This window comes from Fukomys damarensis, unplaced genomic scaffold, assembly GCF_012274545.1.
Source record: "Fukomys damarensis isolate Sample0158 unplaced genomic scaffold, DMR_v1.0_HiC HiC_scaffold_17, whole genome shotgun sequence".
NCBI lineage: Eukaryota > Metazoa > Chordata > Mammalia > Rodentia > Bathyergidae > Fukomys > Fukomys damarensis.
Genome location: NW_022900929.1, coordinates 48239230 through 48300467, shown reverse-complemented (window position 1 = coordinate 48300467; position 61238 = coordinate 48239230). Strand labels below are relative to the sequence as shown.

At 42.1% G+C, this 61238-nt stretch overlaps 3 protein-coding genes and 1 non-coding gene across 4 annotated transcripts; 3 read left to right on the top strand and 1 right to left on the bottom strand.

Annotated features, from left to right (window-relative positions):
* Positions 1 to 8916: 8916 nt before the first annotated feature.
* Positions 8917 to 11462, top strand: LOC104864167 (granzyme B). Its single transcript, XM_010626975.2, has 5 exons — positions 8917 to 8983; positions 10028 to 10175; positions 10649 to 10784; positions 10939 to 11199; positions 11319 to 11462. Exons 1-5 carry the CDS (start codon positions 8929 to 8931, stop codon positions 11460 to 11462), a joined length of 744 nt encoding a protein of 247 aa, XP_010625277.1. The 5' UTR covers positions 8917 to 8928.
* Positions 11463 to 21962: 10500 nt separating this feature from the next.
* LOC104864184 (granzyme B(G,H)) lies at positions 21963 to 27311 on the top strand. The gene is given in 7 exon segments (XM_010626986.1): positions 21963 to 22017; positions 25188 to 25332; positions 26022 to 26157; positions 26306 to 26541; positions 26905 to 26992; positions 27170 to 27189; positions 27191 to 27311. Coding segments are annotated over 7 exon segments (801 nt in total).
* A 6654-nt stretch (positions 27312 to 33965) lies between these two features.
* LOC104864183 (snake venom serine protease BmSP) lies at positions 33966 to 53251 on the top strand. Its single transcript, XM_033765309.1, has 10 exons — positions 33966 to 34020; positions 35084 to 35228; positions 36546 to 36681; positions 36848 to 37105; positions 37537 to 37670; positions 50515 to 50585; positions 51320 to 51467; positions 51924 to 52059; positions 52264 to 52518; positions 52968 to 53251. The coding sequence occupies exons 1-10, from the start codon at positions 33966 to 33968 to the stop codon at positions 53112 to 53114; spliced, it is 1485 nt and encodes a 494-aa protein (XP_033621200.1). The 3' UTR covers positions 53115 to 53251.
* Positions 37970 to 38048, bottom strand: LOC117286621. Its single transcript, XR_004517781.1, has one exon. It is a non-coding gene; the product is annotated as a small nucleolar RNA SNORD55/SNORD39 (small nucleolar RNA).
* Positions 53252 to 61238: the final 7987 nt, after the last annotated feature.

Genomic DNA, 61238 nt, shown 5'->3' with positions numbered 1-61238 from the left:
TATAAATATGTGAAATAGGAAGTAAAGGGCTAAAGGTGTAGAGAAAGTGGGAAGGGTGGGGGAAAGGTAATAAGGGAGAGGAAAAAATATGAGAAAATGAAAAAATAGAAATAAAGTGTTTGTAAATGGGGAGGGGAGGAGGGGGGTGAAGGGAAGGCAGGGACAAGGGGAAGATATGAAAATCAAGACCTATCATGGAAAGGTACAGGACCCTAATAATGAATGTACCTGTATTGTATACCTAGATTGTGCCAATAAACTAAATAAAAAGAAAAAAAAAAAACACTGATTCCTTCAACCTCTCTGGTATGTGGAAATGTTTCCCAATCATCACCATTTGGAGGGGGAAAAATGCACTGTTGCTTAAAATCTCTGTAATGGAAATGAAATGCTTCAAGTTGGCAAGATTGACTCCTTCTGTCTCTCCTTAGTCCAGGCCCACTGCAAGAAATCAAGTTCTGGTACCACCAGGGAGACAAATGCAGGTTAGGCCCTGGAGGATGTATCCCAAAGGGACGCAAAGTCTTGCTAATTTATTTGGGGGAATGTATATTGGTGTGTCTCTGTTTTCCCACTCCAAGACCACAGTTCTGCCATAACCACTCTTGTGGACTTATAGAACTTACTTATTTTCTTTCCCATTTTGATACTCCACATAAGGCTATGTTAAACAATACACAGATTTCACTATGAGAGATGTGGAGAAATACGTTTGTGTGCCATATCACCAGGAAACAGGGGGCCTGAGATTGTAGAATAACTTACTGAAGACTAAGTAACAACAACAAGCTGAGAGACAACAATCTGGGAGATTTAGATGCTGTCCTTAAGAATATAAAGATATGTTATTTTCTCCCCATAGCTGGAAGGCATAGTTCCAGAAACAAAAGTGTTTTGTAGGAGATACCCCTCCAGTTATTACACCTAATATCTCACACTCAAGGGATTTTGCCTCCATCTCCACAGTCTTGGGCTTTGCTGGTCTATTGGTCTTAATTCCTTGAAAAGAATTCAGCCATCATCAGTTCAAGTAGGCCACTAAAGTAGATACATGATTGATTCTGACATCTAAGGGAAGGTAGGATTCACTGAATTGTCTCATAGTGACAATTAATGAAAGGCAGTGGAGGGCTGTCAGAATGACATCCTAACATGACCAGGCTGCCATGCTAGAACAACCAGATTGAGATCTACTTATTTGTGACTTTGACTATCTACAAAGAGTGGTAGTGTAAGTTTTCATTTTGACATAGATGTGAACTGTTGCCTCTAGTCTCCTTGAAATAATATTTAAAATTTCTTACTCTGTTTCTTATCTTTATGTGTAGTTAGTAATAGGTACCTTCCATACAGGATTTTTATACAAATAACATATGTAAAGTAGCTTCTGTGTTTCCTGAAGCAGAGTAAAATATGAATAAGTATTAATTCCCATTGCTTTCACCCTGTGCTGTTTTTCCCATATAGGATTTACATAATGTGTCTAGGAAATGTACATAAATGAAAATTACTTCAAGATACTACCACTCATATTTCATACATTTAAAGTTTTCATGAGCATTATCTCATTTTAACTTAGTACAGTAGTATGGAATTGGAAACAATGTGTAGACTTCCTGTCTGAAAGTTTCCCAGTGTGTACTCAGTGGAGCCCCCTGGTATTTACCAGTGGATGCAGAGAAGAGAAACAAAACTAGATAAATCACTGTTTTATGGTTTACTTCTGGAGTACCCTATAGAGTAAAAGGTTTAGTGCAAACTCTAACACGGGGTCAAGTGGATTTGAAGAATGGGGGTTGAATGAGGGTTCAACTGGATTTGCTTTCCAAATGGCTCTCTAGCTTATTGATCCCTTGTTTTTCCTGGTTACAGAAAGAAGAGGAAATGGGGAAGCTGGTGTGGAGTGTGGAGGAGTCAAGGACTTTTCTAGTTTTTAGTAATTAGCAATACAAGACTGGAGAAACACGCCCAGCTGTATCGAAGCCTTTATGCTGAGACATCTGAGGAGAAAACAGAAAAGACAAGACTGGCAACTAGGAAGGCTAATTTAGAGTCCTTAAATTCTGAGACTCCTTTGCTAAGTGCTAGGAGAGAGTGGGGTCAATATAGGTATACAGAAAAATGTTCCCTGCTGACATGTAGATGTGTGAGTGGATGTTGCCCCAGTGGGTATTTTGTTCTCAGTGTGTGCCAGTTAGAGGAAAGAGCAAAGACAGAATTTGAAGGTCAGTTCTAGTCTAATAAGTAAGGGGAAGAAATTGCTTTATTTGACTGTAACCATTTTCCTCCCAGTTCTCTCTAAAGTTGTAAATCAACAATAATATTGTAACAGATTAAGTGGAATAAAGAATTAATAAGGACAGTTAGAAAGTTACCAGAGGGTAATAATGAGCTTTCCTGGAGGTTGTCCCACTTGAGACCTTTAAAACACTTAGAATAAAGAAAACTCTTACACAGAACACATACTACTAGATTTTTTAAATAACACTAGATTCAAAGTAGTTTGTGTGTTACCAAAAAGATGGAAAACTTCTTCTAACCCATAAACCCATAGTGGTTAATGTGACATTATTACTTTCAAGCCCACAGTGACCCTTCAAAGTCAGACAGTTCTTACCTTGGACCCCACACTTGTGGCATGAGAGTACTTGTTGATATTGGGTTCCCCTAGTCTTGGCCCAAGCATAACCAGCAACCATTCCCAGCCAATCTGGAGTGTTGTGGTTGCAGTAAGGTCTGGTTAGAGCTGTGGACAAATACCTGTCCTCCAAAATACTCACACATCACCAATATTCTTTTTCTCATTGGAGAAATGCCTCCTCTAGGTTCCTGCCACCCTCACATGCTGGTGCTCATGAAGATCCTGGTAGCAGAATATCTAATGATTTTGTCCATCTTCAGAAAGAGGGTAAAGCAGGTGACTTCGGAACTTCTACTTAAGTGACAAAATTAATCCTGAGACAAAGGTGCTCCAAGATCATGATTGGAAAGCAAAAAGTGAAGACATCAAAATAAACAAAATCAGATAACAACGATGCACATGAACACATAAATATATATGTACATACATGTTCAAAATACATGTTAAATATGCATAAGTGTGAGAAAATATATGCAAGAGTATAGGTGTGCACTTAGCTATGGAAATATAAAGAAAGATATATATATAGAACTATAGAGATATGGATACTTCAAAAAACTACCTAGACACATATAACCTATTTTAAATAAATTTGTAGTTAAAAACATTTTAAAAGTCTTTATTATACCCCATAGTGTCTCTGACAGATGACATCATGAAGTCCAGAAATAGACAATTGAGTCATATAGCTAAAGAGAAGATCAGAATTCTCAATCCCCAGATCAGATTTCTTCCAGCTGAGTGACCGACTCAACGCTGCATGAACTCTTAAAAGCGTTCTTACCCTCACATACATTGTAACCTAGAAGTCCATTAAGATATTCTCCTGCCTCTATTGCAAGAACTCCCTGGAAAGAAAGCACTTGGGTTTACCAGAGTGCCCATTCCCAAGACAGCTTTAATTAGGAGATCATTTTCTTTTTTTTTTTCAGCTTTAATTGAGTTTATTGGTACATTTTAGGGATACAGTACAGTTACATTCATTGTTGGGATCTTGTACCTCTACATGACAAGTCTTGATTCTCATTTTTTCCCCTTACCCCAACCTTCCCTTCATCCCCTCCTCCCCTCCCTATCTACAAACACTTTATTTTCATCTTTTCATTAGAAGATCACTTTCTTTTGCTGGGCTGAAATCTGCCCAATGCAGTGATTTGCACTACATCTAAGAATGATAGAGAGAAAGGTTTTCAGTGTAGCTAGCATGAAGCTTGTGTGTGTGTGCACAAACTTTCAGAAACCATACAACCTTGGGCACATCACTTAATATCTTGACTGTTTCATTTTAGTATGTGTAAATGGTAATTCCTTTTACAATAGCATCCAAAAAAATGAAGTATCTAGGAATCAATCTAACAAAAGAAACAAAAGATCTCTACACTGAAAACTGCAGCACTCTGAAAAAAGAAATTGAAGAGGATATAAAAAAATGGAAAGATATCCCCTGCTCCTGGGTAGGAAGAATCAACATAGTGAAAATGGCCATACTACCAAAACTGCTGCATACATTCAATGCAATGCCAATTGAAATTCCAACACTATATTTCACAGAACTAGAAAAAAGAATCCAAAAATTCATTTGGAACCACAAGAGACCTAGAATAGCAAAAGCCATTATAGGCAACAGTCACATGGCACCAGGTGTAACAATTCCCAATTTGAAACTATTCTTCAAAGCCACTGTGATAAAAACAGCATGGTACTGGCAAAGAAATAGACCTGAGGATCAGTGGAACAGACTGGAAGACACAAAAACAAATGCAGATGTACTCAGCTACCTCATCTTTGACAAAGGAGCTGACCATCCTCAGTGGAGGAAAGATAGCCTCTTTAATAAATGGTGCTGGAAAAACTGGATGTCAACCTGCCACAGATTAAAATTAGATCCTTATCTTTCACCATGCACTAAATTAAAATCCAAATGGATTAAAGATCTAAATATTAAAACAGAAACATTAAACTTGCTGGAAGGTAAGTGAGGCAGAACTCTGGAAGACATTGGTATAGGAAAAGACTTTATGAACAAATCCTCAGTAGCACAGGAACTAGCAGAAAGAATCAACAACTGGGATCTCATCTTACTAAAAAGCTTCTGTACTTCAAAAGAAACCATTAGCAGAACTAAGAGACAATCTACAATGTGGGAAAAACTTTTTACCAGCTGTACCTCAGACAAAGGACTATTATCAAGGATATATAAAGAACTCAAAACAATCAGTCCCCCCAAATATAAAGACCCGATCCAAAAATGGGCATCCGAAATGAACAGACATTTCTCATACAAAGAAGTGAAAGCAGCAAGAAAATATATGAAAAAATGTTCCACATCACTGGTCATTCGAGAGATGCAGATGAAAACAACACTGAGATTCCACCTCACCCCACAAAGAATGGCTGCTATCAAGAAATCACACAATAACAAATGTTGGCGGGGTTGTGGGGAGAAAGGAACCCTCCTCCATTGTTGGTGGGAGTGCAGACTAGTGCAACCACTATGGAAATCAATATGGAGATACCTCAAAGAGCTTGGACTGGAGGTTCCATTTGACCCAGCCATCCCTCTGTTGGGTATCTTTCCAAGAGAACTAAAAGAATCATATCACAGAGAAGTATGTGCACCCATGTTTATAGCGGCACAGTTTGTAATAGCTAAATCTTGGAAACAACCTATTTGCCCATCCGTTGGAAACTGGATAAAGAAGTTGTGGTTTTTCTATAAAATGGAATATTACTCAGCCATAAAGAGCGAGAGAATAGATTCATTCATAGGAAAATGGATACATATTGAAGATATACTCCTAAGTGAAATAAATAAGTCACACATGTGTAAATACCAAATAGTTTCCCTGGTGTGAATATTCTGCAACAATGCATAAGATTCTAATAAGATTACTGACATTTAGAAATTTGAAGAAAGGAGCTAAAGGTGTAGGGAAGGTGTGATGTGTAGGGGAAGAACAAAATGGGAAAAGAAAAAAATGTGAGAGAATGAAAAGAGGAAAATAAAGTGTTTGTAGATGGGGAGGGGAGGAGGGGGTGAAGGGAGGGCAGAGGTAAGGGGAAAAAATAAGAATCAAGACTTGCCATGTAAAGGTACATGATCCCAACAATGAATGTAACTGTACTGTATCCCTAAAATGTACCAATAAACTCAATAAAATTAAAAAAACTATTAAATATTTCTGAAATATATTAAGGAATATATAAATAAATGAAAAGACATTTCATGTTCAGATTGGAAGATTTTTAATAAGTCGAATTAATTAACATTAAGAACACTTCCACAAATTTGGCAAAGATTCTACAGAATGTATAGATTCAGCAAATGTCTGGCAAAATAGCTTTTATTGCTGAAATGGAAAAGCATATCACTGTATTCATAGGGAATTGCAAGTGATCCCAATGACTAAAAATAATATTGAAAAGAAAAAGTTGGAGGGCTTAACATTTCTCAATTTCAAAACTTACTACAAGCTGCTGTAATCAAAACAATGGGTTCCTGACATAATGATAGACATACAGACCAATTGAATAGAATTGAGAATCCAGACTAAATCCAAATTTTATGGTTAAGCCAGCGATTTAGCTCAGTGATTCCGCCGCCTGCCTTGCAAGCACAAGGTCCTGAGCTCCATCTCTGGGAACAAAATTTCTGTTTTTTTATGTTTTTAAAAAATTTAAGTTGTTTAAGAAGTGCACAAAGAGTCTTCATCATTCATTGGAAAAAGAAAAATATTTCAACAAATAGTGCTGAAACAATTGGATAACCATAAACAAAATGATATGGTCACTCTCTGCTTCACTCTACACACAATAATTAATTCAAAATGGCTCAACAGCCTACATTTAATCTCTAAATCTATAAAAGGCTTAGAAGAAACCTTAAGTAAATCTTCACATCCTCCAGATTTGATAGTGGATTCTTAGATTTCACACCAAATATATAAACAACAAAAAATAAAATAAATAAACTGAACTTTTAAAAAATTTGCAACTTGCTAAATTAACTGCAGGCCAAAGTTTTTAATAAAACTAGGGAATAAGTACTATGGTGATACGGACTGATCAGGCCTTTCAAATGTGGATAAAATGCTTACATTGAAGTGTTAAGTGAGAATAAATACAAGAAAAAGTAAGTTGCATACACAGCATTCTCACAAGTATTTAATGTGCTCACTACATGAGTTCACTACTCTGTGTGTGAGACTATGGAAATAAGCATGGCAATTCCTCAAAAAATAAACAAAAGTAGCCATTTCTCTTCAAGGCACCTTCCTGAAAATTTTCAAGACACGTTACAACAGCGAGACATGCATACCCATGGGGTCAGCAGCACATTCGTAACAGTCACACCTTGGAAGCGACCCATGTGTCCATCAATAGATAGACCAAGAAAAGGCGGTATTTGCCCACAGTGGACGACGCTTCTATGAAGAGGGAAAAGATGAGTCATTTGCAGAAAAATGGATGCACTTTGAGACCATAATGCTAAGAGAAATAAATTATTCTTGAAGCCTAAAAGATCGTGCAGTTCCTTTTTTTTTTTTTTTTTTTTGGTACTGGGGATCGAACTCAGGTCCTTGCACTTGCAAAGCAGGTGCCAGAACCACTGAACTAAACCCCCAGCCCCGCAGAGTTTCTCTTATATGAGAAACTCAAAGTAAAAATAAAGAGAAAAATAAAAGGTAACTACTAGAAAGCAGAGAGATAAATCTTTTTCAAGTGGAAAGTGGACTAAGAGTTGGAGGAAGGAAAGAGAAGGAACAGGAAAGGGACTAAAAATACATAAGATGTGTTATATACCAACTCCCCACAATAAATGGAATCGTTATGTAATACAAACATGTACTAATAAATGTTTTAAATTGTATATGGGAGATAGACAAGCAAGTGTTGTTTTTCCTTTCTACTCTTCAAATTATCTTGATGAACATGTATCATGACTACAGTCACAAAATAATTGTACTTTTAAATTATTTAATATTCAGAAACTTTAGTTAAAAGCAAGCAGAGCTTTAATAAAGGTTCTCTCTTGACAAGCAAGATGCTTACACTGGAATTTTGTCTTCTCAAGCATAATATTCCTCATACAACACACGTGAAATGGAGACACATAAAGAGGAAGCTTGAATCACCACAACACAAGCATTTAGAGGTGCAGTTGTCCCTCAAACAACATGGTATCAGAGAATTCAGTTCATGGCCAGCTGCCTCCAAGGCAGGAGCACTATGGCAGAAGGGCTTGGTGCAGCAAAGCCACTCACTTCCTATACCCTAGGAAATAGAGCACAAAAGAAGAGCCCTACAGAGAAGTGATCGGTTCCCAGATATAGACCCCGAATCACACATCAATGCCCCACCCACACACACCCAGAAGAGTGCTTTATTAATCTCTCAGGCATCTCTCAAGTCCATCAAGTTGACAGTGAAGATTTACCTCATATCAGCAGTTTAATGACCTCACTACCCTTTGGATAAGCAGCCGTTTTCCATCCTTAGTTCAGCTGAGTCTAGTGAGACCCACAACAGCCTCCCCAATGTAGGAGTAACCTGATCGATTCATGGATTGATCTCCTAGGGCCCACAGCACTTTGTAAAAACAGAGCAATAAATATCAAGTGCAGAAATTTTGTTTAAAAATATTAAGAAGGGAGATGGATTCCATCGTTCTGAATATTTATAATTAAATAAGATGTTTAAGATCCCTTTGGAGGAAGGCTATGATGATGTAAGCGTCACCAGGTAGGATTAGCAGAGGGTCGCCATGCATTGTTACTGCTTAGTACATTGCTCCACCGTGGCCTTTCTGAAGGTGAGTTGCTGAGATCCTGTCTCCCTCACCAGATGGTCAGCTCTCTCTCCAACACGCCTGCTCCTAGCACAAGAGATGGACCTAAGGTTCAACTGCTGCAGAAACTGTCCTGATGGATCTAGAGGCTAGCATTCATAGTTCTGTCACTGGCAACTCAGATTTCTGAAGCTGTACTGACCAATACCACATCCTACAGTCCCCACCTTACACTCTGGGATTCCTGCTATGGGCTGGAAACAGGTGGTTTGCTCTGAGTCATCAGCTGTGGTCCCTGCATGATTCTCACACAACCACTCAGCAGACCTCATCAGGGAGAGGCAGGGAGGGTGGGGCGCTATTTTAGAAAGCCCCCCCATGATGAAGCACATAAGACCAGAGGGAAACATAAGGTAGCTGAGCCAATTCCTCTACTGGGGGCTAAAACACATCAAGCACAGAGCTTCAAAAGCTGTGACTGGGAAGCCTTCTTGGGAAGATGCAGCTGCTCCTGCTCATGTTGGCCTTCTTGCTGTCGCCCATGGCAAAGGCAGGTGAGTGACCATCTCCACCTCCCAGAGGCCCAATCCCATTCTACGGAGGACATGGATCCCCTGTCACTCTACACAGCCCTGATCCATCTGTCTACCAAGATTTCTCTGAACCCAAACCCCAATCCCACCAGAGAAACTCATGTAAGACCCCGGATAAACTACCAGCAGCTGATCTTAAGTAGAGCCAGTGGATACTATCCCCTCAGGAGGGCCCATCTTTGTCTTCTGGAGGTTGGGCCTTTATTCCAAGTGCATGCAGATGATAAGAAGTAGCAAGGAGAAAATATTAAAATCTCCTTTAGAGGCGGGAATGTCTTCTGTGTCTCGGAAGAGAAGGATGCTGCCTTTGTCGACTCCATATCAGAGACATCCAGAGCTCAGTGACCCAGAATGGGTGGAATCACTGTCCTCAGAGCACTACTTTGATCTTTGCTCAGTCCTGTGCTATTCATTCCCTTTTTCCCACTCTGCTTTCCTTGCCAAGTCTTTAATGGCTCCCCTGTCGACCAGTGTGAGCCACTGTGGCAGACCCTACCTCTCTGATTTCCAAATCCCATCAGCACTGCCCTGTCCACCTTCACCTATTACAAACTGGAGCTATTCTTTCATGCAGCCAATGAACAGTCCTGGGGCACCACTATCTGTCAGGCCCTAGGCAAAATAATAAGACAACATCAAGGTTTCAGCTGAGTCCTGCGACCCCCACCCAGCAGAAGACAGTACCATCTCAGGCATCACAGCATTCAGCAAGGTTTTAGATAATCACAGGAAATGAAAAGTCAGCAGAGGGGTTAGGTAAAGCTTCTGGGATTTCATTGTCCTCAGACAGGTATGCTCATCCCCACCATGGAATGAGAAGAAAGATCTCTAGACCAAGACCTGTTTTCCATCCCTAAGCAAAATAAGAAACTGAGGCTTCTTTCTCCAGGTTGCCCCCAACTCCAGGCCACCCCAGGCTCCCAAATGCTGAGCAGTTCTGAAGCCATGGAGTACATGCTCATGCAGTGACTTGGTTGGGTGCACAGACAATCATTTTATTTTCAGGTAAGATCATTGGAGGACATGAAGCCAAACCCCACTCCCACCCCTACATGGCCTACCTTCAGATCTGGCATAAGAATTCTCCAATTAAATGTGGAGGCTTCCTGATACAAGAGAAGTTTGTCCTGACAGCTGCTCACTGTTCAGGGAGGTGAGTAACAAAAACAGCCCACAATCCCTGGGAAACACTTCTCAGAGAGGCTTCTTCCCATTGAGCTCCATGAGCTCCCAGAGACCCATGTGAGGGAGATTCCTTTGAGAGTGAGAAAGGGCCAGCCATGACTCTTGGGGAGGCCAACAAGTTGTCACCAAGGGTTGCTGACATAAGAAAGACTGGGGTGATCCAGCCTACTTCTTTAGACCCATAAGCATGCTTTGGCAAAATAATGTGAAGTAAAGAAATCCTATGTGTTTTCTGGAGTTAAATGACCCCTGTGAACCTCTGATGCCCAAGGCTCAAGATTTCAGCCTCCATTCATAAGAAGCAGAGGACACATTCACTTGGCCTGGTGGTCCTGGTCTCATGTGCAGCTCCACACTGTACCAGCTGTAACCTGATCTTTGTAGCTCCTGGATGTGTTCCTTGGGGTCCACATCCATCAATTCACTCTTCTTTCTGTGCAGTACAATAAATGTCACATTGGGAGCCCACAACATCAAGGAACCGGAGAAGACTCAGCAGGTCATCACTGTGAGAAAAGCCATCCAACATCCAGAGTATAATTCTAGAATTTTCTCCAACGACATCATGCTGCTGCAGGTAAGGTGCACTTCCCTGCTGCTCTTGCTCTCCTTGTGCACGGTTGCCCCTTTCACTTGAGGCCCTGCCCCTTCCTCCTTTGTCATCATGGCCATCACAGTATCCAGGCCCAGAAGGCTCAGGCTGATCTGGACTCTTACTTCTTTCCCATCAGCTGGAGAAAAAGGCCAAGCTGAATAGAGATGTGCAGCTCCTCAGGCTGCCCAAGGCCAACTCCCGGGTGAAGCCAGGTGACCTGTGCCAGGTGGCAGGATGGGGACAGTTGGCACGAGAGGGAGAATATCCAAGCACACTGCAAGAGGTGGAGGTGATGGTGCAGAAGGACGAGGAGTGTGAGACTCGCTATAAAGCACATTACAGCAGTGCCACTCAGATGTGTGTGGGGGACCCTACCATTAAAAATGCTTCATTTCGGGTGAGAATGGTCATCTGTCACTCTTGGCTTTGGGGAAAAGGGCATTTGGAACAGATCTGGGACTAGGAGACACATGCAGAAGGATTGCACTGACTCAGCTCCTCAATCCCTATATACAGGGTGACTCCGGAGGCCCCCTTGTGTGCAATCATGTGGCCCAAGGCATAGTCTCCTATGGAAAAAGTGATGGGACGCCTCCACGTGTCTTCACCAAAGTCTCTCGATATCTACGTTGGATTAAAAAAAGAATGAAACAACACTGACTACAGGGATCAAAGTAAGCCCCCTGTGTGACCAAACGTCTTTCCTGGGGCTGAGTCCAGAATTGTACTAGACCATATGCCAGCAAGTAAATACATGTCTCAGCTCAGTGAGAAGGCTGGTTTCTTTGTTCACTGACTTCCTTTCACAGGGACCAGCTCTGTACAAGACAGACCAGTGACGCAGTTCTGCTGATTTCTGACTCCTCACTTTCGTCTCCACTCAATACCTTTCCATATCCCCACTGAAAGCTGTGAGCAGCTCCTTGTTGACCACTTTAGTTTTTCCACAACCTGTTCATCTGGGAGGGCTGAGGCTGAGCACCATCAGAATGAAATGTGGACAGCTCTTGCCTGGGGCTCAGGGTGAACATGTTGATTTTTTTATATTTTATATGGCAGAGGGGAAGGGGGATAATTTCATGGGACCAGGAGATCAGTCAGACACCGTTGAGGTCACTACTTACTTATGTAGATACACTGAGGTGACTACATCGTCCCATCAGGCTGGATACGGGAAGGGTCTTCCTGAGCAAGACGTTTCTCTCCCACAGCTTGAGGGATAGAGGTGGGGACGGGGGTAATTTGAGTGGCTCTTCATCCTCCCTAAAATTAATTTCCTTCCCCTTTCTCCTCTTAGACCGAGGCTAACCTTGGCTTACAGCCCCCTGGCTGCCCATTCTTCCTCATCTCCCCTCAGAGTTGTCACAGTCTAGCAACTCCTGTGCTCTCTGGGCCACAATTATTTCATGTGGTTCTTTCCTCAAATCCCCCCACCTAGGACACATGTGGTTCCATGCAAGGCCCATGCAGGACAAAGCTAGCAGGGTCTTTCTCCAGAACCCCCGGCCGTGCGTCTCAATTTAGCAGGGTCCCTTCATTGCCCTCCAAAATGCTGAAGGGCCAAGGGTCACTAGAAGTGTGAGCCCCTCTCAGCGTGTTCAGCACTGCTGCCCCCAAAGCTAGACTCCCTGGGGACTACACTGGGCTTAAAGGTAAAAGGGCTCCTCTCTGCAGAAGGACAGGAAACCACAATGGTTTTCATCAGTGAGCACACAAATACTCCCTGAGTGCTTACTAAGTGCCAGACCTTAGGGGTCTACGGTGAACAAAATTACACAGCCCAGTGAACCTGACAGTGTTAAAGGCTTTCCCAGTTAACATCTTCTCTTATCCTTCAGATTGGACCATAAGGCCTAGATCCATGTGAGAAATTTATAGAAAAAAATCTTATTTTTTTCCTGGTTATAGTTTGTATCAATATTATCATATGACACTTCAGAAGTGTACGAGATTTAGAAATATCCTTCGTCATTTAGTTTCAGAACCAAAGTTGGTAAATGACTCACCAGGAGACCTTTTTATGTAGGGTTGAGAGCAGCAGGTAGGTAAGAAGATAACGAGGACAGCCTTATTTTCATTTTTTTTTCAAGTAACAGATATGAATGTCATTGCACAAATTCAAACTATAGGAAGCACATATATCTCATGAACCTGGGAGAACCATAAGCCCTATCAATACTACAGTGCCTGCCTCTGTAGAATCAAACTTGGATGGGGGGAGCCTGTCACACTCTGGGAAAGCAGAGAAATGCCTGTACTATTTAGGTCATCCTGGTTATTGCTGCATCCATAGGCTCTAATGTTACCCAGCCTCCTCTTTGTTGGGAAGTTCTGGGCTTACAGGACACAAAGTGAGTGGCCTTTTGTTAAGTAAACGGTTCCCTGGGTGCTTGGATCACCTTGCTAAACACTCCTATCAGCCCTCTCAGCAGGGTCAGGTCGCCACTATGAGGCAACACTGCCTGGCAGAATGTGGCTCTGAGTTAATGTTTCTTTGTCCCAAATATACACAACACTACTTTTAGTTGTGACAAGGAGTAAAATCTCCCTCTGAGATCATGTAATTCCAACAAGTATACATACCCTTTCCCAACTTGAGCACAAATGATGCTACATCACAATCTCAATTATCATGGGCTGCTTCTGATCTGGGGCTGAAAACAAAAATTCCTACACCTAAGACCCACTAAGGATCTGGCTCCTTTTTTGGGAAAAGAGGAAAATGCAGAAAGCAAAACCAAAAAATAATATTCTAGAAAGTTGCCCAGTCATATAATATATATTCATGCATTATATTTACTTTGAGTAAATGGATTTGTACTTTAAAATATCTTTCAAAAATCATTATTGTGGGGCCAGGGATTTAGCTCAGTGGTTCTTCTGCCTGCCTCACAAGCACAAGGTCCCAAGTTCAATACCCAGTACCAAGAATAACAACAAAAAGAAGAAGAAAAAAAAAACAAAAAACATTGTTGTAAGTTGGCCCTCATCCTGGAAACAGATTTCCAGAAAAAAATAGACTGACCAAAAGTATGACTGACACTAGGACAGTTCCTGGACTGAGTCAGGGTCCCTAACACAATACACTGGCTACTTTACATATGTTATATTATAGAAGAGCCCTGTATGTGAGCCGCCTGTTACTGCACTTGAAGCCTCTGAGCTCCTCCTTCAGCTATTGGGTGAGAAGTGTTCACACGGCCACCCTCTATAGAGTAGAAATCTCCTCATAGCCACATGTGAGTGGACTCAGAGGCAGGTAACTGCCTTCAACACACTGATTCCTTCCATCTCCCCGGTATGTGGAAGTACTTCCCAATCACCATTTGAAGGAAAAAAATATGTTCCCTTGCTTAAAGCCTTGGAATAAACCAAAAAAATGCCTGAAGTCAGTGAGACTGACTCCTTCTGTCTCTCCTTCCTCCTGGCCCCCTGGAAGAATCAGGCTCTGGTACCATCAGGGAGACAACTGCTGGACATACCTCAAAGGGATGCAAAGTCTTGCTAATTTGTTTGGGGGAATGTATATTGATGTGGCTCTGTTTCCCATCCCAAGACCATAGTTCTCCCAGAACCACTCTTGTGGACCTATAGATAGGACTTACACGTTTTCTTTCCTGTTTTGATATTCCACATAAGGATGCTTTGACCAATCCACAGATCTTACCATGAGAGATGTGGAGAAATAGGAGTATGTGCCATATTACCAAGAAACAGGGGGACTGAGCGAATGTAACTAATAACAACTAAATAACACTAAATAACAACAAGCTGACAGACAATGATCTGGGAGATTGGGATGCTGTCCTACATAATATAGAATGTGCTTTAAGGCACCAATGAAGATATTTTCTCCCCACAGCTGAAATACATGGTTCCTGAAATGAAAGGGTGTTATAGCAGTTGCTCCTACAGTTATTAACCTAATGACGCAAGCTCAAGAGGTTTGGCCTCCATCTCCACAGTCTTAGGCTTTGCTGGTCTATTGGTCACAATTCCTGGAAAGGAATTCAACCATCATCAGCTCAAGTAGGCCACTAAAGTAGATACATGATTGATTCTGATGTCTAAGGGAAGGTAGGATTCACTGAATTGCCTCATAGTGGCAATTAACGAAAGGCAGTGGAGGGCTGTCCGAATGACATCCTAACATGACCAGGCTGCCATGCTAGAACAACCAGGTTGAGATCTACCTACTTGTGACTTTGTATCTACAAGGAGAGGTAGCAGAATTTTGCATTTTGACACAGATGTGAACTGTTGCCTCCACTCTCCTGGGCATCATATTTAAAACTTCTTACCCTGTTTCTTATCTTCAAGTGTAGTTAGTAACAGGTAGCTCCCATGCAGGACTTTTATACAACATAACATATGTAAATTAGGTGGTGTGTTCTCTGGAGCAGAGCAAGAAATGAATAAATATTAATTCCCATTGCTTTCACCATGTACTACTTTTCCCATACCAGGATTTATGTAAAAACCACTAGTTTTTACATGAAACCTAATTATTCTGTCAAATGATATTTGCAAATTATTTCAAAAATTATTTTATTAAATATATTGCAGGGTACTAAGAGATGTTATGATATGCATACACAATGTGAAATAACTAAATAAAGCTAATTAACATATCCAACAGCTTAGTTACCATTTTTTATAGTCAGAACATTTTAAATTTGCTCTCTTAGCAATTCTGAAATATATATTATTAACTATGATCACCATGCTGTACGATAGACTTCAAAAATGTATTTTTCCTGCCAAACTAGAACTTTGTACCCTTACACCAACATCTTCAAATTTTCCTAAATCCCCAACCTCAGATAACAATGTTATACTTTACATCTGCAACTACAATTATTTTCAATTCCCCATATAAGTAACAACATATATTTATCCTCCAGTGCCTGGCTTATATTGCTTGGCATATTGATTTCCTCCAGGTTTACCCCTGCTGCTGCAAACGACCAGATCCCATTGTGGGGAGGGGTTGGCTGAAATGTGTGTGTGTGTGTGTGTGTGTGTGTGTGTGTGTGTGTGTATGAAATACATGCAAACATATGTATTCCACTTCTTCATTCATTCATTGATAGACATAGATTGACACTTGGATATTATGAATAATGCAGAGATAAAAACAAGAGTGAAGCTATCCCCTCAACACACTGAACTCTAGTCCTTTGGATATATACTCACACATGGGATTATGGGACACAATTAATTTAAGTGCTTCTTACAGCCTTGTCTTATGTGCAGAACACAGTGCAGGAGACTAGAGTCACAGCACATCCTCTTATAGCCCCTAGTGACCTCAGGCAGAAGCTTCAATCTTGGTCTGAGCCAGCCTTCTTCCACCTTGCACTGTGGATCCCACAAGGATCACAGTATACTGTTCTTCTGTACTATTCATCCCAGGTAGATTTTCGATACTGGTGAATTTTCTGCCCTATCCATGCAGGACATGTCCACAGAACCCTAGGCCAGAATTTTCACCTAGGCAGAGCCATCTCAGCTCTCATACAGACAAGTCCTGCTCCTAAGCTCAGAGCTCGCCAACTAGTAGGTCACTCAGCAGCCTGATTCCTTTAAGCTGGTCATTCTTGGTCACTGCTATCAGCACAGTCTCATTGTTAAAACCCCATGATTGATTATCCAAGCTATAATAACCATGTAAGTGAAAGGGATCACATCCAGAGCGGGACTAGGAAGCACTGTTCTTCCATCAACCAAAACATCGATTCTTTTTGGGCAACTACCGAGTGCTAGGCAGTAGATTCACAAAAAACAGCCTGTTATGCAGCTTATGCGGTTTATCTGGTTTTCATGTCACTTTGCTTGTGTGGTTTTCTTGGCTTAGATCTGGGTTTGAAAACCACAAGAATCAAAATAGCCTACTTCTGAAGATGATATTTATTTGGAGTGTACATGCTGCAAATGAATGTTACACGCCACAGTCTTCAAGTACTTTATCAGAGCAGACCTGATGGTGTTAGGGGTCCACATGAACTAGTCAGAGCTCAGAAATGCTCCTCCCAGCTGACCATTCCCACTGGAAAAAAGATAGCCTCTTTAATAAATGGTGTTAGGAAAACTGGATCTCAACCTGCCAAAGATTAAAACTAGACCCTTCTCACCATGCACTAAATTAAAATCAAAGTGGATTAAAGATCTAAATATTAAAACAGAAACACTAAACTTGCTGGAAGATAAGTTAGGTAGAACTCTTTGAAGACATTGACACAGGAAAAGACTTTATGGACAAATTCTCAGTAGCACGGGAACTAGCAGAAAGAATCAACAACTGGGATCTCATCTTTTTAAAAAGCTTCTGCACTGCAAAAGAAACCATCAACAGAACTAAGAGACAGCCTACAATGTGGGAAAAAAATTTTTACCAGCTGCTCCTCAAAGGACTATTATCTAAAATATATAAAGAACTCAAAACAATCAGAACACCCAAATATAAAGACACAATTTAAAAATGGGCATCTGAAATGAAGGCATTTCCCAGACAAAGAAGTAAAAGCAGCAAGGAAATATATGAAAAAATGTTCCACATCACTGGTCATTCAAGAGATGCAGATGAAAACAACACTGAGATTCCACCTCACCCCACAAAGAATGGCTGCTATCAAGAAATCAAGCAATAACAAATGTTGGCGGGGTTGTGGGGAGAAAGGAGCCCTTCTCCATTGTTGGTGGGAGTGCAGACTGATGCAACCTCTATGGAAATCAATATGGAGATACCTCAAAGAGCTGGGACTAGAGGTTCCATTTGACCCAGCCATCCCTCCGCTGGGTATCTTTCCAAGAGAACTAAAAGAATCATATCACAGAGAAGTATGCACACCCATGTTTATAGCAGCACAGTTTGTAATAGCTAAAACTTGGAAACAGCGCATTTGCCCATCAGTTGGAAACTGGATAAAGAAGATGTGGGTTTTCTATAAAATGGAATACTACTCAGCCAGAAAGAATGATAAATTAGAGTCATTCATAGGAAAATGGATGCATATTGAGGATATACTCCTAAGTGAAATAAATAAGTCACACATGTGTAAATAGTTTCTCTGGTGTGAAAAACTATAATAGTACATAAGATGCTAATGAGATAATTGACAATGTGAAATAGGAAGAAAAGGACTAAAGGTGTAGGGAAAGTGGGAAGGGTAGGGGAAAGGTAATAAGGGAAAAGAAAAAAATATGAAAAAATGGAAATAAAGTGTTTGTAAGTGGGGAGGGGAAGAGAGGGTAAAGGGAAGGCAAGGACAAGGGAAGGCAGGGACAAGGGGGAAAAATGAGAACCAAGACCTGTCATGTAAATGTACAAGATCCCAGTAATGAATGTAACTGTACTGTATACCTAGAATGTACCAATAAAAAGAAAAAAGAAATGCTCCTCCTTGAAGGCAGGTGGGGGATGTGGAGGAGGACAGACAGCATGATCAGGCCTGTCTTCATTTGACTTCTCTTTCTTGGTAGATAATCTCAGATATAAAAAGGTGGAACACTGTCTTAGGTCAAATTCTAACCCTAGGCTGTTCTAAAGTTTATTTCTGGGTATTACCAAATCCTAGCCACATCCAACATTGAACAAAATTAGGGTAATTTGCATGGTACCGAGAACAACCTCTAATCTTCCAGGTATCCTGCTCTGCCTGGCTGGGCACAACTCTTCAGAGGTCTTAGCCAATCTGCATCTGCTGCAGAGGGAGTGTGGGCTTCAGTCATGAGTCAATATTTCTCTCTTCCTGAGCATTTTACTCTTCAAATTTGCGCAAATTAACTCTGTAATCATGGTCCTCAGAGAACTATCCCTTCATCCCTTGGCCATGAAGGACTTTTATGGCATAATAATTTGAGTATTTAAACAATGAACAAAGATCTGCAGTCAGCACACAGTTCTGGTTCTGACTCTAAAAACAAACTTGATAAGGAAGAATCAAAAGAAGAACTCAGTATTCTATACAGAACAAAAAGAACAGAATGACAAGAGAGGGAAAAAAATCATACATGTACTTCAAAAGTATGAAAAAGTGACAAAGAATTTTCAGGTTAAGTAATGTATTTACTGATTAAAAACAGATTTTGCAGCTAGAATGTATGAACATAGTTAAGTGTCATAGGTCTCCTTCAGCTAATCAAATTTTAAAAAGCTAATCAAACCTAACATCACATAAGCAATGGAGATCCCAAGCCAGGGCTGGGCCCAGACCTCCCAATATCTGATTCAGCTCCCTTTTGGCCAAGGACAAGCCCTCCCTCAACTCTTTCTCCAGAGAAAAGACCTTCAGGGCCTTCTGCAACCCATCCTATGCTAAGTTTTCAGCCTCCCAGCCAGAAGACTTTTCTAATTTTTCTCAGAAACTCCCTGGAAAGAAAGCCCTCAGGATTACCAATAACCTGCTCTCTGCACCCCTCTCCAAAGCACCTGCCTTTGGGTGAAGTATTGAGAGAAGTTCTCAGCTCCCACTTCCTACAACTGTAGGCAATTTTGATGAACTGCTTAACATGTTCTCTAACTACAGGCTGGGATTTTTCTCTACCTCTTAGAAAAAACATATTCCAACCCACATGATCTGGACAGCTGCACTTTCCTGACCCTGTGACCTCAAACTTGGCCTTATTCAAACCTCCTGACTAGACCCAACATGATGAAATATATGGCACAATCTGTCCCATGTCCCTACCTTCTGAGATTCAGAGTGAGTTTGCTTAGGAACGGTGTTCTGTCCACCACACATAACTGCTTGCAATCCAAGCCAGTAGCCGTAGCATGTTATTTCCAGAAGCCAACATAATAGGTATTCTGGACTAAAAACAAAACCACACACCTTACATAGCCAGACAAATCCTGAGTTAGACGAATGAGCAACATAACCACTAATAGCATAGCAAACACATTATATGCACTTGCAGGAATACAACTTAAGAAATAAAGAAAGAGAAAAACAACATTAAATGTAATTTGTTTTCAACTTTCCTTCAGAGTTGATGAGCCAATGGTTCTCTCCTTTGAAGAGGGAAACTCTCAAGAAAGAGGGATTTGGCAAGAAGCCCCAGGGAAGGGGCCACACAAGGAAAGGAGAGTCCTGAGTAAACTGATTAAAGAAAGCTCACCTAATCCAAGACGTGAGTGCCATGGATAACAAGTGTAGTCAAAGACGCTGCTGTGGCAGAGGCCATTTTTCTTGTAACTTGTCACTTCAACCACTTGGGACGTGCGATGCACATTAGATTTCCAGGCACCCAGGCATCTCTTGGCTTTTGGGACTCAAGAAGTTGTCTGAAACTATAGAAATTTGCTACAGGAGGGCCAGGGATTTAACTCAGTGGTTCTGGTGCCTGCCTCACAAGCACAAGGGCCCAAGTTTGATCCCCAGTACCAAAAAAAAAGTACACATTTGGCCAGGCATTGTGGCATATGCCTGTAATCCCAGCACTCGGGAGGCTGAGGCAGGAGAATTACCGTGAGTTTGAGACCAGCCCAGGCTACATAAGTGAGTTCCAGGTCAGTCGCAACTACATAGTGAGACCCTGTCTCAAAAAACCAAAAAGAAATTTGCTACAGGCAGGAACAGGCTCAGCCCTAAAAGGAGGAAGGGTTCATGGTTCTAGCACTGAATTGGGTGGGATAGGAATCAGCAAGGGAATGATCTAGGCTCCTGAACTGCAAAAATTCAGTGCCAATAGTCATTCCATATGGATCCTTAGAGTCCCAAGCAGGAAGGACTAAACTCCAGCTGCCCACAGTAATGAACAGTGTGGTGATGCATTCTTGGTTACCTTTTGTTATTTTCCCATCTCACTCTTCCTTCTCTCTTAGTCAAACATGCTGAAATAAATTAGGTCTAACTAAACGCTTCTCTCAGGGATTTTTTTTTTTCAAATGCAAAATTCCATCTAAAACATAAGTGAATTGCATTGAAATGTGTCCTCCAAAAATTTAGTTCTACTCAGAATTGTGAATGTGACACCATTTGGAAAGAGGGGCTAGGTACTTACAATCGAGTTAGATGAGGTCACGTTGGATTAGGATGGGTCCTAAGCTGGTGACTGGTATCCCTTAAAGAAGAGGGAAATTGGGACACAAAGACACACTGAGAAGATCACCATGTGATGACACATGCAGAGATTACAACAGTGCAGTCAAAAGCCAAGGAGTGAGAAGTACCAGCAGTGTAATAACCTTAGGTCAAAAATGTTTCACCAGGGATTTAGCTCAGTGGTTCGGTGGCCTGCCTCACAAGCGCAAGGACCCGAGTTCGATCCCCAGTACCAAAAAAAAAAAAAACAATGTTTCCCCAAAAGCTCTTGTTTTGAGTGGTGGGGCTTTTGGAAGGTTATTTTCCTGCCTTAGCCCGAGAAGTGCTCAACAACCTAAGCATAAGTGAGTAGGTCACTCAATGGTAACAGACTAAACAAGGACTCGTTCTGATCCTTGATCCAGTGAATTTTTGATTTCCCAAATCAAAATTGATTTCCCCCAGCAAAGAGAAACATAAAGAATATTTACATTTAAAGAAGGTATTCTAATCATTTTCAAAACTACTAGGATATAATAATGCTAAAAGAAGAAATTGTTTTGCTATGAGATGTACTTGGATATGTTCAAATTCACATATTCCTAGAGCAAGTCCAGCCTTGATGTCATATTACCAAGCCAACTTCACCTCCAGATTTACCATCTTGTGCTCTAAGGTCAGTTTTTCAGTCCACTCCAGACAATTATCAGCTTTTAATGGGCTGGATAACAGTGCCTTTCACCTTTGGTACTAGCATGCTAAATAACTGTTCACATTCTTACAAGGATAAAAGCAGGCCTGAGAGCTATGAGAAGGAGCCATTCTTGGTTTAGATCAGACACGGGGGTGTTTCTAGGGTCTCTGCCCTTCTACCAGCTTTAACCACAGCCTTGATATCCTCCATCTCTTGGGCTTGCTGTGCCTTGTGACTGAGCCACAGAGATGATAGTGGTAACAGTGTCATTTTTTCACCTAAACCAATCCAGAGAGCATCCACAAGCCTGCCTAGAGGGATGACACCATATAAACCAGAGGAGCACAGGTCTAAGACATCAGTGAGGTCACATAGCTTGTACCCACTTCATCCTGCTGCAGGGGCTCTTTCTTCTCTGACCTGGGCAGCCTTGCTGGAAAGATGCCACCACTCCTACTCCTGCTGACCTTTCTTCTGCCCCCTGAGGCTGGGACAGGTGAGTGACTTTCCCTAAGTCCATCCCAAAAGATCCTCTCTACTACTGACTTTTCTGCCAGCTTTGGTCAAGATTTATCCTCACTCTGAGCCTGGAGTTTTCTGATCCCATGTGCCTATCCCAAACCAGGACTTACAAACCTGAAGCTGGGTAGACACAAATATGGTAGAAGGAAGGTGTACCTATATGATTTATTAGGTTTTGGCCTCACCACAGAACTTTCTTCATTATCTAGAGTGAGTTGTCCTTAAAGCAACATCTGGCAGGAAATGTGAAGCTAAAAAATGGCTTTAATTAAACTCCATCACTCAAAACCAGAAAAAGGCACCCAAAAATCAATAGCCTTCTTGTACACAAATAACAGACTCACTGAGAGAGAAATTAGGGAAACAATTCCTTTCACAACAGCATCCAAAAAAATGAAGTATCTAGGAATCAATCTAACAAAAGAAGCAAAAGACCTCTGGGCTAGGGATTTGGTTCAGTGACTCTGCCGCCTGCCTCCTAAGCACAAGGTGCTCAAGTTCGATCCCAGGGACCATTAAAACAAAGCAAAAAAAAACAAAAGACCTCTATACTGAGAACTACAGAACTCTGAAAAAAGAGATCTAAGAAGGTATAAGAAAATGGAAAGATATCCCCTGCTCCTGGGTAGGAAGAATCAACATAGTAAAAATGGCCATACTACCAAAACTGCTATACAGATTCAGTGCAATGTCAATTGAAATTCCAATACTATATTTCACAGAACTAGAAAAAAGAATCCAAAAATTCATTTGGAACCAGAAGAGACCTAGAACAGCAAAAGCCATCCTAGGCAAAAGACACATGGCAGCAGGTATAACAATTCCCAATTTGAAGCTATACTACAAAGCCACAGCATGGTACTGGCAAAGAAACAGGCCTGAGGATCAGTGGAACAGATTGGAAGACACAAAAACAACTCCACATGTACTCGGCTACCTCATCTTTGACAAAGGAGCTGACCATCCCCACAGGAGGAAGGATGGCCACTTTAATAAATGGTGTTGGAAAAACTGGATCTCAACATGCCAAAGATTCAAACTGGACCCTTATCTTAAACCATGCACTAAATTAAAATCAAAGTGGATTAAAGATCTAAATATTAAAACAGACACACTAAACTTGCTGGAAGATAAATTAGGCAGAACTTTGGAAGACATTGGCATAAGAAAAGACTTTATGAACAAATCCTCACTAACTCAGAAACTAGCACAATGAATCAACAACTGGGATCTCATCTTCTTAAAAAGCTTCTGCACTGCAAAAGAAACCATCAACAGAACTAAGAGACAACCTACAATGTGGGAAAAAAATTTTACCAGATGCTCCTCAGACAAAGGACTATTATCTAAAATATATAAAGAATTCAAAACAATCAGACCCCCCAAATATAAAAACACAATTTAAAAATGGGCATCTGAAATGAAGACATTCCTCAGACAAAGAAGTAAAAGCAGCAAGGAAATATATGAAAAAATGTTCCACATCACTGCTCATTCAAGAGATGCAGATGAAAACAACACTGAGATTCCACCTCACCCCACAAAGAATGGCTGCTATCAAGAAATCACACAATAGCAAATGTTGGCGGGGTTGTGGGGAGAAAGGAACCCTTCTCCATTGTTGGTGGGAGTGCAGACTGATGCAACCTCTATGGAAATCAATATGGAGATACCTCAAAGAGCTGGGACTAGAGGTTCCATTTGACCCAGCCATCCCTCTGCTGGGTATCTTTCCAAAAGAATTAAAAGAATCATATCACAGTGACATATGTGCACCTATGTTTATAGCAGCACAGTTTGCAATAGCTAAAACTTGGAAACAGCGCATTTGCCCATCAGTTGGAAACTGGATAAAGAAGATGTGGGTTTTCTATAAAATGGAATACTACTCAGCCAGAAAGAATGATAAATTAGAGTCATTCATAGGGAAATGGATACATATTGAGGATATACTCCTAAGTGAAATAAATAAGTCACAGGTGTAAATACTGAATAGTTTCTCTGGTGTGAAAAATTATAATAGTACACAAGATCCTAATGGGGTAATTAACAATGTGAAATAGGAAGAAAAGGGCCAAAGGTGTAGGGAAAGTGGAAAGGGTAGGGGAAAGGGAATAAGGGAAAAGAAAAAAATATGAAAAATGGAAATAAAGTGTTTGTAAATGGGGAGGGGAGGAGGGGGTGAAGGGAAGGCAAGGATAAGGGAAGGCAGGGACAAGGGGAAAAAATGAGAATCAAGACCTGTCATGTAAAGGTACAAGAGCCCAATGATGAATGTAACTGCACTGTATCCCTAAAATGTACCAATAAACTGAGTGAGAAAAAAAAAACAGAAAAAAGGAACTGGGACAAACAGGCTGTGGGGGAGGACCTGTCAGGGGACCCAGTTTATGAGCCAATTAATTGCATTATTCCGTGCCCTCCATCCTTCACCCCACCTCAAGTGAGAAGCCCAAGGTGCAGCAGGGCTCCAAAGTGACAAAATGACTGATCTCCCGTTCTATTGTCATGGGTACACGACAGATCTTTGCAGTTTCATTTTAAGAGTCTTCTCTACTTCTGCCTTGCTGAGACTCCCAGTTGCTCCCTCCTCCAAAATTTCTATGGCCCTGAATCCCACTACCACTGCCTCAGTGGTAGGACGGATCAGAGGATCATTTGAGACCAGTCATTCATGTGGCTAAAAATAGAACTCAGATGGTGTTAGGCCCAGAACATCAGGATTTTAGAAAATCCAACTCCATAAACTTCATGAACTCATAAGTAGATTGTTAGAAAGTGCAGCCAATCAGGAAATTAGTAGAAACTGAAAGAGGGTTGAAAGATGTAGGAAGAAATTAGAAACCGAGGCATGCTGCCAATGTCTCCTGGAACTCTACCATGCAGCAGACCTTATGTCCTCCACACAGGTGTCCGAAGTAGGCGGGAGAAGACAAGCACTGTCCTCCCTTTCTCAGAACAGGGATATAAGGCTTGGGGATCAGCAAAGGTTACTCTGCCTGCAAGGAGTGCAGCCCGCAGAACCTAACAGGACTCTCCCCCGCTGTCCGCAGAGCGCTCCACACCCCACCCTCAACCCCACTTCCCTCCGCCTGCCCTCCTGACCATGCCGCTCCCGCGCACCCCACCTCCCACCCCTTTCAGAGGAGATCATCGGGGGTCACGAGGCCAAGCCCCACTCCCGCCCCTACATGGCATTGGTCCTGTTTACCTCTGGCGAGAAGAGGAGCTGTGGTGGTGTCCTGGTGCAAGAGGGATTTGTGCTGACTGCTGCTCACTGCGAGGGAAGGTGAGGAGCAGCCCCAGCCACGCTTCCTGAGACCCCAGCGGGGACCTCTGTCCTCCACGGGGGCTGCAGCCTGTAGGAGCTCCTGGGTGCTGCTGGTGCACGGGCCGTGAGAGCTCGTCAGAAAGCAGGAAAGGCTGGAGGATCAAAAGTTTCACCCCGTATGTCGTCTGTATATATGATAATTAAATTTATAGGGTCTTGTAAGGTAAATAAACAAAACAGGGTGAAAAAATAAAAAGAGGAGGAGAGAAGGAAAAGAATGAAATTGAAGGGTGGTATGTACATGAACCAGTCTCATACAGTGAATAGAATCATTACATACTGCAAACATGTAGTAATAAAAGTGAAAAAAAAAGTTTCGGCCCCATCTGGGCAAGTTAGCTCCGTCGTGAGTTGCTGCAGCAAAAATAAAAGCAAATTTTAAATGTTGGGGGTGTACATTAGTGCACAGGTTCTGAGTTCAACTTCCATTATCTTCAGGAAGGAAGGGAGACTTGGAAAATGGTGGCTGACAAACAGGCTAGGTAAGCTTTGGGTCAGAGGGCAAGAGTGCAGAAGAAGTGGCACAGGTGAGAAGACTCAGGGACCACACTACCAGGTAAAGCAGCTGAGCCCGCTCCTCATAGCTCCTGGGGGTGGGGGCATCCTCGGTGGCCCCACATCCCAAACCTGCTCTCCCGTCTGTGCAGCTCAGTGAAAGTCATCCTGGGGGCCCACAACATCAAGAGACCAGAGAAGACCCAGGAGGTCATCCGTGTGAGAAAAGCCACCCCACACCCAGACTTTGTTCATAAAACCTTATCCAATGACATCCTGCTGCTGCAGGTAAGACGCACCTTCCTGCTGCACTTGGTGTCCTTGTGCAGGCTGCCCCTTTCACTTAAGACTCATCCCCTCCTTCTTTGTCATTTTGGCCATCACAGCGTCCAGGCCTAGCAGGCACAGGCTGATCTGGTCTCTTCTTTCCCATCATCTGGAGAAAAAGGCCACACTGACTAAAGCTGTGCAGCCCCTCAGGCTGCCCATGGGCAATACCGAGGTGAGGCCTGTGGCCCTGTGCCACGTGGCTGGATGGAGACGGCTGGGCCCAGAGGGGGTATATCCAAGCACACTGCAGGAGGTGGAGGTGACAGTGCAGAAGGATGAGAAGTGTCAGACCTGCTTTAAAAGGTTTTACAACAGTGCCACCCAGATGTGTGTGCCTTCAAGGTAAGAATGGGCATCTGTCACTCTTTATTTAGGGGAAAGGGTATTTGGGACAGAATGGGGAACAGGAGAACCAAGCAGCAGAGGACTCCTTCACCTACTGGGCTGTGATGTTTCTACACATAGCCTGAGATGAGAAGGAAGTAAGGTCTCTACCACTTACCAAGGCGCCTCTGGTGAATAGTGCCCCTCTGGAAGCGTGAGTTTGCAACACTGCATTAGAAACAGGCATTACAAAACAGTTCCTCTCTGAGTGCAGGAATTATGACCAGGTGGCTTGTCGGAGCCAGCATCCCTCTTGGTCGGTGGGCTCATTCTCCCTGCTGGGTGTCCGGCCCACTCATCTGCCTCTGCACCCTTAAACAGTAGCCTGAAACCAATGGTCCCACACAACTCTATAGGGAGAAGAACCCAAGAAACGAGGGTGAGGACAAAGGCTGACGCCCAGAGTGAGGTAAAGTAATAACAGTGTCCACAGACAGAGCTTGGCAGTTAAGGACCCCCGGTGCCTGTTTTTTCCTCTAATCTGCACAAGCAGACTATACAAGTAGTAGGTCAGGGTGTCTTGGAGACATCAGATGAGACAAGTCCAGGAGGTGCACTGGCTCACCTCCTCCCTCTCTACTTGCAGGGCGACTCTGGAGGCCCTCTCGTGTAATAATGTGTTCCAGGCCATGGTCTCCTATGGAAAAAGGAATGGGAACCCTCCACAGGTCTTCCCCGAAGTCTCACCATTTTTACACTGGATAAAAGAAATCATGAAACACCACTGACTGCAGGGAACAAAATAACCCCCATGTGACCAAACATCTTTCTTGGAGCTGAGTCCAGAATTGAACTAGAACAAATGCCAGCAACTAAATAAATAGCTCAGTAAGAAGGCTGGTCACTTGTCCATTCGCCGACTTTCTTTCACATGGAATCACTCTGTGCTCGGCAGGACAGTGACGCAGTTCTGCTGATTTCTGCCTCCTCTCTTTCATCTCCACGCAATACCTTTCCAAATCCCCACTCAAAGCTCTTCAAACTTCTTCAGTTTAGCACATTAGCTGCTCCAGATCCTGATCCTCTGTGAGAGCTGAGGCTAAGCAGCATCACAAGAAATTTTGGACAGCTCTTGTCCTGGGGGTCAGGGTGAACACGTTGCCCTTTTTATGTGTTACATGGTAAAGGCCACAGGAGATAAATACATGGGTCCTGGAGATCAGTCAGGCACCACTAAAGTCACCACTTAGGAACACAGACACGTAGCAATGGATAAGGGAGGGGTCTTCCGCAGCAGCACATTTCTGTCCTGCAGCTTTAGGAATAAACACAAGGTTGAGGGCATCCCAAGTGGCTCTTCATCCCCACCTGAAACTTGTTTCTTTCCACTTTCTCTTCTAAGACAAAGGCTAACCTTGGTTTACAGCCCCCTGGCTGCCCTTTCTTCCTCATCTACCCTCAGTGTTGTCACAGTCTAACAACTCCTGTCCTCTGGGCCATAATTATTCCATGTGGTTCTTTTCTCAAATCTCCCCAGGTAGGACACATGTGGTTCCATGCAAGGACCTTGCAAGGTTCCATGGAGGACAAGGCTGGCAGGATCTTTCTCCAGAACCCTTGGCCCCACCTCTCATTTGGGCAGAGCCCCTCACCATTAAGTGTCCTCCGAAATGCTCAAGGGCCACTGGTCACTGAGTGATCTGAGCCCCTTTCAGCCTATCCCTGATGATCAATGCTGGCCTCAAAGCTAAGACTCCCTGGGGAATTCTAGGCTATACAAAGCTTGCAAGTTAAAAGAGCTCTTCCTTGCACAAGGACCAGAAAGTATAATGCTTTCCATTAGTCAGCACACAAATACTCTCTGAGAGTTTACTATGTGCCAGGCCTAAGGGATCTACAATGAAAAAAATAAGAAAGCCCAGTGAAACTGACAGTGTTAAACACGTCCCCAGTTAAGTCCCTCTCTGTTATTCTGATTGGTCCATAAGGCCTAGATCTGTTTGAAAAATGCATGGAAAAAAAATCTTTTTATTTCTAGTTACAGTTTGTATTACTCTTACCACATGACACTCTAGAAGTGTATGACATTTAGAAATGACCTTAGTCATTTATTTCCCAAATGTAAAGTTGGTAAATGATTCACCAGAGGACCTTTTTCTGTGGGGAACCGGACAGCAAGTAGCTAAAATAATGATCACAGTCCTATTTTCATTTATTTTAAAAGTAGCAGATATGAATGTCATTGTACAAAATGAAATTGTATGAAGTACACATGTGTAATCAGCCTATTATAATTCATAGTCGTGTCAATGCTACAGTGCCTGCCTCTGCCAAATCAAACTTGGATCAAGGAGGCTGCCATAGTATGAGCAAAACCGCCTATACCATTTAGGTCATCATGGCTATCGCTGCATCCATAGTTTCTAATGTTACCCAAGCTTCTCTCTGTTGGGAAGATCTAGGCTTGGAGGACACAAAATAATGTGTAGGGCTTTGTTAAATGACTGTTTTTCTTGGAGCTGGGCTCACCTTGTTGAACACTCCAGGCAACGCTTGCTGCACAGTCAGGTCAGTGCAAGGTGACAGTGCATGGAGGAATTTGGCTCTAAGTTAATGCTTCTCTTTCCCAAGTATAAACAACACTTCATTCTTTTATGGCAGAGTAAAATCTCCCTCTGAGATCCTGTAATTCCCACTGGCATACCCTTTGCCATCTTGTGCACAAATGATGCTACATTGCAATCTCATAATTATTTTGGGCTGCTTTACAAGGGAAGATTTGCTTCTGAATTAAGGCTGCAAACAAAAAATGCTGCATATAAGACAAACTAAGGATCTCGCTCCTTCCTTAGAAAAAAAAAGGAAAATGCAGAAAGCAAAACCAAAAAATAATTTAGAAAGTTTCCCAGTCATGCACATATATAGTCAAGTGTTACGTTTACTTTGAGGAAATGGATGTGTAGTTTAATACATCATTGAAAAATCATTGTTTTAGGTTGGACCCCCAAAGTAGAGAAAGAAACAGATTTTCCAGGAAAAGACACAGACTGACCAAAAGTACAGCAAAACTGGGACAGAGCCTCAACTGAGTCAGGTCCCTTAACCACCATCAAGTGGCGTTCCTCTTCTAACTCCCAGACTGAGGTGATTTTCCAGCATCTCCAGACAAAACATAACATACTGTTTAGATATTTCCATGGAGAGAATGCCTCTGAGCTCCTCCTGCAGCTATTGGGTAAGAAGCTTTCACACAGCCACACTTTGCAGAGTAGAAATCTCCTCATAGCCACGTGTGAGTGGACTCAGAGGCATGTAACTGCCTTCAACACACTGATTCCTTCCATCTCCCTGGTATGTGAAAGTACTTCCCAATCATCACCATTTTGGGGAAAAATATATTCTCTTTCTTAAAACTTTTGTAATGGAAATAAAATGCTTCAAGACAGCAAGATTGACTCCTTCTCTCTCTCTCTCTCCTTCCTCCTGGCGCCCTGGAAGAATCAAGTTCTGGTATCACACGGGAGACAACTGCAGGTTAGACCCTGGAGGATGTACCCCAAACGGGTGCAAGATCTTGCTAACTTGTTTTGGGGAATATATATTGGTGTGACTCTGTTTTCCCATCCCAAGAGCATAGTTCTGCCAGAACCACTCTTTTGGACCTATAGAACATATATGTTTTCTTTCCTGCTTTTATATTCCGCATAAGGCTGCTTTGACCAATGCACAAATATCACCATGAGAGATGTGGAGAAATAGGTTTGTGTGTCATATCAACCAGAAGCAGTGGGGCTGAGATTGTAGAATAACTTACTGAAGACTACATAACAACAACAAGCTGAAAGACAATTGGGAAGCTGTCCTATGGAATATAGCATGCACTTTAAGCCACCAATGAAGATATGATATTTTCTCTCCACAGATGGAATATTGCTCCAGAATTAAAAGGCTATTGAACAGATTACTCCCTAAATTATTACACCTAATTACTCACCCTCAAGAGCTTTTACCTCCATCACCACAATCTGGTCTATCTGTCTTAATTCCTGAAAAAACATTCAGCCGTCATCAGCTCAAGTGAGCCAATAAAATAGGTAGATGATTGATCCTGATGTCTAAGAAAAGATAGGATTCACTGAATTGCCTCATAGTGACAGTAAGTGAAAGTCAATGGAGGACTCTCAGAATGATATCCTGACCTCATCGAGCTGCCCTGCTAGGACAACTGGGTTGAAATCTACCTATTCGTGTCATTGACTGTCTACACGGAAGATAGTTGAAGTTTACATTTGGACATAGATGTGAATTGTATCTCCCACTTTTCTTGACATAATATTTAAAGATTCTTAGCCTGTTTCTTATCTTCAAGTGAAGTTAATAAAAAGCAGCTCCCATACAGGGCTGTTATACAACATAGCATATGTAAAGTAGCTGGTGTGTCCTCTGCAGCATAGCAAGAAATAAATAAATAATAATTCCCATTGCTTTTCTCGGTGCTGTTTTTCCATACCAGGATTCATGCAATCAGTCTAGGAAATCTACATAAAAGAAATTATTTCAGGATAATAACACTCATATTTTTTATATTTAAAGTTTTCATAAGCATTGTCTCATTTTGTCTTAGTATAATATGGAATTGAAAATTATGTGTAGACTTTCTGGTCTGAAAGTTTCCCAACCTGTACTCAATGGAACCCACAGGCAAGTGAAGAGAGGGGTCAGGAAGGAAAAACACAACGGGAGAAGTCATTACTTAATGGCTTACATCTGGTGAATCCTAGGGAGTAGAAGGTTTAGTGCAAATTCTAACTTGGAAGGCATACCACCTGCTATTAGAATTTTTAAATAGCATTACATGTGAAGAATCTCATGTGTTACCAGAAAGATGGAAAACGTCTTCTAACCCACAGACTATAACAGTTAATGTGACAGTCTTAATTTCAAAGCCCACGGTGACCCTTCAAAGTCAGACAGTTCGTACTTTGGAGGCCACACTTGTGGTATGATGTTATTCATTGATATTAGATCCCCCTGTTCTTGGGCCAGTCTTGGCCCAAGCATATCCAGAAGTCATTCCTTGCCAGTCTTGAGACCAATCTAGTGTTGTGGTTGCAGTCAGGTGTGGTTACAGCTGTGTACAAATACCTGTCCTCCAAAATACTCACACATCACCAATAGAAAACAATTTTTCTTGATAGGGAAATGCTTCCTCTAGGTTCCTGCCACCCTCACATCTTGGTGCTCATGAAGATCCTTGTAGCAGAATATCTTAATGATCATAGCCATCTTTATAATGAGGGGAAAGCAGTTGACTTCAGAACTTCTCAAGTGGTAAGATTACACCTGAGACAAAGACTTCCAAGATCATGCTGGGAAAAGAAAAAGTAAGGACATCGAAGTAAACAAAATCTTGTAACAATAATGCAGGTAAACACACGCAAATATAAATGTACATGAGTGTTTAAAAAAACATGTTAAATAAGCAGATATTTGGGAGAATACATATGTAAAAGTATAGATGTACGGTTAGGTATAAAAATATAAACAGAGATACTGTATATAGAAATGAAAAAACATAATTATTTCAATAAGCTACATTGACATACATATAATCAATTTTAAATTATTTTGTCGTTAAACACATTTTAAAACCTTTATTATACCCCACAGCTCCTCTAACAGATGAGATCATGAAGCCCAAAATAGGTAACTGAGCCATACAACTAAAGAGAAGATCAGAATTCCCAATCCCTGGATCAGACCTCTTCCAGCTGAGAGACAGACTCAGAGCTGCATGTGATCTCTTTCTTTCTTTTTCTTTCTTTCTTTCTTTCTTTCTTTCTTTCTTTCTTTCTTTCTTTCTTGGTACATTTTAGGTATACATTACAGTTATGTATATCATTGGGATCTTGTACCTATACATGATATATCTTGGTTCTTATATTTTCCCCAGTCCCGAGGCCTCCCTTCACCCCCTCCACCCTTTCCTATTTACAAAGACTTTGTTTCCATTTGTTTCCTTTTCTCTTATTTTTTTTTCTTTTCCTGTCTCACCTTTCCCCACCCCTCCCATGTCCTCTACACCTTTTTTTCCTATTACCCAATATCAATTATACATTTTGATCCATTTTTACACTTTTAGTTTATCACACCAGAGAAACTATTTGGAATTTAATTTGGTGTGCCCTATTAATTTCACTTAAGAGTATGACCTCAATGTGCATCCACTTAGCTATAAATGTCTCTTAGTTTCTTGTTTTTTATGGCTGAGTAGTACTGCATTCTATAAAATACACACACACACACACACACACACATCTTCATTATCCAGTCTCCAGTTGATAAGCAGTTAGGCTGTTTCCAACTTTTAGCTATTACAAATTCTACCACTATAAATATAGGTGAGCGTATATCACTGTGATATGATTCTTTTAATTCTTTTGGAAAGATACCCAGCAGGGGAATAGCTAGGTCTTAAAGGGACTTCTGATCTCAGCTGTTTACGGCATCTCTGTTTTGATTTCCATAGTGGTTGCACCAGTCTGCACTCCCACCAACAATGGAGAAGGGTTCCTTTCTCCCCACAACCCCCCCAACATTTGTTATTGGTTGATTTCTCGAGCAGCCATTCTTTCTGGGGTGAGGTAGAATCTCAGTATTGTTTTCATCTGCATCTCTTGATCGACCAGTGATGTTGAACAATTTTTCATGTGTTTATTCACTGCTTTTACTTCTTTGTTTGAGAAATGTTACATCATATAAAGGTACAAGATCCCAATGATGAATGTCACTCTATGATATGCCTAAACTTTACCAATAAACTTAATGGGAAAAATACAAGGCCATAATGGCGGTAAAACAAGAAGTTGTGTTACTATCGGGTGGACATGGATGTGTCCAAATTCACATATTCCTAGTGCAAGTGCAGCCTTGATGTCATATTACCAAGCCAACTTCACCACCATGTTTACCATCTTGTTCTCTAAGAGATTTTCAGTACACCTCAGAAAATTATCAGCTTTTTGTGACTGTATTTTTGCGCTTTTCATCCTTAGTTCTAGCATGCTAAATAACTGTTCACAATCTTACCAGAATAAAAACAGGCCCCAGAGCTATGAGAAGGAGCCATTCTTGGTTTAGATCAGACACGGGGGTGTTTCTAGGGTCTCTGCCCTTCTACCAGCTTTAACCACAGCCTCGATATCCTCCATCTCTTGGGCTTGCTGTGCCTTGTGACTGAGCCACAGAGATGATAGTGGTAACAGTGTCATTTTTTCACCTAAACCAATCCAGAGAGCATCCACAAGCCTGCCTAGAGGGATGACACCATATAAACCAGAGGAGCACAGGTCTAAGACATCAGTGAGGTCACGGAGCTTGGGCCCACTTCATCCTGCTGCAGGGGCTCTTTCTTCTCTGACCTGAGCAGCCTTGCTGGAAAGATGCCACCACTCCTACTCCTGCTGACCTTTCTTCTGCCCCCTGAGGCTGGGACAGGTGAGTGACTTTCCCTAAGTCCATCCCAAAAGATCCTCTCTACTACTGACTTTTCTGCCAGCTTTGGTCAAGATTTATCCTCACTCTGAGCCTGGAGTTTTCTGACCCCCAGCTCCTATCCAGCTCCTATCATACTTACAAACCTGAAGTTACCTAGACACTCTCAAATATGGCAGGAGGGTGTCCCCATATAAATTAATAGGTGTTAGCCTCTCCATAGAAGTTTCTTCATTATCTAGAAAGTGAGTTGTCCTTAAAAACCAGTATCACTCAGGAATGTGAAGCTACAAAAAGGACGTAATTAAACTCTGTCACTCAAAACCAGAAAAGGGGAGCTCAGACCAACAGGCTGCAAGGGAGGATCCAATTTAAGTTGCTTTATTCAATGTTCTTCACCCTTCACCCTGCCCCAGAGAGAAGCCCAGGGTGCAGAGGGTCTCAGAAGTAGCAAGATGATTGATCCTCTTTTATATTGCCTATGGCCACCCTAGGTCTAAGCAGGTTCATTTTCTCTACTTCTGCCTTGCCAAGACTCTCAGTTGCTCCCTGTCTTGGGTACCATCCTCTTCCAAATTTTCTATGCCCTAAATCCCAGCACTGCCCCACCAAAAACTGATCAGAGACTGATTGGAGACCAGTCATTCGTGCAGCTAAACACATTTAATGAGAACTTAGAATGTGGTAGGCTCAGGATTCAGCATTTTGTAAACTCCAACTTCATCAACTCATGGATAGATTGTTAGAAAGTGCTGTCAATCAGGAAATTAGCAGAAGCTCAAAGAGGTAGGAAAGGCTCATCATGCAGCAGACCTTATGTCCTCCACACAGGTGTCCGAAGTAGGCGGGAGAAGACAAGCACTGTCCTTCCTTTCTCAGAACAGGGATATAAGGCTTGGGGATCAGCAAAGGTTACTCTGCCTGCAAGGAGTGCAGCCCGCAGAACCTAACAGGACTCTCCCCCGCTGTCCGCAGAGCGCTCCACACCCCACCCTCAACCCCACTTCCCTCCGCCTGCCCTCCTGACCATGCCGCTCCCGCGCACCCCACCTCCCACCCCTTTCAGAGGAGATCATCGGGGGTCACGAGGCCAAGCCCCACTCCCGCCCCTACATGGCATTGGTCCTGTTTACCTCTGGCGAGAAGAGGAGCTGTGGTGGTGTCCTGGTGCAAGAGGGATTTGTGCTGACTGCTGCTCACTGCGAGGGAAGGTGAGGAGCAGCCCCAGCCACGCTTCCTGAGACCCCAGCGGGGACCTCTGTCCTCCACGGGGGCTGCAGCCTGTAGGAGCTCCTGGGTGCTGCTGGTGCACGGGCCGTGAGAGCTCGTCAGAAAGCAGGAAAGGCTGGAGGATCAAAAGTTTCACCCCGTATGTCGTCTGTATATATGATAATTAAATTTATAGGGTCTTATAAATAAATGAATCTGAGGCTGGAAAAATAAAAGGGAGGAAGAGGGAGGGAGGAATTAGAAAGAAATTGAAATGTACATGTACCAATCTCTTACATTGACTATAATCATTACATACTACCAACGTAGTAATAAAAGACAAAAAATTTTTCAGCTCAGTCTGGTCCCTACTTAGTGAGACCCTGTTTCAAAAATAACAATATTTTTTTTATTTTTTATTGAGTTTACTGGTACTATTTAAGTATACAGTACAGTTACATTCATCATTGGGATCTTGTACCTTTACATGACAGATCTTGGTTCTCATTTTTCCCTATACCCTGCCCTCCCTTCACCCCCTTCACCCTCCCCTATTAACAAAGACTTTGTTTCCATTTCTTCCCTTTTCTCATATTTTTTCTTTTCCCTTATTTCCTTTCCCCTACCTTTCCCACTTTCCCTACACCTTTAGCCCTTTTCTTCCCATCACATTGTCATCAAAAATAACAATATTTTTTTTATTTTTTATTGAGTTTACTGGTACTATTTAAGTATACAGTACAGTTACATTCATCATTGGGATCTTGTACCTTTACATGACAGATCTTGGTTCTCATTTTTCCCTATACCCTGCCCTCCCTTCACCCCCTTCACCCTCCCCTATTAACAAAGACTTTGTTTCCATTTCTTCCCTTTTCTCATATTTTTTCTTTTCCCTTATTTCCTTTCCCCTACCTTTCCCACTTTCCCTACACCTTTAGCCCTTTTCTTCCCATTTCACATTGTCAGTTATACAATTTGGGTCTTATTTACACTTTTAGTTTTTCACACCAGAGAAACTATTTGGTATTTACACATGTGTCTTATTTATTCAAAAATAAAAATAAATTTTAAAGGGCTGGAGGAGCAGCTCAGTGCAAAGATCCTGGGTTCAAGCTCCATCACCTTCAGGAGGGAAACAAGACTTGGAAAATAAAAGCCAAATGAAATGGGTAAGCTTTGGGATCAGAGGATGCATGTCCCAGACAAGAAGACTTAGGGACCAGACTGCCACATAAATCAGCTGCAGCCTACTCTTCATAGCTCCTGGGGGTGTCCTCTGTGGCTCCACATCCCAAACCCATCTCCTGTCTGTGTAGCTCAATGACTGTCATCCTGGGGGCCCACAACATCAAGGAACTTGAGAAGACCCAGCAGGTCATCCGTGTGAGAAAAGCCATCCCACACCCAGACTATGACCCTGACACCTTATCCCAGGACATCATGCTGCTGCAGGTAAGGTGCACCTCCCTGCTGCTCTTGCTCTCCTTGTGCAGGGCTGCCCCTTCCACTGGGCTGCTCTTTTCCTTCTCGCCATCATGGCCATCATGATACCCCAGCCCAGAAGGCAGAGGGCTTATGCCCTAGGCTGATATCAACTCCCTTGCTTATTCCCCATCAGCTGGAGATAGAGGCCAAGCTGACTAGAGCTGTGCAGCCCCTCAGACTGCTTGGGAACGTGACCCAGGTGAACCCCGGTGACAAATGCCTTGTGGCAGGCTGGGGGCAGATGTCCCCATCAGGCACTTCAGCAAGTAAACTGCAGGAGGTGGTGTTGACAGTGCAGAATGAACTAAAATGCAAATCAGCCTTCCGTGTTTATTCTGCTATCACTGAGATTTGTGTGGGGGACCCAAGGAACACAAAATCCTGTTTCAAGGTAAGGTTCTGACTGTCTTTGAAGACTGAGCCCAGGGAAAGAGGTAATTGGGTGCCCTGGAGTAGGACAGTGGCCATATCCCCAATGCCCTGAGTCCAGAGCTTGGACAGCCTGGGTTCCCCAGCATCCAGTCTTTAATTCAGTCCCTGGCTGCGTGGGTGGATCAGAAGTAGAAGGTGGGGAAGAATCAGCTAACCCAGTGCCCAGTGTAGTGTTACCACCGCAGTATCTCTAAGGACTTCAGAGAAAGGTTCGACCTGGTTAGAACAAGTAAAGTCAGGGTCAGACTAGAGTCCTGGTCTGAAGGAGTCAACCAGGCCTGCCCTGCCTGGATCTTATGCTCACAGCCCCCTTGACAGGTCACCCACCCTGAGGAGGTGAGAGGAGCAGGTCCGGGAAGTCAGCTCTATGCTTCTCCTCTCTGTCCACAGGGGGATTCTGGGAGTCCCCTCGTGTGTAACAACGTGGTCCAAGGCATTTTCTCTAGTGGAAAAGACGATGGAGTACCCCCAGGAGTCTTCGCAAAAGTCTCCTATTTCCTGCCCTGGATAAAGAGAACTATGAAGCACTTTTAATAGCAGGCATAAGATTGGCCTCCTCTGAACCTGAGCATCTCTTCTGAGGCACAAGAAAGAACCCCGCGGGCATGGGCTACAAGGATTCACGCTGATAATAAAAGGATCTCGAGAGTGAATGTGGTTGAAGTCCTATGTATTCATTGAACCCCTTTCAGTATGCAACTGCACGGCTCCCGGCAGCCCTCTGCTGGCCATTCTGGGTTTTGCTTCCTCTTTTCTCCAGCCCTCTGGCTTCCCTTACCTCCGTTCCATACAATTCCTCGTTGATTTCTCAAGCACTTTTTTTCAGTGCTCTGCTCTCCAGTATCGGCTTGCTCACTGCATAATGCAGAGTCTGCAGCTTTACTGAGGTGTCATCAGACTTGCAGTCCCACATCCTTAATACTTAGCTCTCCAAACACAAATTTCTTCCCATCTCTAAGCCAACCACTTTCACCAGACCCTCAACAGTTTGGCAGAGAATGGAGGAGGACAGTGAAAGGGGGGTAATTCCAGGGACCCAAGAGGCTGGAGACACTCAATTTTTCCTGTTTCCAGGGTCTCTCTTTCCAGTGGAGCAGCTTTCTCCCCCTTTCAGTGCTGTCTGCTGCTCGGGAGGCTGAGATGGCCCTCGGGCTCACCCATGTCCCATTCTCCTGCCCTGCCTTGGGCCAGCACTAAGCCCAGCGCACCTCCTCCCTCAATTCCTGGCCTTTCCACACCAAGCCCTGTCTCCACCAGAGTGCCCCAGTCACCAGCTCCTTTCTCTTCCAGCTTCTCGGATTTAAACCACCTTCCTCTCAACTCCTTACAGAATCCCAACTGTGTGTGCACTCACCTCTATCACTTGCCCCAGCCAGACCTGGAACTCTTTCCTCTTCTACCTGGGCCAGGTTGGCTGAGAACCTGTTCCACCCCAGCATCCCTCAGGGGCTTAGGCATCACCTCCTACAGAGTCTCTGAAGCCTCAGCCCTTTCAGCCTGGCCTGGCCTTGGAGTCCCGGCTCCCCCTGCTGGCAGCCTTAGGTTTCCGCAATCTGTGATCCAGGTAGTACGGGGAAGCTGGGCGGATCATTTAGCCATCTGTCCTCAAACACCCTTTTGGTCTCTTTGTAGCAGACACACAATAGGCTCTGGTCTCACCTTTGGAGAAGCTTCTAATTATTCCTGGTTTCTCTCCTTCCACCAAGGCAGATCAATTTAACCCAGATATTTGGAATCCACTAGAACTCTTATTTTGAAAAAAAAAATTAAATTCTTTGTGTTCTGTCTTGGTTGTCCATAACAGTGTCACGTGCATGCTACTTTTGGTCCAAGAAGAGCAGCAGCATGTGATACTGTAAAAGACTTGGAAATCATGTCCTGAGATAGCCAATGTGTGCTCGCTGGAGTTTGACTCCAGAGGTGCTGGAGGGAACAAGAGGCAACTCAGGGAGGCTGAACCTCAATCCACAAACCTCCAAAATGCTACAGTTCAGATTGAGACAGTTGTGACCAAAACCACCTTATTTAGGATCCCATATCCCTCAAACAGTGCTAATGGTTAGTTATATGTGACACAGCGCGGTAAACTCACAATGACCACCCTGAATCAAGTGAGACCAGCATCAAAAAGACATCCTGAATAGGACTCTAATATCTCAGGAAATAATAGAAAGAATTGAAAAATAAGATTGCATCCAATTAAAAAGCTTCTGCACAAGAAAGAGAACAACAGAGTGAAAGGTAACAGCCCATGGAATGGGAGAAAAATTTGGTCAGCTAGTCTTCTGACAGAGGATTAATATTCAAATATATAAAGACTCAAAAACCTTAATGCCAAAAAAGGAAACAACCCAATTGGTAAGTGGGCAAGTGAATCGAACAGATTCTTCTCCAAAAAAGTACAAACAATCAATGAATACATAAAAAATGTTCAACATCTTTAGGCATCAGAGAACTAAAACTCAAAATTACAGTAAGATTCCATCTAACCCCAGTTGTAATAATTATCATCAAGAATAACAAAACAATACATGCTAGTAAGGAAGAGGGGGAAGAGGACCTCATACACTGTTGGTAAGAGTGTAGATTAGTACTGACACGGTGAAAATACATATAGTACTTCCTCAAAAACTAAAAACTACACTATACTGTAAAGGTACTATAGATCCAGCAAACTCTGGAGATCCCCGTATACCTGTTTATCGCAATACAGTTCACAACAGGTAAGCCATAAAAACAGTCTTGATAACCCCATCCACTGATGAATGGGTAAGTAAAACGCGATGCACATACACAGTGGAGTACTGTTCAGCAGAATACAAAAAGAAATCATTTCATGGAACTGGAGATCATCATGTTAAGCAAAACAGGTCAGAATCTGAATGACAAATATAATACGTCTTCTGTCACATGTGGAATCTAACCAAGATTACCTGAACCCAGAAGAGACACTATTGAAGAAGGAGGGAAAGGGGGAAGGGGAGTTAGTGGAGGAGGGCAGATGATCCAATTATATTCATTTTCAGTATAATGCATACAATAATAAAAAAGAAAAAATTATTATATGAATCTCTGTTAACAGTGGCCAGTTGCATGGTGGGATTAAAGGTGACATGTTTCTTCTTTGATTTTTAATTTATTCTATATTCTTAATTTACAATGACTAAAACTATTTTCTTAAATATTTGGTCAAAAAGATGCCTTAAGTAAGTTAATACATGTTACAATAACCCTGCCTACCATCACAGATAAATTTTCACAGATAAACTTTAACCCAGTGGTTTATTTGTTCCTCACCCATAGTCTAATGTGAGTGTTGAGTAGTTGTCCCCTTTTACTCTCCATTATCCTGCTTTGAGCAATACATTACCCAATCACCCATGACTAAGGGACCCGTGGTCAGTCCCCAAAAGATGGGTTCCCAGTCTCTCAAATGTATTTGCTATAAAGTTTGTTGGGAGGAGAGGGCCTGAATGACCAGGCATGGGCAAACGTGATGGCTCAGGTCTGGAAGACCCCCACAACGGTCTCTACTCACATCCCACTTGCTACAATAGTCACACATTGGGCCTAACCTCACAGCGGGGCTGGACAGTGCAGACGTGTAGTTCACCCGAGTCCCCTTGGAAGAAAAGGAAGTTGTTCTGCTAAACTGCTAGCTTTTCTCTATCACAGTGGTCATAGTATTTGCTGTTTAGAAAGATCATGGGCCCTACATTTTTATTCTTATAAAATGAACACATTGGTATTACAGAAAATATTAGATATTAAGGAGGTAAAAATAAGACTCACATAAAACTGTTCTTTTAGATGGTACCCTTCTTCCTCCACAAAATTTCTATCAATTTGTGTACATAGTTTTGCAGTGTGCATTTTCCACTTAACATTAGAGGATACAAATTTCTCCATGTCACTAAGTAGTCTTCTGAAGCATTTTTAGTGGCCAGGGAGCACATCATCCTACAAATGTATGATCTCATCATCTCTATTTCTCTCCTCCCATTTTTGAGCATTTGGATTATCTGAGCATTTTGGCAAGAGGATGTCAGGATGATGTCTAGTTCATTCTCTTTCTTATGCTGGTCTAGGGTCCCAGGATCAGTTGCACAGTCTTACCGGCCAGCATTGTTGCCAGGGAACACTGGGGACCTTGAATCTTTTTTCAAATCATCCTGTGCCACAAACCAGAGCTTCCAGGGTACCTCTTCCCTTCTAATTACCCCGTTAGAAGGTTTTATGCAAACCCCAGGAAATCTGCTATTGCAAATCATGTACTTCATGACCCCCCAGGGGTTCAGGCTTTCCTTTGCCAACTGCTCTTTCCTACACAGAGAACAACACAGGTCAGCTCTCAGAAAATATCTGGCTCCCTGCAGACTGTGGTGGAAAGAAGGTGTCTCTGACACAGCCTTCTCCCAGCACTGACACTTAATCAGATAACCACAGGGTCACCAGCAGAAACTGCCCTGGGAGCTTCCCAATTGTTCAGATGTCCTCCAAAGAGTCACATGAAGGAGCCATGCGTCTCTGGAGTGCCTCTGGAGAACCCTGGTCTCGTACCAAACCTAGAGGAACTAGAGGGACACTGGGTGTGGGACTCAGCAACAGTGGGCAACTGTCTGCCCAGAGGACTTGCATCGTTGGCAGCTTACAGGGCCCTGGGAGGAGATGGGAAACACCCACCCTAATGTCCCCACATCCCAGAGGAGAAAAAAACTGTAACTGACGGAAATGTAAAAAAGGGTCAAAAAAATAGATGTAACCAGTTATGGATATTGTGTAACATATCAGTCTTACTTGTTCAAATATTGCAATTTTTTATTACAGTAGAAAATGAAAACATTTAAAAAGTGCTCTCATACATTCCCTTCTCCACCAAAATGTTCTCTCTGACCTCTGTCCTGTAACAAAGAGGCTTGTTGAAAAACATATTGCAAGATATACACACATAAAAGGTCCACATAACATAAATTTACAGTTTAATGAATAATTCTGAGGCAAGTACTATATTTTATGTTAAAAAATGGAGCGTGCTCAATGCTCCAGGTGTCCTCTGTGAATGTCCTACTGGTCAAAATACCCTCTTTGTCCTCCATTTCCAGGCTTTACTATATTCTGTCTTGTGGTAACCATTTTTTTATTTTATCTTTTACTTTTCTCATGTACATATGAATTTATATCCAACAGTTTGTGCAGATAAAATTGTACTGAGTGTAGTCTTCTTGGATTCTTTCTAATATATTTGTGAGATTAACTTATGTATCTCCATGAAACAAATAGTCAATTTATTGTCATAGTTGTGAGTATTCCATTCCATTAAAGTACTACAATTTGCACTCATGCTGCTGTCAGGAGGCCTTCCAGACGTTCCCAGGATGAGGCTATCGTGAATAATGTTGCTATGACATTTTTGGACACATATCTAGTGGAAATGTGTGAGTTTCTCCAGGGAATATACACGGTAGAAGTGGGTGGTGGAACTGTTATTTTATTGTGCTTTAACTTGCTACTTCTCTGGCACATGGTAAGAGCAACACCTTTTCATAGTTTTCTTTTTTGAGATAGGACTATTAAAGCCTTTGACCATTATTATATTGCATCTGTTACCTTTTTGTAATGATTTACAGAAGTTCTCTATATAATTTGAGTTCAAGTTATTTGTTGGTTATGTATGTTACAAGTCTTTACTTGCTCTATGAATTGTCTTGGTTTCTCTCAATTTTAAGGTATCAAGTTTGTTGATTCTTTTTTTTATCATGAGTACACAGGATCTAACATCATTACCTGTCATGAAGATGTTGTCACGTTATATTTTCAAATCCTTATTCATGTTTGGATTCATAACTTACCTAGAATGGGGTTTTGGATGTACTATGAGATAAGGCCACGTTTGTTTTTGTTTCAAAGATAGATAATATGTTCTCCTGTACGATACCATAAAGACTCCTATTTTCTGAATATAATTTATTGGAGAAAGCAGAAATAGTCTATGCTATGATGGAACATGCAATCTTGATCACAAATTAATCAGCAATGTATGTGTGCATCAGTGTCCACATGGATGGGGACCAGTCATTTATTGTCCAGTCATTTATGTCTCTATAATCTAGCAATAACACTGTCTTCATTGCTATAGCTTTATTTGCTAAAGCAAGTCTCCAATCTTATTCTCATTCTTTAATAGTGTCCTGGTTAGTATTGGTCATTTGTTTTTTCTAAATATATTTACAATTATTAAGTACTTCTCATGTACAATGAACCTATAGGTCAATTTTGAGAAAAATTTATATTTTTATAATATTTAGTCTTCTAATCCATGAACATAGAATTATTTTATGTGTAGATCTTCCCAGTGTGTCTTCATTCAATTTCATGATTTTCACCAAAGAGCTATTACACATAGTCTTTTAGATTTCTGTTTAGTTATTTGATCACTTCCATGCCATTTAAACACTCACTTTTTGCAAATTTTGTTTTCTAACACTGTTCCTGTATATGTAGAAATGTGTGTGTCAGTTAAGTCTCTCTAGAGGAACAGAATCAATAGAAAATGAATGTATAATTATGCAAGGAGATTTATTACACCGGCTTACAGAATCAGAGGCAGAAGAGTCCACCAAGGCCATTTGCAGGATTAGAGGCAGAAGAATCCACAACGTCATGTGCCTGCTGGACAGCCGGAGGATCCAGTACTGGAAGTCAGACTCCTGGAAGGCCATGGCAGACTCGCAGGCTTGAGACTGCGTTGGAAGGCTAAAGAAACTGGAGACCAATGTCCAAAGTCAGTGGAGAAGGTCGGAGCTCTTCCACAGTGGACACACTTCTTTCTTCTTTCCCTGTTCGTTACATCCAGATTACACTCCTATTGATTGGCGTTGCCCACATCTCAGTGGGTCTTCCTCACTCAGCTTGCTGGTCTATATGTCAATCATCCACAGACATAGTCAGAACTGTGCTTTACTAATCTGCTAGTAAGCTCTGACTCAAATTGACATATCGCAATTAACAGTCAAAATCCAACCTTGGTCACCTTTAAAACCAGATACATTCCTTTAAACCATTTCTAATCTCCAAATACAATAGCAAGTGTATAATTATGACTAACATGATACAACTATCCTTCATACAAATGGAAACACACTAATTTCCTCCCCAGAAGAAAAGGCAAAATTATCTTTGGGTGACACTTACTCTTCTCCTGACATTCCGTAACAAATACTATCATATAGATTTTAACAATACTTAAGCATTGATATTAAGTCAACCAATGTTATATTACAAAGAAAGCAAAGATACGGCCTCAATATTTGTGTACATGCATATGCATATTAACAAAAGATGAAAGAAATATTGGTGACAATTATAATCCACATTTTTGTAACTGGTCACACAGTTCTAGCTGATATTTTTAGCTACTTTCTTCTACTACCCCCTTGGCTTTTTGCAAGCACCTCAGTAGGTCTTGTCTTTACCTGGCAGGGGGATCTATACTTTCCCTCCTGAAAGTTCTGGGACATTTATTATTTTGCCTGGACTGGGTTGTAGTTTCTCATTGACCTAAATAACAGGGCATTCCAAAATACTAGGAGATGCCCTAAGACTGTGATAGTAAACCTTTTAGATACCAAGTGCCCAAACTGCAACCCAAAACCCACTTATTTATCACAAAGCACCAACACTACAATTAAACCTGAATACTGAGGTTTTAATTTAGAAAAAAAAACCATAAAACTCATGACATCACTGCAGAGAGGACTTTGGATGCCCACTGCAGCACACGTCATAGGATCGCCATCATGGCCCAAAGGGATCTCCTGCATCCTGGACATATCCTTCCTTCCTTCTTTGTGGAGTTGTAGTTCAATTTCCTTTTCATAGTCTGAAGCAGATGCCCCTTTCAACACCATAACTTTGTTTTTAGCTTGTTGATTCAGAGGCAAAAGGAGACAGAGGGAAATGACCAGAAGGAAAGCTTAGCTTCCAGTTCAATGGACTCATTGCTGTACCTTCTGGTATAAACCTTCACTCCTCTAGAAATTAGACTTTGAGGCAAGCAGACCATATAGCCATGGGAACAGGATGCAAAACTTTTGCTAATCATTCACTAGGGATAATGATGTATAGTACCATTCCAATTTCCACACTTTGATTCCTGGACCCATGAATCCCAGCTATGGGAAAAACAGTACCATGTTTCAGAGAAAATACAGCCTTCTGGAGAACTTTTCCATAGCCCTACAATGCATTGACATCTAGCCTTTAAAAGGCCATTCCACTATTCCATCAATCCAACTACTTCTAAATGATGGGGAGAAGGGTAAGATCAGTGGATTCCATGAGCAGGAGTCTGTTGGACTTCTTTGACCATGGAGTGCATTTCTTAATCAGAAGCAATGCTATGTGAAATAGTACCATGATAGTAAGTGAGGCATTATCCAAATCCACAGATGATAGATTTGGCAAGAGCACTACATGCAGGAAAGACAAGTTCATACCCAGAATAAGTGTCTATTCCCATAAGGACACACCACTGTCCTTTCCATGGTGGAAGTGGTCCAATATAATCAACCTGCCACAGGTCACAGGCTGATTACCGTGAAATAGTGTCATATCAGGGATTTAGAGTTGGTCTCTGCTGCTGTCAGACCAGGCATTTAGTGATAGCTGATCTCATGCAGAACAGCCCTTCCTGCCACCATGACCACTTTGTTCATGAGACCACTGGATAATGATAGGAGTAGCTCAGGAAAGAGATATAGATAGATTCTATATCTATAGAATGGGTCATTGTATCCACTTGATTGTTAAACTTCCTCTTCTGCTGAGGTCACTTTTTGGTGATAATTTACACAAATATCTTTACAACCTTTGTCCACACAGAGAGTTCTATCCACATACCTCTTCCCCATATGTGTTTGTGATCAATTTTCCAGTCATCTTCCTTCCAAGTCCCTGACTATCTATGAATAGTTAGTTACATAGTCACATATCTGGCCATTTTTATTCCAAGCAAAATGTATGATCATGTGCACTGCCAAATGTTCTGCCCACAGTGAAGATTTCCATTTACCAGTGTCCTTCAGGGATGTCCTAGAAAGGAGCTGTACTGCTGCAACTGTCCAATTTTGGGTGATGCCTGCATAACTTGCAGAACCATCTATAAACCTGGTCCTAGACTTTTCTTACTCTGTCAACTGGTTATAAAATATACCCCATGAGTTCATAGGTGTATACTGGATGACAGACGGTAGTATAGGATGAGTAGGAACAGTGGGCCTATAGGATACTCTGCATGTAACTTACTTGTATCTTCTGGACCTACTTGGGCCCTATCACTCAAATACTACTTCCACTTGTCAATGTACTGCTGCTGTGCATGTCCAACTTTATGACTCAGTGGATCAGATAGTATCCAATTCATGATAGCCAACTTAGGTCACATGGTGATCTGGTATTCCATAATTAACTATTAGGTTTCCACTAAGGCCAGTAGCAAGGTGGGAGCTGTTTTTCAAAGGGAGAGCAATTGTCTGATGATGATGCCAGGCCCTTGATAGAAATTCCTAAAGATTTTTGCTGTGATTCACCTATGGAAGTCCTCCAAAGGCTCCTAACAGCACTCCTGTCTTCAACTGACACCACAAGTACCACTGGACCTAATGGATCATATGGTCCAGATGGCAGAGCAGCCTGGACCTGTGCAGAGCCTTCTCCTGTGCTGGGCTCCACTCAAAACTATCATCTTTCCAAGTCACCCGCCAAATGGGCTCTAGTAATGCACCCAAATGAGGAATGTGTTACCTCCAAAATCCGAATAGGCCCATTGGGCATTGTGACTTATTCTCTGCTATAGAAAGGACTACATACAACAACTTATCCTATATCTTGGAAGAAATATCTCTGTATTCCCCAAACAACTAGATTCCTGGAAGTTTCACTGAGGTAAAGGGCCCTTGAATTTTATTTGCATTTTTCCCATGTTCTGACATGCAAACACTTCACTTCATAAGAAGTCCCAAGTGGTTGCTATCTTTTGCTCACTTGATCCAGTTAGCATAATGTCATCAATATTATGCACCAGTGTGATACTTACAGAAGTGAAATACAAGATTCCTGGAAACTAAGTTGTGACCCAGGGCTAGAGAGTTAATATACCCCTGAGATAGGATGGTAAAAATGCATTGCTAGCCTTTCCTGCTAACAGCAAATTGCTTCGGATGGGCCTTATGTATAGGTATGGAGAAAAATGCATTTGCCAAATTAATAAGTGCAAACCATGTAACCAAAAGATGTGTTGATCTGTTCAAGCAAGGAAACCACATCTGGTATGGCAGCTGCAATTGGAGTAACCACTTGATTAACCTTATAGTATTCCACTATCAATCTCCAAGAGCCATCATCATCTTCACAGGCCACACAGGAGAGTTAAAAGTGGTGGTGTAGAAACTATGATTCCGACATCTTTCAAGCCCTGGGTGGCAGCGCTAATCTCTCCTATCCCTCCAAGGATGAGATACTGCTTTTTTTATTTACTACTTTCCCAGGCAGATATTCCATTTGGCCTTTCCCACTATAAAATCCTTGCACAACAGATTAGGGGACCAATATGATCATTCTGTCAAGTACAAAGTATATGTATTCCAATTATCCGTTCTGGAACTGGGGAATAATCATGGGATGGAACCAGAGACATACTGGACCTTGGTTAAAACCCCATAGATCACCTGACCTTCATAGGCTTCTACTCTTACTGGAGAGTCACAATGATGTTTTGGATACCCAGGAATCAGCAATAGTTCAGAACCAATGTCCTATAGTCCCCAACATTTCTAGTTGTTTTCTTTTCCCTAATACAAAAGACCATAAATCCCTATGGAGAAGGATGGGAGAAAGATTGACAGCATAATTTTTTTGGTAGTTTACTAGGCCTTTCCTCAGCCTCAACCCATAAGAAAAAAAGCTGCATTATGAGAAATTTGTCATATTAAACAGAATGGTTAATAGTATCCAAGTATACTTATTTTATTTTTCTCTGAAAAAAAGAGCTGCCAATATTTCACCAGTAAGCATAATAATACTGTGGGATTTTTGCAGCTTTCACAGGGCACTCTTTTTTATTCCCAGATTGCTAAAAAAATTATTTTAAATGAATGAGGATGAATTTTAGCAAATGTTTGCTTTTGTGTTTGTTTTCACTTCAGCTAAGTGATGATAAGGTATTTCTTCTTTCCTCAATAATATGATGTGTTTTTCAAATGAAAAGCCAAATACGTGTTGCTAAGATAAGCCTAGGTTTCTCACAAGATATCTGTTTCTTATTGATTGATTTGGTTTGTACTGACACTCAAAAGTGATGTTGCTGCGCAATTTGCCTTTCCCATGTTGTCTTTATGGTGTTAAAGCCAGGCTCATTCTATAACGCATAGGGGTAGCATCCATTCCCCAGAAGAAATCACACAGCAATCTTTGATTATTTTCTAGAGAATCCTGCCTTTTGTGGGTATCAAAGCAAATGTTCCAATTTTATGGGTTCAATATACTCTCTCAAGAAAACAGTAGCCTTGAACCTGAACTCTCATTATTCCTTTGAATATAGCCTGATAATCACTCCTGCATTGGCATTTCTTCAAGCCTTTTAAGACTTTTTCAACATTTTGCACAGTTTGGGTTTTCGTTGATTTTAGTGTGAAGTTTGATATGAAATCCTGGGTCACCTAATGAAATTCTTTATGCACATCTTTATTCACATTATTGAGTACATGTGTTTTACTCTTTTTTCATATTACAGGCTTTTCCTATATTTTTAAACTTAGTTTGATGTTTGTAAAACAAAATAAAATGTTGAAAATAATCATTAAATTAAAATCACCTTGAATGGTAAGACACTAGTAAAGCTGTTATACTACTTTCTCTGTTTTTTCACATTGCTTTGTAGGTACACAGAGATATTCCATAGATCATGTACAAAGAAGAGATAAAGCTCTGTACACCTCTAAAACTGTGAAAAGTTGTACCTACTGTATTTATATGTTTAGAGAGAATCTTTAATTTTCACAAGCTGTTTCCATTGAGCCTATCATATTCCATAAAAGATTGGGAACTGAGAGCTGGGAATTTAGCTCAGTGGTTCCACCTCCTGCTTCACAAGTGTAAGGTCCTGAGTTTGATCCCTGATAACAAAAAAAAATGATTATGAATTGAGTTATTTTTGCAAAAATTATAATGCTGTTTTGCACATATACAGGATCATCAAAATACTTTTAAATGTGACTAATAACCCACATGAGAGTCTAAAATGATTCCCTGTTTTTTGTGATTCCCTGTCCTTTTTCCCAACATTGACTATTTCACTCCAATTCCCTTTGTCTTCTAGGTAGCACAGCAATGAATGTGCCTCTATTTTGAAATTAGCATCCATGAAACAGAGGATTGGAGCTAGTTTTGGCCTCTTATGTCATCAATGAAATAGAAACTTAGGTGTTTTCTGGCTAGAGTCTGACAGCTCTCAACAAAATTCTGTCATGCAGGAAGTCATGGAGAGCACTAAGACATCTATGTCAAGTAGGAATTGCAAATACAAGTCTTTCACTGTGTCATAATTTTCACTGAAGATATGTTGGAACTTAGTTGACATGAAAAAGTATCAATTACAAAGGCTTCTTCTCTTATTTTCTTTCTCTACCAGAACATTGCACCTCCTAACTAAAGTGGCTATGCCATCTGCCTGGATAAATTCTAGAAAGAAGTGGAAGTAACAGGGACCTCAGCAGGGTGGCCATGATCCAAGGGTAGAGGCAAGTAGGTTTTACCTTTCCTCTTCTGACTCCTGTGACTTTTCCCTGGTGTCCTCGCCTACATCCCCAGCCATGCCACACCAGGTTTCATTCACCCTTGTCCAAGCCTTAATAAGTATATATAAGTAATCCAAGAAATTTACATTCATCAATACAAAGATATTCATTGAGATTCCAAGGGATGGAAGCTCTAAAGTAACAGGGACAGGATATGGTGAGGATAGGCAGCTGCCCGTTTTCATGTCTTCTTGAAGGTGTTGGGGGCTTGAGTGGGTTGAGGTTTCGGGAACACACAGCTCCAAGGACCCCTTCTGGTTGCCCTGAGTTCCTCTTTCTGCTGTCACCACTGACTCAGCAACTGAGTGGGAGATCAGGATGTTGGCTTGGATGATTCCCTCTTTGCCAAGGTCACTGGCAGTTGGTGGGCAAACCTCCTAGGCAGCCCCGGGTGGTGCAACCACCACACTAGCAGGACCATGGGGCTGTAAATTCTCAAGCCCCCCTCCTACCTCTTCCTTCCTCTCGCAAAGGCTAAAAGTCAGCCAGAGGGAAATATATGCAGCAACTGACTGAGCAGACTTGCAGGCAAGATGCAGCCACTCCTGCTCCTGTTGGGATTCATCCTACTCCCCGGGGCCCAGGCAGGTGAGTGACCAGCCCCAACCTCAGAGGTCTGATCCCACCCACAGACTCTGGGGCCACACTACTTTGGCACATCCTCATTCTACATGCTTGAGCACGTATTTGAATTCACATCTCCTGTCCCCTCAACTATTAAATGGGAACAATATTGATGACAACCTTGCAGAGTTGTTGTGAGTGCTGAATTATTGATGTGCATAAGTCTTAGAATTGACCCTGGTCTAAGGTAAGTGCTGCATATTTTATATAAATTCGTTCTCTATCCTTCCCACATGTCAGAGCCTAGGGGTCAGAGATACAGAAATAGCAGTTCCATCAGCCCAGCTCTAGCTTCTTAAACACCAATCCTGTGCTGTCCATAGCTGGACTCGGAGAGGGATGTGCAAAGTTCCCTAGGGAGGAAGTGCCAGTGAACTTCAAGGAGAGTTCATCCTAGATAACAACCGAGCCTCTCTCCTCCAGACCTGAAGCTGAGCAAGGCCTTGCCTGGAGCAGCCCTTCTTCTCCCCTTGCAGAGGAGGGGGGTGAGATGAGGTCTGGGGTGGCAGTGGTGTCTGCAGATCCTGGGAGCCTCCTCCCAGCACCTGACACCTGCAGAACCCACCACTCACCATCAGCTCCTCTCTCTCCCACATCTCCTCTCCTGCACTCCCACCTTCCAGGCTTTCTGAAGCCACCAACCTGTGCCTACACTGCAGGTTCTCGAGCAGAGGTAAGTGCTGAATGCTTCCTTGCAGGGAAGATCATTGGAGGACGAGAGGCCAGGCCCCACTCCCACCCCTACATGGCATTTCTTCAGATTCAGACACCAAGAGGTCGGAGCAGTTGCGGAGGTTTCTTGGTGAGAGAAGACTTTGTGATGACAGCAGCTCATTGCTGGGGAAGGTGAGAAACTCAGGCAATCCTCTGGGAGACAGCAGTGCAGACCCAGAAGAACTCAGAGAAGCCATCTGAAAGCAACACTTTGGCAATGAAAGGGTGAAAAAGAGACTCACTAAAGTTGGGGAAATGGGAGGTGGAAGGTCAGTGTAAATGAGGAGAACAGGAAAACATGATCTAAAAGAACAGGTGATGAAAAGCATGCACTGAGGCTCACAATGTGAATCCAAGTTATTTTGCAATTAATTTGGAAGAATAAACATTAAGGTCACCATCCCTCACCATCCCTCTCCATCCCCAGCTCGGGGATGCTGAGCGACAGAAAGCTGGTCCCACGGTCCTTCCATTCCCTCCACTCTCTCCAGCTGCAGTTTTGCCCTCAGTTGTCCATGGCACTGCACAGCTGCTAGACCATAGCTCTTGCTTCCCATACTTACCTCTAGGCCAACATTTCTTTTGCAGGGTTATAAATGTCACACTGGGGGCCCACAATATCCAGAGGCTAGAAAGGACCCAGCAGAGGGTCTCTGTGCGCAGAGCCATCCCTCACCCTGGATATGACCAGCAAACCATCCTGAATGATATCATGTTACTGCAGGTACCGCATTCCTATCTGGTTCTTCAGCCTAGCCAATTCCCTCCTAGGGTAGGAGCTCCACTGTGCTGGGACCATGCAGGAGGAAAAAGAGCAAGGCTCCTGGGGAGTGGGCTGGGGAGAATATAAGTCGAGGACTGTACCAGCAGTCCCCGAGAATTGGTTGGGAGTCCCTCCTGAGCAAGAATGTCTGCACTCTTCTGACAGCTGAGGAACAGAGTCAGGCGGAATCGAGTTGTGAGGCCAGTGGCCCTGCCTAATGCTGGGGAGAAGCTGAGGACTGGGGCCTTGTGCACGGTGGCTGGCTGGGGCCGGGTCAGCCTGGACAGGAGGACAGACAGACTGCAGGAAGTGCAGCTGAGTGTGCAGAGTGATCGGAAGTGCACTAGTCGCTTCAGCGTCTATAACAGTCAGACTGAAATTTGTGTTGGGGACCCTAGACAAAGGAAAGTCGCCTTCAAGGTAAGCATATGAACATCTGCTGTTATTTCCTGGGATAGGGTGGCCTGTGTAGAGATGGGGCAGTGGGAACAGACTCTATCCCCATTAGTCTCAGCCTGGGGACCAGGCCAGACCAAACCAAGGTGGGGTGGGACTCTTTTTCCTATCCATCCAGTACATGGGAGAATGGGAGGAAGACCTACACTCAACAGGTACACATGCAGCATCTTCCTGGAGAAGGTGAAGGCACTTTGACTCTGGCTGATCTGAAGACAGTAATCACAGCCAGGGCTGCAGCTCGCTACTGAAAGATTCAGAGACCTCGCTCCCGCATCCCCAACCACCTGCCGCCTCACACACAACAGCAATTGAAGAAGCCCATCCACCGCTGCCTTCTCTAAGAGACAAGGGTTTAGGGTAGCAGGAGCAGAAAGGTCTGACTTGGTATCCTGTCTCTTCTCTGCCTACAGGGGGACTCTGGGGGCCCCTTGGTGTGTAACAATAAAGCTCAAGGTATTGTCTCCTACGGAGATGGCAATGGAACTCCTCCGGAAGTCTTCACCAGGATCTTGAGCTATATGTCCTGGATAAAGAGAACAATGAGACGCTTCAAATAGCAGGATCGGAGAACTCCCTAAGCCCATGACTGACAGTAAATTTCTCTAGAACACAGGTCAGCTGCAGGAGATTTCCAAGCCTTAATAAATGTTCCATCCAGTGTGCAAATATTTGTTCATTAAATATCTTTCAGTACTGTCTCAGTTGGTTTGAACTGCTAAATAAAATGTTGACTTATAAACAACAGAAATATAGCTAAGACATGTGGCTAAAAAGAATGTTCAAGAGGATAAGACTATGTTCGTTCTGTCCTTTGACCCAGTGATGTATGTCATCTTTGCAATAGAGCCAGCTATCTACGTCAACCTTGTGATAAGATACAGGCCAGGGGTATGAAGTAATGCAATGGTCACACTCATTATAGAATGGAATGTTGTAACTGTTTTCCTGTATATTTGGAAAAGCTTACTTGAAGGAGAGCAAGTGACAACTGGAGTAGCCAAAGGAGGCTAAAACAGCCTCTTCCCAGTTGCTTAGCACTCCAAATTTTCCCCCTGACAGATCACAAAGTTGATTCTTTGACATTTAGGCGATGGTTTCTTCTTCCATATATGTTTCTGGCAGAGAGTGGATGATGAAAGGAAAGGGCCTCAAATGAATGTATAGATATATGTGATCCTCTTTTAAAGGGTCCATGGAATTGTCAAATTTTCCAGGATTCGAGCGAGATGCTTTCAGTGTTACTTAAAGGTAGGTAAGGCTGTCTCAAGGGGCTACCAAACCAATAGCCAAACCTACTACTCTGTCCAGGATCAAATCCAGGTTCCTGTGATGGCTAGGAAGAATGATATTATGGATTGTTATTGGACTAATTTGTGGACCTAGGCCACTGCTGGTACATTGCCTCTTGGGCCTTGATTTGTCTATGTATTGAAGAGGAATAGCTTTCCTTGCAGGAAGATAAAGTTAAGGCAAGCTCTTAAGGGCCAATGGTCTGTGCAGGGGCCACATAAAAACATCAGTCCTCATGGTGTCTTACACAAGAATTGTTAGCAAGGTGGTTTAGGTTCAGTCCTCAAGTAGCTGATCCAATAAAAGAGGGATAGCCCCTCCCCAATCACACACCTCACTCGGGGCTGGATCACCTGTAAGGGCTAGAGCCAGAGTGCAATTGCTGTCTTAACTAATATCCAGGAGATAAGCTCATATCTCACCACAGGCCACATTTTGATGTTTGGCTATTCACTAGTGGGCACCAGTGGGTAAGATTGTAAGTTCTGCCAGATGTAGTGGCTGAACTAGGATAAACAATGAAATTATCCTTGTTAAGGAGGTTGAGGCTTGTTAGGACATGGAGTGAAGGGGCTATGTAGTGATGAATAGCTGAGAGAAAAATCCTCTCATGATATGAATAACATGAAGAATTTTGTTTAGGCTGTGACAAAAGCAAGATCCTGGAAGGAGGCAAACACAGATAGGGAATCCTGAGGGGACCCTTCTTTGTAACTCAAGTTGGAGGAGGTATCTGTAATACAGAATTTCCAATTTTGTGCCTGCTAGGGAAAGGAATGGCAAACCCAAATGCTGAATATGCTTTGGTCTGAATCAATTATTTGGGAAGAATTAGCAAAGGAGTTTGAGCCTCAGTCACCAACAAGGAGAGGGGCACTGGTATGGCTTATATCTAAATGTCCTTCTAAAGCCTCATGTGCTCCTTATAGATGAGAAGTGACTGGCTCATGGGTGTGGATACTGAATTAGCCCAACAATGAGTTTATAGTTGGGTATGATGTTGGTAGGGGAAACCTGGTAGACAGAGGTGGATCACTGTGGGCATGATCTAGGGTGATATATAACATTTTGCTTCCCTTGATCTCAACCCTGCTTCCTGCTTGCCTTGCCATCTCTTTCTCTTAGGCCATGGTTCTCTGCCTTGCCACCCTGCCTTAGAGCCAGATGACTACAGACTGAAGCCTTTACAAACTGTGAGCCAAAGTAAACCTCTCTTTCTTTAATTTGTGGATATCGGGTATTTTGTCCCAGGAATGAGAAAATAATAAGAAAAACACATAAGGAAGGAAGGATAAGAAAGTAAATAATCAAGGCCACCAGTCAACCTTAAGGAATACAGCATGATGAATTTTCTAGGAAGCAAATCTGGGAATGTTAAAGGATAGGAATAAGGACAAGGTTTATATGTAATATAAGAGTAGCCAAGCTAGGCCCAGCAGGAAGAAAGGAGACTTTTCCCTGAGGAGGAGTTGGTTCCCAATGGTAAAGGAATTTGAATAGGGAATGAGAAGGAATACGCGTAGTACCACTGTTGTATTATTTATATCCCCAGGAAGGAGCGTGGGCAAGAACGTTTGGTAGAGAAATAAAGGGAATAATGGCTTGAAGTAAATGAAAACCTTAGTCCAAGAGTAGTCTGAAAGCTCCCTCTGGGGGAAAAAAGTCTATGACAAATTCCCAGAATTGAGTTGGTTCCTGCAGGACATCAAGCGAAAGGGAAGAGTTCGTAGGTTTATATCATGAAACTCAGAAAGATGAGAAAAAGAATCCCTATTATTTATCAGAGTGTGGGGTAATTATGGGGGACTCTTTACTTGGATTTTCATTGGAAAAAGAAGTGCAGATCTCTGAAAGTATCAAAAATATAGTTGCTTCAATTGTCTGGAGGACAATACTTTGGTAAGTGGATCCCAAATGACTGACCTTGTAGCCTGACTATGAAGAGACAAGTACGCAGTACCTGGTAAGGTCCATTCTACGCTGCCTCAAGTGGATTTCTAAGTGTACTTTATCTCCTAGGTTAACAAGAGGGTGTGATGCCAAAAAAGTAGAGTCCAATTGGGACCACATTTGTTCTGGTAGTCAGTAATAGTCTTGACTTTCGTCACAGTGATATGACACAGTGAGACGGGTAGTGAGCCTCTGGATCTAGCAAGATGTCAATTTAAGGAAAGATTTGCCATTGAAGACTTTGAAATGACAGAGATGAATTATAGATTTGGTTGTGATGCGGGATTTTAAAGGGTGAAATTGGCAGAAGAGTGAGCAGAGATTGTCGTGTCTTTTTGGAGAGTTTAGAAAGGATCTTTTTGAGTTGGGTTAGTCATCACCAGTCGTTCGAGAGATGCAGATGGAAAACAACACTGAGATTCCACCTCACCCCAGAAAGAATGGCTGCTATCAAGAAATCAACCAATAACAAATGCTGGAGGGGTTGTGGGAAGAAAGGAACCCTTCTCCATTGTTGGTGGGAGTGCAGACTGCTACAACCACTGTGGAAATCAATATGGAGAGACCTCAGAGCTAGGATTAGAGGTTGCGTTTGAGCCAGCTATTTCGCTACTGAGTACCTGCCCAAAAGATCTAAAAGAATCGTACCACAGTGATGTATGCATGCGCATGTTTATAGCACCACAGTGTGTAATAACTGAATCTTGGAAAAAGACCAAGTGCCCATCCAATGGAGACTGGATAAAGAAAATGTGTCTTTTTAATAAAATGGAGTACTACTCAGCCATAAAGAATGAGAAATTAGAGACATTTATAGCTAAGTGGATGCACATTGAGCAATACCCTTAAGTAAAATAAATAGGATACACAGGTGTAAATACCAAATAGTTTCTCTGGTATGAGAAACTAAAAGTGTAAATAAGGATTAAAATGAGTAATTGATAATGTGAAATAGGAAGGAAAGGTCCAAAGCGGGTAGGGGGAGTGGGAGGGGTAGGGAAACAGAAAGAAGGGAAAGGGAAAAAATATTAGAGAAGGAAAAATGGAAACAAAGCCTTTGCAAATAGGGAGGTGTGGAGAGGTTGAAGAGAGGGCTTGAGAAGGGGGAAAACATAAGAGCCAAGGTACACCATGCGAAGGTACAAGTTCCCAATGATGAATACAAATGTATTGTATTCCTAAAATGTACCAATAAAATAATATAAGAGAAAAAAGAGTGGGGTTAGTTCTTTGTACTTTTCTTGGAGGAGTGAGAATGTCAAGCTGTGTGGGGTGACAATTTCAAGAGCCTCACTGATTCACTAACAAATTAAGGGCCTCGTTTTTCAGAGGTTATGTTGGAAATGAAAGTAGGGCCATTATTTGATTATAATGCTTGAGGAAGACCAAAGCAGGGTTTAATATGTTTCAAAAGTCAATCAGTATTCACTTTAGAAGCTCTTTCTGTTTGTGTGGAAAATGCCTCTACCTACCAGTAAAAGTGTCTGTAAAAACAAATAGATATTTAAGAACTTTGAATGACAGCATATGGATAGTCTTCTGCTAATATTCCCTGGCACAGTTCCCTTCTGTTGGGTCAACTGCACAAGAAGAAGGGATCCTTTTGGATTAACCAGAGTACAATTGGAACATGTCTTTGAAATGTCTGAAAGAGTTTATAAGATCTTGATTCCTATAAAAAGAGGCTCTGTTAAAGTCTGGAGAGACTTTGCTCCTAAATGTGTGGCCTGATGAAGACTCTTGAGACTTTTCCATAGGGAATATTTAGGTGGTAATAATTTATTTGCGGGGCTTTGCAGCTATCATGGCTTGAATCTAGATGTCCCCCTAAAACCTCATGCAGTCATAGGTGGGGCTTTTCAGAAGTGGCTGGATCTAGGGTGTGTGCTGCTGGGATCAAGGTTGTGATGCTGGGACTGATTTATGGTGCAATGCTAGAAATAAGACCACTGCACCCTGCATGTCAGTGCTACCTTCCCTAAAGGTGGGGTAGACTGGTTAAAATATAAGGGACAGAGGGTCTCTATTTGTCATTTGTAGCTTGCTGCTTTCTACTTTCTGCCTTCTGCCTTCCAAGAACTTTTCCTCCTCTAAGTGTCCCTCCACCATGCCAACCTGCCTTGGAGCCAGCCAACTAGGAACTGAAGCCTCTACAAACTGTGATCAAAATAAACCTTTCCCCCTTTAACTTTGGGTATCAAGTATTTTGTCTCAACAATGAGAAAAATAACTAAGACAGTAGTCTTCCCTGTGGAGTGGCTGTGAAACCTTGTTTCGATGCTTTCTGAGTTTCCTGAGGAGTATATTGTGGACAAGGGAGGACAGTAGAGTGGGGAATTAAGGCTGTCTGCTTTAAGAAGGGACGGACTCCACATTTAGTTTAATTGCTCAATTGTTGTCCAAGGAAACATGACTGATTCTTATGATAGACCTCCAATGCATGATACCTACCTGAGTAAAAAGCCTTATTGCATGCAGGGGGGCTATGCTCCATGGTGGTGTGAGCTGTTAGTAAGCCCTCCCTCTCAGGATGGCCATGTGAGCAATAGGAACATGAAGCATGTGTTAAGCCTGCATAAATGTTAAGTCTCATACCTGCCCCCAGTTGAAGATCCCAAGTGAAGGCAACCAATTTGGCCTTTGTGGATGATACATAGCTGCCTGGAATGGGTTCTAACGCTGTGCCTTTTGTAAAGCTGACTATACCATACCCAGACATATTGCATTACTCCTGGATAAAGAGCACCGTGAAGCATTTCTAACCACAAGCATAAGATTGGCCTCCTATGTGCCTGACCATCTCTTCTGAGCCAGAAGAAACCCTGTGAGCATGGGCTGCAAGGACTGCATGGTGATAATAAATGGATCTCGAGAGTGGAGGTGGCTGAAGTCCTATTTATGCATTGAACTCCTTTTAGTATCCAGCTACGCTGTTCAAGGCAGCCCTCTGCTGGCCATTCTGGGTTTTGTTTCCTCTTTTCTCCCCCAGACCACCCTCTTCCCTTAACTCCAGGCCATACAATTCCTCATTGTTTAGTGCAAGGAGCAGAGTTCGATCCCCATACAAAAAAAAAAAAAAAAAAAAAAAATCTTCTTTTTTTTTTTTAATCTTTTTCTTCCAGACTTTTCAATTTATTGGAATATAAATTTTCAAAATATTCTCTATCAGTCCTCTGATTTCTATAGCGTTTTTCTTATTTCACCTTTTTCATTTATAATTACATTGATGTGAGTCTCATCTCTTTGATAAGTTTGACTAATGATTTATCCATATTATTTATTCTTTCAAAGAACCAACTCTGGCTTATTGACTGTATTTTTGTCTTAATTTCTTTAGTTTCCACACTGATCTTTATAATTTCTTTCCTTCTACTAGTTTTGAATTTTAATCTTGCTTTTTGGTTTTTTGTTTGTTTGCTTGCTTTTAGAACCTTTAGATGGATGAGGTCTCAGGGAATACGCTCACCTCTGCCTCTTTCTCATGTTGACTCAGGATTTATCGTCAGCTGAACTATCCTAGCAGCAAACTTTTTGCCAAGAAACACTATAAACCTTCAATCTTTTCCAAATCTTCCTCTGTCACATCCAGAGCTTCCAGAGTATCTCCTTGCTTCTCCCTACCCTGATCAGAATGGTTTATGGTGACCCCAGCAAATCTTTTTTTTCTCATTGAGTTTATCGGTACATTTTAGGTATACAGTACAGCTACATTCATCATTGGGATCTTGTACCTTTACATGACAGGTCTAGGTTCTCATTTTTTTCCCTTATCTCTGCCCTCCCTTCACCCCCTCCTCCCTTCCCTATTTGCAAATACTTTATTTCCATTTTTTCATTTTTCTCATTTTTTTTCTTTTCCCTTATTACCTTTCCCCTACCCTTCCCACTTCCCCTACACCATTACCAGCAAATCTTCTAATACAAATCATGTACTTCATGATCTTCTCAGGCATTGGTCTTTGTCATCTATCCTTTCCTACAAGGATAACAACACAGGCCAGTCCTTAGTAAGAAAGCATCTGACTTCCTGCACACACACAGTGGTGGAAAAACAATGGCTCTGGCACAGCCTTCAGCCAGAACTGACAATCAATCAACCACACGCCCACCAATGCAGACTTCCCCAGGAGTGTCCCAAATGTGCTCTGATGGGTGACATTAAGGTAGTCAAGATTTGCAATGCCTCAGTAGAACTCTAGTCTCCTAAAAAGCCAAGAGGAACTAGGGGAACAAGGAGAGAGGCTAACCCAGCAACTGCTGGCAACTACCAGCACAGAGGGTTTCATGGGTGGCAGTTTATGGGGCCCCAGGAGAAGATGGGAAACACCCTACTCTAATGCCCCAACATCCTACAGAAGGACAAATATTGTAACTGACGGAAATGTAACAAAACAGTCCAAAATAGATGTAGTAAGTTATGGATATTGTGAAACATATCACAAGCTACTTGTTCAAATATTGAAATTTTATAATTTTTTATTTGATTAAGAAGTAAAAACATTATAAAGAATGTTATATATGTTCCCCTCACATGTTCCCCTCTCCACCAGAAGTCCTCTTGAATCCCTACCTTGGGACAGGCACTTCTAAGTTTTAGTCTAGGAGGGCTCCGTCTACTGCTGCAGCATAGACCCTGTTAAAATAAAGACTGGCTTTGGTCTTCCTGGAAAAAAAAAGTATTACAAAATATTCACACCTAAAAACTCCACAGAACATACATGTAAAGTTCAAGGAATCATTGCAAGGGAAGTACTACATTTCATGTAAAAAATATGACATGCTGTGCACTCCAAACATCCCCCATGAGTCTCCTGCTGGTCAAGATACCCTCTCTTCCCTCCAATCCCAGAGTTTACTACTATTCTGAGATGTGGTGACTACTTTCTTGCTTTTTTATGACTTTTTTTTATATACATATGAATCTGTCCACTATAGTTCCACCTTGCCTAGTTTGAACTTTATATAAATATGTGCTTAATGTAGTGTTCTCATTTGTCTATGTATGTGAGACTCATTTATGAAGCAAATACTTCATTCATTTTTATAGCAGTGCAAATTCCATTATGGGACTGTACCAGAATTTATGAGGCATACTGCTGTCAGTGGGCTTTCTAAGTGTGTCCAGGGTGGGACTATTAAGAATAACACTGCTCAAATAGATTCATTCACAGGAAAATTGATACATATTGAAGATATACTCCTAAGTGAAATAAATAAGGCACACATGTGTAAATACCGAATAGTTTCTCTGCTGTGAATAATCTGCAATAATACAGAAGATCCTAATAAGATTACGGACATTTAGAAATGGGAAGAAAGGAGCTAAAGGTGTAGGGAAGGTGGTATGGGCAGGGGAAAGGTAATAAGGGAAAAGAAAAAATGTAAGATAATGAAAAGATGGAAATAAAGTGCTTGTAGATGGGGAGGGGAGGAGGGGGTGA

Bases quoted from the DNA above. Each gene is read 5' to 3' on its own strand.
- LOC104864183 (XM_033765309.1), top strand. From the start codon at position 33,966: ATGCCACCACTCCTACTCCTGCTGACCTTTCTTCTGCCCCCTGAGGCT. The intron at 37,106-37,536 runs GTAAGGTTCTGA...CTCTGTCCACAG, and splicing joins ACACAAAATCCTGTTTCAAG to GGGGATTCTGGGAGTCCCCT. The intron at 52,060-52,263 runs GTACCGCATTCC...CTCTTCTGACAG, and splicing joins ATGATATCATGTTACTGCAG to CTGAGGAACAGAGTCAGGCG.
- LOC104864167 (XM_010626975.2), top strand. From the start codon at position 8,929: ATGCAGCTGCTCCTGCTCATGTTGGCCTTCTTGCTGTCGCCCATGGCA. The intron at 8,984-10,027 runs GTGAGTGACCAT...TTTTATTTTCAG, and splicing joins GTCGCCCATGGCAAAGGCAG to GTAAGATCATTGGAGGACAT. The intron at 10,176-10,648 runs GTGAGTAACAAA...CTTTCTGTGCAG, and splicing joins GCTGCTCACTGTTCAGGGAG to TACAATAAATGTCACATTGG.